Source organism: Hemicordylus capensis, chromosome 5 (assembly GCF_027244095.1).
Source record: "Hemicordylus capensis ecotype Gifberg chromosome 5, rHemCap1.1.pri, whole genome shotgun sequence".
NCBI classification, from domain to species: Eukaryota; Metazoa; Chordata; class Lepidosauria; order Squamata; family Cordylidae; genus Hemicordylus; species Hemicordylus capensis.
Window position 1 is genome coordinate 96341647 of NC_069661.1, and position 72089 is coordinate 96413735.

The window sequence follows — 72089 nt, forward strand, 5'->3', positions numbered from 1 at the left end:
GCTTCTTATTACAGAATGAAGGTGAAAACCTTTAGGACTGTACCACAGTGGTGTCTGAGTTGGCATCCTGCTCAAGGAGCCCATCTCTGATGTTTTCTCTGCTTCAGTACTTAAGTTCCTCTGTCAAGGGCAAGGAATACAATTGAAAAATATAGGACAGAAATTTTGCCCTCTGTTTCCATAGTACATATAGCAGGATTTAACTAAGTGATGTTCTGGGAGGCTGTCTAGTTTCTTAAAGTACCTTAACAATGTTGGGACAGTTCATATGTAATGTAATATTTGTTACAGTCACAGACCAGAAAAATCACAACACAAACAGGGCAGTTCATATGTTCAGCTCTATGTCACTAAGTGATGAGGTGACACACATGCATGTGTTAAACCACCACCAAATATCAAACCTATAGAAAGACAGACATTACATAACCTCTGACATCAGCTCAATATATGCTTTAAATTCAGCTGTGAGTAAAAGAGTAAAGGAATAATGAAAATTATTACCAAGCAGTGTACATGCTTGAGTTGGTGGCAACTCTCTTGATGATCTCAGTGGGTGGCAGGGTTCATAACAAAGGGGGCACTTCAAGACCCTGGGCTCAAGCCATTCAAGGCCTTATAGGTGATAATCAGCACATTGACTTTTGTCCAGAAACATAATGGCAGCCAGTGCAGTTCTTTTAAGACAGGAGCAATATGATCTCTTTGGGCTGCCCTGAGACCAATCTGGCTGCTGCATTCTTCACCAATTGCAGTTTCTGACTACAAAGTCAACCCAACATAGACCATTGTAGTAGTCAAGCCTGGAGGTTACCAACATACATACTATGTGCTGTTTTAAGGTTGTTTATCTCCAGATGTGGATGTAGTTGGAGTATCAGCCAAAGCTGATAAAAACAACAACCACAAAACACTTTTGACCACTGCCTCGAGCTAAGATACCAAGGAGAGGTTTAGATCCAGAAGTACCCCCAAACTACATATCTGCTCTTTCTAGGAGAGTGTTAACCCCATCCAGGCTGATCTAAACCATCTCTCAAGTTTTGACCCACAACAATTAGTATCTTCATCTTATTTGAATTCATTAAAACCATCTGCAACTGATGAATTCAAAGGAGGGGGCACACACTAGCCCTTTCACAGCCCTAGGTAACTCAGCTAGATGTGAGCCTGTAGATGCAGTACATGCAGAAAAGAACTGCTTCCTTGCTGTTCATATTGCCACAACATAGGCCTTCAAATAGGCTTTGTTTTGGTCTATCATTCAAGTAGAATCTTTCTCCACTTGTGCTCTAGTTGTTGACCTTGCCACTTTAGTTCCCATCATTCTTTCATATACCGTGGGGCCAATTCAGAAGTGGGTCAGAGATTACACTTGGCAGTGATCATGTTTACTGCCCTAATGACTTTGTTGTTCCATGTCTGCACTAGGGCATTAACAGAATCACTGGCATAGCCAACTCTAAAACCTTCCAAGGCTTCTTGGAATCCTATTGGATCCAATAACCTTCTCAGGTAGATCATCCCATGACCCCTGCATAGGAAGACGGTGGTTGTGAGTCCAACCTTAACTAGATGGTGGCCAGTCCATGGTAAACCACAGGAGTTCCCACCCATGGAACACCACTCTGTTCAGAGCAAAAGTCTAAATTGAGCATGTGACTAGCAACATGCATTGGCCCAGTGACCACTTGGGATAGGCCCATAGTTGTCATGCCTGCTATGAAGTCCTGAACTGCTCCTGAGAAATTTCCCACAAAGTAAACATTGAAGTCTTCCATCACTGTCAGTCTGGGAGACTCCAGTGCCAACTCTGTGACTAAGTCCATCAGCTCAGCTTGGTACTCCATTAGGCAGCAAGATTATCAGTACACCAAAAGACCAAGTCTATCCCTGGTCCCTAAACTTAAGTACACACATTTAATATATGGTTATAACTAAGAATATTTATATATCACTTTTCAGCAAATGTACTCAAAGCTATAGGCTAATTACATGACAGAGATCCTGGTAAAGGAGATGTTATTGTAATAGACCACAGCCACACCACCTCCCTGCCCACATCCCCTCATCTGCTCCACAACAGAGTACCCTGGTGGGAGGAGAAGGGTCCATTTGAGGCCATGGCCTCCCCCAGCCAGGCCCCTATGATACTAGGTTGACTCCTTCATCCACAGTCAGTCCATGGGTAATCTCTTCTCTATTTTGGACCAATCTGGCATTACAAATAAACAATGTAAGGCTCTGTAGGAGGTTGGTAGGGCTCCCCCAAGGTCAAAGAGCTGACAGGACAGCTGGAAGGAGAAACAGCTATTAAGTTTCTTATTTCCCTTTCCCTTTAACATTCTGCTGCCCTGCCAACACCAAATCTTCTTCTGTATACCACCATCGCCACAAGTGGCTATACAGTGCCTAGTTTTCTCTTAGGCCTTTCATGCATAAATATAACAGTTAGGGTAAAGGGTAACTTTTAATACAGTTCTATACACTGGATGTCTATGTAAGGGCACAATCCCTTCTGATATGGGCAGGCATCTATAGGTTCTGCAAAGCCCTGCTTCCCCTCCCCCACCTCCCTCAGTGCATGGCAGGCATTCAGGCAGGCACTGTGCTGGGCCATTATGGAAGAATGTGTATGCTTCACACACCCCTATCCATCCCACCCCTTCCACCCAATCAAACTTGAGTTCAGAGTTAAAGGGGAACTGCACACAGACCACCTGTTCCCTGAATGCCCCTGCACACTTGATGGATGGAGGAGAAGGCTCTGTTAATGCCCTCTGGAGATTTCTGAGTATGGGCACTGCAAATATGTGGGGAATGATTTGCCTTTATTCTCTGTTTATATCCATCTTTTCTAAATGCCCAAATGTTGCCATTTTGCACTTCATTTCATTATTTATTTACTTATATTTATATACCACCATTTGTCCCAAGGGTGGTTAACCAAGGGTGGTTAACAACAAGATAAAAACCATTCAATAAAAGCAGAACAGATGCAGCTAGAAATTTTAAAAGAGCAAGGGACAGCTCATTGGTGAAAAGTCTGAACAAAAAGGGCAGCATTAATTATCAATACTGGGCATAGGCAGCCATTTTTAATCACAATTTCCCAAAGCATATTTAGCATGGGCCAGGTCTGACAACCCAACAAGCCACAGTTTGTTGTCAGGAAGGAACATGGCTTGAACCCTTCACCTCCTTCCTTCCCCTCCTCTTCTCAGATTCGGCACAAAGCTGTGACCTTTGAATCTCCATTTGTTAAAATAGCAGCTTTGCAGTTCATCAGAATCCTGAGCTGTTTAGCTCTGGTTTATAAAGCACAGGTGGACACCAGCACCAGGATCTGACAACATATAGTGCTGCTGTTCTAACAAACAAGGATGTTGGCAGGACATGTAATTGGAGGGGGAGGTAAAAGGAAGGGGAAGCAGTGAGAGCTTGGGGGGCACTGAACCAACCAGGCCCACTGCTTGACATGGTTGCAATTTCAGGTTTAACTGGGGTGGTGGAGGAAAGGCATTTGTTGTGGTTACTCTTTTATATACTTTCTAATAGCCAGAGCAGTAATTCCCCCATGTCACTTGTTGGCTTCTTTTTGTTGATATATTGCTATCAATGTACATGGTGCTTTAGAGTTCCATAAGCAAAAAAACAAGCAGACTCCAACAGCCCTGCTATGTGAGTGTCTGTTTTGCATCTTTCTGATGGTTCTCCCCTCTTCAAGAGATAAAATAAACCACTGTTGATAGGAATGCACAGAAATTGACTTGTCCGTGGTCTTCAAGTGAGGCTATGCAAAGAAGAAAAAAGTTGGGCAACAAATAAAGGCCCATCAGATCAGTCTAAAACTTAACATGTCAATCCTTTCCCTAGCACACATGCTAAGGTCCCTATTACCCTGTTCTTCCCTGGAACATTTGATCCTCTTGTTACTATGCCACTTCAACAGGAGCATAGCTATAACTGAACCAAGCTGGGGAGGAACAAATGTCCTTCAGCCCATGAGGGAGGGGAGCCTGCTGGCTGGAAAATAACCCACTCTTTGCTTTTCCTTCCTACTTCCCCGACTGATTAGCAAGCTTCTGGCTCCTTATTAGAGTATGGGATATTATTTGCAAAGGAGCAAGAGAAGTGGTATGCTGAGAGTGTTTCTTTTCCTACCATGTCCACTGAGTTCTTCTGTAGCAATGGCATGAGGGATGGGGGCGGGGAGAAGAATGCAGGGGTCCCAAGGGCCCATCTTCACTTCTTGTCCCAGCCACAGCCCACTTCAATCTTAATTTTAATTAATTGTCAAATTTACATTTTATCTCCCACTCTTCCTCCAAGGAGCCCAGAGTGGTGTACTACATACTTAAGTTTCTCCTTACAAGAACCCTGTGAAGTAGATTAGGCTGAGAGAGAAGTGACTGGCCCAGAGTCACCCAGCAAGTATCATGGCTGAATGGGGATTTGAACTCGGGTCTCCCCGGTCCTAGTCCAGCACTCTAACCACTAAACCACGCTTGCCAAACCCCTACACTTCAGCTCAAGGTTTTGAGAGGCCCCTTCTTTGCCATTGTCATGATTGTCTGATTTGCCCACTCCCTCTGGGCCAAATCCACACCACTGTCCAGAGGAAGAGGGCAAGATGAGTGGAGGCCACACCGCTGCTCCTTCTCTCTGTTCGCACATGTGAGCAGGTGAACAGGCAGTGACAATGATGAGGAAGAGGGTCATTTCAGGTCTGGTTCACATCAGACAAAACCTGCTTCCAAACTTTCTCTGTCTTTCCTGGCATTACTCTGGCTTAGATTTATGAGTGGCCTTGTAGATTCTTGCTTCATATAAACAGATGGAGGAAATGAAAGTTTAAAAGCATTCATTGTCCACTTGTCCTTGTGACATTATTGTTTGCCAAGGGGCCTGGGATGATTAAAGTGAAATGTGTGTCTGACGACTCCTTCAGATCCTCAACATTTTATGTTTTCTGCATTGGAGTCATAGACATTGGCTGTTGTATACAGATGAAAGAAAGCTGATGCAAAAGCACCTAAGCACAAGAGAAGAAATAGCTTGCTACTTAGAAGGCAATGGGACTACCTCGAGAGTGCTGTGATATGGCTCAGAAGATCAAAAGTCACAAATACAGACCAGAGATAAGTCCAGACACAGAAGGGATTCTCACGATGGAGAGAAACTGGGCTAAAGGAGCCCAGTCTGGTTCCTCCCCATCGTGAGAAACACCGGGCTTGTGGGTGAGCCCGGTGGCTCAACGGCAGCTAGCCTGCCTACTAACCCCGCCCCTAAAATGAGGTTTGCAGAGCAAGTGCTCCACTAACCGCATTTTACTGATTGTGTGCCGTGGCGCTGCAGTACCGCAGTGACACACGAGTAGACCCCTGACCAGGAGGCTAGAACAAGCCTCCCGGCCTCGGGAGTCTCCCCAGGATGCTCGCACGGGGAATCCTCGGACTTCTGGGGACCAGGTGGCCCCTGATCCCCACCGCCCCTGCCAGCTCCATGACAGAGCCAGTAGTCGTGTGGGTGGCCAATCCAGCAATCCAGGGCTAGCCTGGGGATCATCTGTGAGGAATGCGGGCTAAGCCCACTCTCCACACAGAACCCAGTAAGGCTCTACAAAGGGGTGTAGCAAGGTTGGAGTGGACCCAGAGACAAGATTTTAAAATGGCCGCCCACTCTCACTGAAGCTCAGCTCATGAAGTAAAGAAATCTTAAATGAGGCTGAATATCAAAAAGCATAGTGTGTATATATATATACACACACACCCCTATGTGCCACAACAGAACATCATCCAAAATTATTTTTTAAAAGGTTTGGGACGATGCAAGTCATTTAATGGTACTAGAGAAAGACATGCTGTTCTGGTAGTTCCAGGTCTTAACACTCACATCAATTTCGGAGGATGAATACAACTGAAGGAAGCCTGGGCGGGTGCGTGGCTGGGGGAGTCAGTCATGTGACATGCCTTTGGGGGCCCCCCGAGGCAGTGGGCCCCCAGACAACTGTCTCCCCTTGCCCTATTATAGTTACTCCCCTGGCTCTATACACGGATCGTGTGTAGAGCCTCACTATGTGGTACATGTGCAAGGGTGTTTATACATGCTTTTGTTTGAATGTGTATGCATTTTTAAAATGAACTTGGATACAGGCTTCTTGAAATGCAGGGTACAGACAGAAAGTATGTTTCATTGCTATAATGGTTAAATTGCTTTTTATGTATATTCATGATTTTATTGTATATGTATACTTAGCTAGTGTTATGTATTGTCTATAAAACTCAGCTATGAATCAGAAATTCCCTGATTTAAATCTTGCTCTGATGTGAACTCACTAGCTGGCCTTGGGCAAAAAACTCCCCTTCAGCCTCAACTACATTTGAAGATAATACTTCTCTAAAAGGGCAGTAGTAAGAATTATATCAAGACAACACATGTGAAGTGCTTTGCACACTCAAAGTGCTATACAGAAGCTAAATATTATAGTCATCTCTCACCAACTGCGTGGGTTCCGTTCCTGGAAACCCTTGTGGTTGGCAAATTTGCGGTTGACAAGGCATTGAAATTAATGGGAAACAGGGTGTTAGGGGAATCACAATTGGGAAAGTACTTACAAATAAAGAAAAAAGGGGGAAAAAATCCCCCTGACCCCTAAAAATGACCCTCTGACCCCCCAGAAATGACCCCCTGATCACGGAAATTCCCACCAAAAATGCCCAAATCTTTTTAAAAATAGCAATAGCAATAGCACTTACATTTATATACCGCTCTATAGCCGAAGCTCTCTAAGCGGTTTACAATGATTTAGCATATTGCCCCCAACATTCTGGGTACTCATTTTACCGACCTTGGAAGGATGGAAGGCTGAGTCAACCATGAGCCCCTGGTCAGGATCGAACTTGTAACCTTCTGGTTACAGGGCGGCAGTTTTACCACTGCGCCACCAGGGGCTCTGGTGGCACCAAACCGCAAATACTTGAGTCACGGTAGGCGACTGTGGTGACAATTTCCCAGTCGTGGATACTCAAATCTATGATTGGGAAACCTGCAATTGACAGACGACTGTAGTGAACTGCTTTGAATGCCCTTTTGTGCAAAAATATGAGTTATACATTTTTAAAATATAATATAGAAAAACATGAATAAATGAGCTACCATCTTCTTTGGGGCCCTTGCCTTTACTTTAGCTGCTTAAAGAAACAACATCCCAACAGCATACTGTTTAGATTTCTCTGCCTAGCCTTTGAGGGAAAGTGTGCTAGATTTAAACCAGACTACCGAGTAAGCATGCTCAGATTTCAGTTTTGTGGCCGATAATCATATCTGTTTGTGAGATACCTGCAAAAAACCAAAACCTAAACAGAAAACCCAGCCTCTCCTCAAGCTCCTTTGTTAATGAAAGTAGCATGTACCATACTTATTCAAAACTGTTTGGCATCTTTGTGCTGAGCTCACACACACCTGATACTCATTCACATACCTGACTGTCTGCTTCCTGATAAATGATATATTCTGGGCTGCCAAGCGGTCTTTAATGTGGTTGACTACTTATGTTTTCCAATCCAGCAAACCTTCAGAAGCAAGCAAAACAGCAAATAGGGTTACCAAGTGACTTGGAAAACTTTAATTCACAGGATTAAGGAACTTTTAAATGTATTCCTAGGCATAAATAAGCCGCTGGCCATCTGTGTAGACAATACTGAGCTGGATGGACTAATGGTCTGACTCAGTATAAGACAGCTGCCTAGTTTCCTATGTGTTCTTTTAAAAACTTTTATTAAGTACATACATACATTACACTTACAATGCAAATAATTCCAAAAACTCAGACCAAATCCCCTAATACTTAGAAAAACAAAATCTAGTATTGAAAGATACCAAAAAGAGGAGCCAATTGTTGGACCTTAGTTTATGCCCATGATGGAGCTTCACACATTTCATTAGGCTTTCTCCAGTACAAAGCTTGGAAATAAGGACAGAATTGTGATATATCTGAAAATCTGGCAAATTAAAACCACCTTTCTTCAAAGGTAATTGCAATTTTTATAAGAAATTCTAGATTGCTTGTTTTCACTCCATAAAAAGGATCTAAATAAAACATCCACTTTTCTAAAATAACAAGGAGGAATATACAAAGGCAGCCCATGTAATAAACATATAAATTTACGTGCAATATAAGGTTTAAGGATATTAATCTTCCCCCAAAACCTAATTTGGAGCTTTCCCAAATAATTAAGATCCATCTCAGTTTGCTTAATGAAGGGATTTAAATTGATAGGAACCATTTGCTTGATTTCTTTAGAAATCAACACTCCCAGGTACTTAAAATGACTATCTGCTCATTGAAAACCCCTCATATTCAATATAGGATCCTTAGTGGATACAACTTGGTAGGGCCACAGATTTCTGATAGTTCACCGTATAACCTGTTAAGCTCCCAGACTTAGTAATTAAGATAGTCAAGGGAGGCAGAGATGTTATAGCATTAGACCCCCAAAAGCAAGGCATCGTCTGCATACAAAGCGAGTTTGATTTCCTCACCACTCATCTAAATACCAAAAATCGTTTGGTCTTACCTAATAGCAATAGCTAGAGGTTGAAGAGATAAATTAAAGAGCAAGGCAGATAGAGGACAGCCTTGTCTAGTACCACAACTAGTTTCCTATGTCTGTGCTTGCTACTGTGGCAATATTATGATGAAGATGCAATAAGTTGATAATATTTGTTATAGCAGGCTTGCAGCCTCCTCCCTGATTTCCTGAGGTCTCCTGGAAGAAACCTAGATAGTTACCCATTGTTTCTGGCCTCTTTCCACTACTGAGAACAGTGCCTGCCCAACCTCTTCAGAAGTGGGTGAAGAGACAATGTCTGTGCCATTTTATCTGCAGCATTCCTTCACTACCTGGGTTCAGAGGTGCATGATTGGACTTTTCCAAACCTGTTACTGTCAGCCAGCCAGCCATGCGGTATGGCCCACTTGAGTTTGATACTCTCTCAGTCTGCGAACTAGGGTTGCCAGGTCCAGATAGTGAAAAAACTCTATATCCAAGTGGAAATAGAGGATTCCTTTCACCAAGAGAGAGAGAGAGAGAGAGAGAGAGAGAGAGAGAGAGAGAGAGAGAGTCCACTTTGCATAAAATGTGCATATATTTATTGGTATTATATATATGCATATTTTGATAAATATAAAAATGGATAATATGAGAATACAGCTGACCACTGTAAAGCTGATGACCACATTTGCTGTATGTCTGATTAGTCTGCTGTCTAGGTGTAGAGTTCTCAAGGCCCCTTTCTCTTAACCATAAATTCATCTCCTAACTATTCTGCAGTTGCCTAGTCTCCAATGGAACGGAGGCAGCATATAATTAACAAGTATCAGGCACTGGGGGCTGTAACCATATTACCTGGCTGGATGAACTTGTCAAACAGACCTTTGTGCAATTTGAATGATGTCTTGATATGTCTCGGGGCTTTGCTACCAGTTCCAGGCACTGGGACACAGCTTGAAGAGCTCTTCCGTGTCTCTGAATACAAATCTCCCAAGCCCTAGTTCTTGCGTTCCTGTGAAGTAGTACAGAACCATAGCCAGATTAACTATTAGGTTAAGTTTAATGGAATGTATTTATTTATATCTTGCTTTTCCTCCAAGAAGCCCAGAGCAATGTACATGATTATGTTTATCCTCCCAACAACCCTGTGAAGTAGATTAGGTCGAGAGATAAACGGCTGGCCGAGGGTCACCCAGTGACTTTCATGGCTGAATGGGGATTTGAATTCAGATGTTCCTGGTCAAACTGGATCCCTTGCTATGCTGAAATTATAGGCAGAGCTGGCCCACGGTTATGTTGCTTCCCCACTTTGTGTCTTATTTTGTGCTGAGCAACATAAAAATAGCACAGTAAATAAGAACAGATCAGATAGTATTTATTTATTTATTTGTTTGTTTGTTTATTGTTGAATTTATATACCGCCTTTCATTAAAAACAATCTCAAGGCGGTTTACAAAAGTTAAAAAACATACCATAAAATGACAATAAAAATATTTAAGCTAAAAATATAAAAACAAACCAAATTTAAAACCTATAAAATACAAGCATAAAAACTATACACAAGTAAAAACACATAGAAGCAGCAATAAAAACAATCATGTAAAAGCCTGGATAAAAAGCCAAGATTTAACAAGCTTTCTAAAAACTGTGATGGAGTCTGAGGAGCGAATGGAAGTCTTTTGGAACTGCACCCAGGGCGCCAGTTACCACTGGGATTATTTTGGTCTTTTTCTGCCACAGCCTTTCAATTTCAATTTGTAGATCTTTGTATTTGGTGATTTTTTCCTATTTTTTTTTTCTTCGATTCTGCTATCCCCTGGTATTGCTATGTCGATTATTTTGACTTGTTTTTCTTTCTTCTCAACTACAGTGATATCTGGTGTATTGTGTGGCAGATGTTTGTCTGTTTGTAGTTGATGTCCCATAATATTTTTACATCTTCATTTTCTGCAACTTTTTCAATTTTATGGTCCCACCAATCTTTGGCTACAGGTAGCTTGTATTTTTTGCAGATGTTCCAGTGTATCATCCTGGATACCTTGTCATGCCTTTGTTTGTAGTCAGTCTGTGCGATCTTTTTACAACAGCTGATTAGGTGGTCCACGGTTTCATCTGCTTCTTTACAAAGGCGGCACTTGCTGTTTGTTGTTGATTTTTCAACTTTTGCTCTTATTGCATTTGTTCTTAGTGCCTGTTCTTGTGCAGCCAGTATTAAACCCTCTGTTTCTTTCTTCAAGTTGCCATTCTTCTTCTTCTTCTTCTTCTTCTTCTTCTTCTTCTTATTATTATTATTATTATTATTAATATCGCCCACCCAAGGAGTCCTCCTGAGCTGCCTCTGTGAGCCTCCTCCAATAGTGCTGGCAGGGATTTTCTCTCCGACATTTGCAGAGCTGAGGAAGGTGATTCAGGAATTCTGCCCCCCCCCCGCCCCCGCACCCGCCAGCAGTTGCCTAGTTTGCATCTATGTGACTAGGTCAGTCTTGATTATCGGTGAGGAGAGCTGATCTTGTGGTAGAAAGCATGACTTGTCCCCTTAGCTAAGCAGGGTCTGCCCTGGTTGCAAATGAATGGGAGACTAGAAGTGTGAGCACTGTAAGATATTCCCCTTCAGGGATGGAGCTGCTCTGGGAAGAGCAGAAGGTTTCAGGTTCCCTCCCTGGCTTCTCTGAGATAGGACTGAGAGAGATTCCTGCCTGCAACCTTTGAGAAGCCGCTGCCAGTCTATGAAGACAATACTGAGCTAGATAGACCAATAGTCTGACTCATTATATGGCAGCTTCCTATGTTCCTATGAGAGAACCTCTGTGAGCTCAGACTCTTTCTTATACTCAAGGATGTTTGTGCTCTGTACTAAAAGTAATGAATTTCTGTACTTTCTTACTTACATAAAATATTTATACTCCACCCCTCCACTACACTACAGCTCGGGATGGCTCACAAAATCAGTAAAAACAGATGTGATATAAACACAATACAAAACTAATGGAATCAATATGAATTAACTAAAAACAAGTATTGGTTAAAACCAGATTTAAAATTACACATTAAAAATTTAAAACCCACCAGATATACAATGCAGATAAAATATTAAAATACCTCCCTAAAGAGACGGGTCTTTAGCTGTTTCTTAAAGACGGTGAGGAAGGAAGCCATGACAGTTTTGTATCCGAAACGTTTTGCACATCCCTACATGTAGGACAACCAGACTTTGAAGTGAGTACCCACAAAATAACTGGCCATGAAAACAGGTCCTATTTCACCTTTAGAGATTGCACCCTGTGCAAAGAAGACTTTCTGCAGCTCTTCACTGCTTATGGATTTCCATAATTCTTAATTCAGTCTCCCACTGATTTTCTTAACACTGGAATAAGAGTGTGTGAGGGGGGATCTGATTATGAGTGACTTTGTGTCCAGGGGCCCAGCTCAAAAAGCCCTTCTTCAACATCACTGGGTTACCTGAATAGTTACCTGAACTTTCTAGATGCTGTCATCAGCTCTGCATTGAAAATACTTTTAAAATTTACATCTTATCAGTGGTTTCAGAAAGGAAATTGTCTGCCTTGATGTTTTTTTAGAGAGCATGCACTTGATGTCAAACAGTGAACATAAAATGATGTTGTTTGTATGACTCAAACGTGGAGGATGAATCAAGCTCTCTGTGTTCATTAATAGTATTTGTATTTTCAGACAAATTCTCAGCTTGACTGAAGTTGCTATGCAGAAAAACACTACCTAGAAAAAATGGTCACCCTTTGCAGAGCATGGCCACAATCTTTTGTTATGCTGCCTCAACTACCGCAATTCTCCAAGTGGTGGGAGGTTCCAGAGGTGTGTAGTACACCTTGGAATCTAGTTTCCTGTGGAAAGAGAGTCACCGCAGACTTATGGTGTCTTCATAATATTTGGTACATTTACACACACATACAGGTTGATGAAGTGGTAATAAATGAACATTTCTAAAAGTCAATAGGAGAGAGCAGAATTCCCAGAGAGCAGAAGCCCTGCAGTCTGAGATGTCTCAGCTGCCTTGCTAGTTTGTGCATCTTCTGGGCTCTTAAAATTGTTTCTTAGTCTCCTCCCTCTGCTAGAAACTGCCTGCAGTTTCTTTCACTGCTTCATGCATCTTCAGGGGAGGGGAAGAAGAAGTCAGCTTACACGTCCTTATGCTCCTCTGCCATGAGGTGGGAGACACATGACTGTCTGGGGCAGCCCTTCCCTGAAGTGAGGTGGATGCCTCAGGCAGCAGATCACTGAGGTACTAGCAAGATGAGAAGAAGAAGCTCCTCTGCCCCCAGTGGTTTGTTTGTTTGTTTTTTAATGATGGAGAAGGGGATTACACAAGTGGGGCGGGGTGGGGAGGGGAATTCAGGCGCACAGACTAGGCCTTGAGCTGCCATGGCACATGACACTTGCAACGTTCCTAATGACTGCTGTCTCTCAAAGTATCATCCATCCATGAGCCATCAAGCACTCACAAAAGAACTGCTACACAGCTCACTACTTCCAGCTCAGCATCTGAATGCACTTAAGCCCACTGAAGAGGGAAAGTTATGTTGTTGCTCCCACTGTCATTCACCCCCTACTGTGATCCTGCCTCTTAATTAAAAATGGTGGGGGCAGCCTTTCCCCTCCCCAGAGAGTAGCCTTGGGGGTGGGTGGGGCAGGCGTTGTGACTAACGGTCCTTGCATGGATTCTGTTTGCCACTGCTATAATGTGTGCACAAAGACAGCTCTCATTTACATACTGCTGTTGTGCTGTTGTACTTTACGGCAGGACTTCCCAACCTTGGTTCCCCAGATGTTGTTGGACTACAACTCCCATCAACCCCATTCGCAATGGCCTTTGGAACTTCATCTATTAGGGTTGCCAACACTGTGTTAGCAGAAAACAGGACAGGGACTCTGAGGGGGCGGGGGCATGGCCACCTAGGGGCAGGGCTTGTTTTGTTTTGTTTTGAAACAAAATGGCGGCAAGAGCTCTCCCGCTTCCCAAACTATGAAAGAAATGGCTGCTCTCTGGGGCAGGGACCAGGGCTGGCTGGGGCGGGCAGCGCGCTGGTGAGTGGCGACAGGCGTGCTGCTGCTAAATGAAAGCCTAGAGAGAACTCGCTGCTGCGGCTAATGGCTACTCACTGACTGTGACTGCAGGAGGAGAGGGGGAGGAGAGAGGGGAGGAGGGAGGGCAAAAGGCTCCCTAACTCAGCCCTGCCTTCCTCCAAATGAGGCAGATGGGCCGATTTAAGGCTTCTGCGCACATGCGCAGGAGGAGAGCTGGTCTTGTTGTAGCAAGCATGACTTGTCCCCTTAGCTAAGCAGAGTCCACCCTGTTTACACATGAATAGGAGACTAGATGTGTGAGCACTGCAAGATATGCCCCTCAGGGGATGGAGCCACTCTGGGAAGAGCATCTAGGTTCCAAGTTCCCTCCCTGGCTTCTCCAAGATAGGGCTGAGAGAGATTCCTGCCTGCAACCTTGGAGAAGCTCCTGCCAGTCTGGGTAGACAATACTGAGCTAGATGGACCAATGGTTTGACTCAGTATATGGCAGCTTCCCATGTCCCTATGTTCCTAACTACAGATTGGTGTGAGACTCACAGTCACCTGGGCTCCTGTTCCCGCATGGCTTGCTTGCTTGCTTAATTAATTAATTAGGTTTATATACCGCCGTTCCAAAATGGCTCAAGGCGGTTTACAGCACAATAAAAACAATTAAAACAAGTTAAAATCAAACTATAAGAACAGAATAAAACCAATTAAACAATTCAAACCGCGAAAAAACCCTGGAAATCAGGGCAGCAATTTAAAACAATTTAAAAGTTTGTCAATCATTTAAAAACCCTGGAAGGCCAGGCCAAACAGATAGGTCTCCTGAAGGACAGTAATGATCTCAAATTACGAATTTCTGCCGGGAGCGCATTCCACAGCCCAGGAGCAGCTACAGAGAAGGCCTGACTCTGTGTCGCCACCAGACGAACCGGTGGCAACTGGAGACGGACCTCCTCAGATGACCTTAACGTGCAGTGGGGATCATGTAGAAGAAGGCGCTCTCTTAGATAACTTGGACCTAAGCCGTTCAGGGATTTGAAGGTAATAACCAGCAGCACTTTGTATATTTTCCAGAAACATATCGGCAGCCAGTGTAACTGTTTCAAAACAGGAATAATATGGTCTCTCCGGGTTGCCCCAGAGACCAATCTAGCTGCCGCATTCTGACTTAACTGAAGTTTCCAGACTATGTAAAAAGGCAGCCCCACGTAGAGCGCATTGCAGTAGTCGAGCCGGGAGGTTACCAGCTGATGCACCACTGTTTTGAGGTCATCCTCTTCAAGGAATGGGCACAGCTGTCGAATCATCCAAAGCTGATAGAAAGCATTCCAGGCCATGGCCTCCACCTGAGATACTAGGGTGAGGCCTGGGTCCAGCTGTACTCCCAAGCTGCACACCTGCTCCTTCTGGGGGAGTGCAACCCCATCCAGCACAGGAAAATCTAACTCACCCCTCAGATTCTGCGCCCCCACAATGAGCACCTCCATCTTGCTTGGATTCAGCTTCAATTTGTTCTCCCTCATCCAGCTCATTACTGCCTGTAGGCAGGCACTTAGAGAATGAGTGCCATTTCCTGAAGATGAAAAGGAGAAGTAGATTTGGGTGTCATCAGCATACTGATAACACCCAGCAGCAAATACCATGGTTGGTATCGAACGCCGTCAAGAGATCCAGAAGAAACAGCAGAGTCACACTCCCTCTGTCAATTCCCTGGTAAAGGTCATCCATCAGGCCAACCAAGGCTGTCTCAACCCCATAGTCAGCTCTAAAGTCAGTTTGAAAATGGGTCTAGATAATTATTTTCCTCCAAGACTGCCTGGAGCTGGTCGGCCACCACCCTCTCAATCATCTTGCCCAACCAAGGGAGATTGGAGATTGGCCTGTAACTGTCAATTGTTAAGGGATCCAGAAAAGGCTTCTTTAGGAGTGGTCTAACCAATGCCTCCTTCAAACAAGGGGGCACCCTACCCTCCCTCAGCAATGCATTTATGATATTAGCTAGGCCATCTCCAACAATCTGCCTGCTAGATAGAAGCAGCCAAATCGGGCAAGGATCCAGAGAACAGATGGTAGGCTGCACTGCCCCAAGCAGCTTGTCCACATTCTCAGGAGTCACAGATTGAAACCGATCCAATCTAATACTGCAAAAGGGATCTCTGGACACCTCCTCCATAGACCCTGCAAAAATGGTGGCGTCCAAGTGGGCCCGAATACAGGAGATCTTGTTCGCAAAAAAACCCAATAAAAGCATCACAGCAGAATGACCCCGGGGACTGAATCTGAGGTAAAAGGAGCAGAAATCAAACTCCTCACAACTCGGGATAGCTCTGCTGAGAGCGAACCTGCAGTCGCAATGTGGACAGACCAAAAACTCTTTTTTGCCACACGTACCGTGACTGCATAAGTCTTCAAATGGGTCACATGCTGTATCCTGTCAGATTCGAACAGAGTTCTCCTCCACTTGCGCTCTAGTTGCCTACCCAACCGCTTCAGCCCCCGCAGCTCCTCAGTATACCAAGGGGCCATTTTTAAGCAGGTCAGAAGGGATGCTTAGGAACAATCATATCTACTACCCTGATGAGTTCCATGTTCCAGATTCCCACCAGGGCATTGACAGAATCACTGACCACACCAATGTCAAAATCCTCCAAGTCCTTTTGAAATCCCACTGGGTCCAGCGGCCTTTTTGGATGGACCATCCTAATAGGTCCACCACACCTGCAGGGGTGAATTGCAGCTGAGAGACCAACCTTAACGAGGTAGTGGTCCATCCATGACAATGGGGAAACCACTGGATCCCTCACCATGGAACACCATCCGAACAAAAGACCAAATCGAGTGTGGCTGGCAACATGATTTGGTTCAGAAACTAATTGGGATAGGCCCATAGTTGTCATGGCTGCTATGAACTCCTGAGCCACACCAGACAAGCCAGCTCCAAAGTCCTCCAGCACTAAAAGTCTAGGAGACTCCAACACCAACTCCACGACCAGCTCTGTCAGCTCAGTTAGGAAGTTGGTTGGGCAGCGGGGTGGATGGTACACCAACAGAATCCCCAATCTATCCCTAGTTCCCAGCCACAAAAATATGCACTCAATATAAGTCAGCTGTCTTAAAGCTCGAGGACAAAGGCCTGGCCTGTGTACACCCTGTTTCATCTGCAAATGAGTGTCCCACGGGAGAAGCTGTAGAGATTAACGCTCTCTCAGCCAAGGACCTGCCTACTAAAGTAAAATTCAGTGCTAGTCAGTAATTTTTTGTGTATTTTCTTTTAAATTCCTGTGTGCCTTTCTTTACTTCCAGTTTCACCCTACTTTCCCCCAGTTCCTTATTCTGTATGCCTTGTTCGTTAATAAAGTTCATATACTTAGAAGTGGCTTCAGTCTGATTTAGGTTCTGGAGGGTTACTTGCAAAACTCTTCCCCATGTGCCTCGTAAGGCCATTTGCTACTGTTGAGTTTTTTTCAGAATAATATCTTGTCGTCTAGAGCTGGGTTGTGTAGTCTCTGGCTGTACAGTGCCTGTAGGTCCCAAGTCAGACATTTCTAGGTTGCTGAACTCGTGTCCAAGCCTGGTCAATGGGTTTAGGTCAGTTTTCAGCTGGTGGAAGCCTACCTTGAAGGAGCGGCGTGCTCCTAGATTTGGGATAAGAACAATCTCTCTACTGAGGGTAGATCCCAGGAAAGCATAGAGTCACCCTCGTTTTGCCAAGTGTGTGTGTGCTTAAAATAAGTCACAGTATTGCTGCAAATATTTACCATCAGAAGCTACTCTGTTCTGCTTTCTTTTGGGCCCCATTTTGTGCCACACAGAATGGCCACAGGTCACCCCTGTTTAAAAATAGGGGGAGTAATACTGTGTCATTTATACCCCAGCCCTCCCCATGAATATGAAGAAAGGCTGCTTTCAAGAAGGATAATGCTGCTTTATCTTTTCTTGCCTATCAGGGTTGTCTTCTGTGGCCAGCCAGTAAATGACTCAAAGCAGACAATTGTCCGTTCCTTTTAAGAGATATGGACGGTGCTGAATCCGTTATCTAATTCAGTAGCATAACGGCAAGTGGTTTGCCATGGTAACTTATACCAAGAGGTTCTGATCTGTCTGTGGTTCAAAGAAGAAAAACCCTTTGACATTTAAAGAAAAGGGGGGAAAATACAACATGAAACTGAGGGGATTTTTGTCATGGCTGCCATACAGTCAGCTTAGCTACAGTTTGAAACTTTATAATGAGGACATGATGAGAAGTAGCGGAGTCAATCAGTGGTCAACTTGCAGTGTCGACCCTGAAAACATCCAAATATTTGCAAGGGTGCTGCTAAATAAGGTGTTTTCCTGCTTCAAGTAGTGCCACTTACAGAGGCGTATCTAGGGAAAATAGCATCTAGGGCAAGCACTGAAATTGCGCCCCCCTATCCAAACTTCCGTCTCTGGGCGGTTTACAATAACACAAAACAGACCAGAATTATTATTTTTTAAACCTTAGAACAATTTAAAAACAACAACTAGTCTTTAAGGACTTATTAAAAGTTGTCAGAGATGGGAAGGAGGAAAGAAGCTAAAATAAATAAATTTCACACGGCAGCTTTAACCCCACAAAAAAAAAAAAAAAAAGAAGTATGTGTTACAGGGCCAGTGTGTCCATATTTTTAAATATATTTAATGTAAGTGGGCCTTTTGATGAAAGATACTGGGAAAGACTGGTCGAGAGACCTAGAATTGACTCTCATTACCCAAACCCCCGGGAGCCTCACTTGGAGTCTGAATCCTCTTTTACCCCCAGCAAGTGTTTTGCCCTCTCTGTAAAACAGGGTTCTCAAACTTGGGTTCCCAGAAGTTGGACTACAACTCCCATAATTCCCAGATGCAATGGTCAAATGCCAAAACTTAATGATGCCTCTCCAGGCAGGGGTAGAAGTAAGACCAGTAGAACTGGTTTTCTAGCTGCAGAGTTTTCCTTTGGGAGGAAAATGTATTTATTTGCAAATGGGAACCTATTTATAAATAGCCTCCCATAAAACTTATCACAAGGCAGTTTACAGAATGAAAGCAGGACAGTAAAATGCACCAAAATCAAATTAAAACAACCAATTTTATTACTTATAAAATGCTGCAGAAGACGCAGCAGATGACCAGAGAATTTAGTTATAGTTAATTAGTTAGGAAGTCCATAATACAAGAGGTCTGAAACATGGGTCTCCAGATGTTGCTAGACTATAACTCCCATCATCTCCAGCCTCAATGGACTGGGACCAGGGACTCAGATCTGAACCCCTCCTTTAAAACATTAAGAGAGCACACTCACACACACAGTCGCAACAGAAATGACACGTGGTTCAATGCAATCCTCTTTTTTTCTTCCCTTGGTTATGCAAGCTGAGTTAAATTGAGCAATAAACAGAAACTCCAAAGTCCTGGAGGCTCAAAGCTCCATCTTGAGAGCCTCATTCTCCACATTTACCCAACCCCGATCCCAAGACCGCCGCCAGTTCCAAAGGGAAAGCTTGTGAAAGGCACCCCACACACCTCCCCAAAACAAAAGTTGTAACAAGCCAGTGTGCTGCCATTCCTAACTCTCCCTCCGCAACCCCAGACCAGCTACTTTGCAAAAGTAGAAGATCTAGTCCAGAGCCCCCAAATAGCGGGATCCCAACCATTCCCTACAGAGGTTTAAATCCCATTTAGCTACAGGGGACTTACTCCCAAGTAGGTGTCCTTAGGAGGAGTGGCACTGCAGAAGGATGACCCCTCCCAGCTTTATTATTGGAAATAAACTATGGGGTCTGGAGAAGGAGCCGAGCTCCATCCTGCCTGATGTACAGCTCGAGAGCGGGTAGGAGGGCTGGATCGGGGCAAAGGGGAGAGCGGCAGCCGCTGCGAGAAGCCAGCAAAGCCTCTCTGCCTCTCTCTGCTGAGTGTCATCATTGCCAAGTTCAGCATGCCAGGCCCTCCTTCTCCGCGCCCCTCGCCCGAGCGGCCATTTCCCCCTAGGTCTCGCCTTTGCTGAGCTGGCTGCCAAGAGAGAGAGGTGTGGGGAGGGGGAAGAGATTGCCAGCCTTCCCTCTCCACCCCCCACCTTCCCAGATCTTATGAATTCCTCCCATCCCCAATTCCATGTGTAAAAAGCCCAATAGCAAAAGAGGTACCCAGGAAGTGGCACTCCGCAGCCTGGAAGCACCACTTGCTCCTCTTGTTGCCGGTGGACCCCCCCCTCAAGCATTACACACCCTGCCTCTGAAACAGCGCAAGCACTTTGCACCAACCGCACAGGAGGTGGGGTCTTGAACCATCATAGGGGGACCCCTTCTGTTTTCCCAATCAGGAGGCTATTAGGAAGGGCGCATCTCTGGCTAACCCAGCAGTGCGACAGCCCCCTCCCCTCCTCCACCACAGAGATCTCCGCTCTTTCCTCGTGTTTTGCCCCTGACAGAACTCCCACTTCTGGCGCCTGACCCACTCTCCCTCCACCCCCCTCCCGCCTGCCATGAAACCCCATAAACCTCTCCTGCCCGCCACAGCCCAAGAGGCAACCAGGAAGATTAGAAAGTGGCAAAAACCATAATCCAGACAAAACTGACGAGGGTGGAGACGCGTGTTGATGCCAAAGGAAGGTGGGGGGAGGGTGGTGAAAAAAAGTCCCAAGTTTTTTAAAAAAACTCGCTCTCTCTTTATGGAGGATAAAAGGGGTCAAAATAGTGCGCTCTTCGCTGGCTTTAGCGTTCATTCATCTGGCCACCACCATCTTCCTGAGTATCTTGGAGGGCTCCTTTCTAGTGCTGTGCTGCTACTCGGTGCCAAAATTGAGAGCACACGCGTGTGACGCCCGCGCTGGGGAAAGTCAAACCAGCAGCAGACCTCGTGCATTATTAGGCAGTCAATCAGGGCCGGTGCTCCCTCCGCCTCTGCGACTGCCGGCCAATGGGAGCTCGGCAGCGAAACGCATGCACGCACACAGCGTTCCTTTCACAACTGAACTAAGGGCTGCATTTGGCCATAGCTCCGCAGCGCGGGGCGCCTGGCCCACCCCTGAGGGTGGTGATTGTGAGCAGCAGTGCAGGATGCCCAGAGGTGGCAAGCAGTGTCTGCCTGCCCATGGCGGCAGCGGTCGGTGGAACACGCCTGGCAGTAGTGGTGGCAGGCGCCGCACACCGAAGCAGTCAATGGCACTGGTGTGGGTGGCGCCCCCCTTCTGTGCCACCCAGGGCACATGCCCTGGCTGCCCCACCCTGGATCCGCCTCTGGCTGCCTAGAAGGAGAAGAAAGCACCCTCGATAAAATGTAATCAGATAGGAAAATATCTGCAGACAAAATCCTGTGAAGATGTTAGACAGTGACCACAGGGGGGGATGTGGCTGTAGTTCAGTGGTAGAGCATCTGCTCTGCTTACTGAAGGTCCCAGGTTCACTGCCTGGCATCTCTGAGTAGGGCTGGGAGAGACTCCTGCCTGAAACCATGGGTGGAACATCCTTTGGACAAGATGGGACAAATATCCCCCGGCCCGAAGTGTCAGGGGGCCCACGAGGCTGCCGCCGCGTGCTGCTGGGCTCCACGGTGTCCCCCCCCCCCCCCGTGCTTCCTCCTCCCAGCCCTTCACCGCTGCTCTGCCCCCTCGCCTGCCCGCTATGCAGGAGCCGTCGGAGGAATGGATGCCTGGCCTTGATCTGCTGCTGCCCCCAAACAGAGGATGGTGGCCCCATGCCTGGCTCCGATCCGTGCCATTGAGCCAGTGCTGCTGCAGCCACCCTCCTAAAAGACTCGCTGAATGGTGAGTTCAAGAGACAGGGAGGGGAAGGCTTGGCGGGTATTGCATCTGACATCAGAAAGGGGGGAGTGGCTTGGGGCTCTGGGGCACGTGCACACTTCACGCAGTGGATGGAGGCCCCCTGGCTAAACTTTGTCCTTCGGCTGCTGGGAACCTTGCAACGCCCCTGCCTGAAACCTTGGAGAGCCGCTGCCAGTCAGTGCAGACAGTATTGAGCTAGATGGACCAATGGGTCTGTATATGGCAGCAGCTTCCTATATTCCTGTGTACCATGGTAGCTATGCATGGATCTTTGGGTCAAACTTGATGTGACTTCAGTCTTGTCATTGGCTTTGGTGTGCTTGCTTTTATTGCTATAAACAGCACACACAGGGATGCAATCCAAATTGGGACCACAGTGGTGGGCAAGATTAGAGGAACTTTAACCTTTATCCCTGCCAAGTTCTGCCATGTCTTTATGCCAGAACCATCAGATTCCTTCAGGTTTTCCCACCTGATCTATGGAGTTGTGTCCTGGCTCTGTCTGCCCCACACTGCCCAAAGTCTGTTTGAAATCGAAAGCTGGCAGTCCTAGGGATGGAAATGTGGGTGTCAGTCCATGTGAAGGATGCTTCAACCTTGTATGAACCTGGTGTGGAGGTTGAATCCGGGGCACCCCGAGGTCCCTGAGGCAAGGTGCCCGAACACTGGTCTGCCCCCAACCTACCCCTGTATGCTTTGAAAGTGTCACAGTGCGTGGGGAGGAAGTAAGGTTGCCAGCAGTTGTCTCTTCTCTCCTCATGCTGCCTTTCAAGGAGTGTAAGGAGAGAGCTTGCAAGGGTCAGATTGATCCTGAAGAATTCCAGTGGAGATGGGGGGACATGTTGTTGCCCTCCTGGTGCCCTAATAATCCACTGCCTGAGATAACTACCTCCCCTCCCCTCATGGAAGGGCCACCTCTTGGTGGAATGGACAGCCTGGAACGGGTGTGGCTAAAGATCTGCTTTTCACCAGGGCAATTTACAAAGCTTGCAAGACTTATCTGGCCTGCAGAATACAGGCAAGGATTGGAGGAGGAGGAAGCAATAATAAAAGACTGAAGGCAGAGGGTGACAGGCAACCCGGAGGCTAGGGGTGTGCACAAAACCAGCTGGCCCAGTTCAGTTAGAGTACGGACTGGCCTTGAACCGGACCAGGGCGGTTTGGTTTTGCCCCCTTTAACCCCCCACCCCCAGTTTGGTTTGGCTGGGGGTGGTGGTTCATGAATATCTATCTGTCTATCTATCTAGTACTTAACCCTCCGGGGGGCTTCTCCAAGGCTGCGGGAGGGTCCATGGAGGTTCCCCCTCCCCTCACTGGCCTCCGTTATGCTTTAAATTGCCCAGTTTGGGCGGTCTTTGGCCCTTTTCTGGGTCTTTCTGCCATCACAGTGGCCACGCAGAGGCCCACTGCACATCGGTGGTGGCCTCTAAAATGGCTGCCACAGAGGGGATAAGTAAAAACAAAATTTTAAAAATTGCAACCCCCCCTGAATGGCGGGGGGTGGGGTCCGATGTCGAGCCAAACCGGGGGTGTGTGTGTCTGTGTTTGGTCCAACACTGAGCCGGCAAACCGAACTGGTTCAACTTTGAACCTGTTCGCACATCCTTTCCAGACTGAAGCCGGAGGTTACACAGCCAGAGGCTGTGTAATTTTGAGTTGGGAGGAACTATAGCTCAGTACCAGAGCACCTGCTTTGCATGCAGAAAATCCCAGATTCAATCCCTGACATGTTCTTTAATAAATAAATAAATTATAGTCTTTATAGCTGTGAAGGAAAGGTTTGCTTGGGAGTGTGAGAGCAATGCCTGCTGAAATCTCAGAAGCTGCAGAAGAAGTTGAATAAGGGCTTCAGTGATTGAAGACTGGACTTTAATGTTGTTGAGGACTTCAGTGCCTCTCCAGTGTCTAGCAAAACCAGAATACATTGTGCAAAATGGCAAAATATTTATTTTATGTCGGGGTTTTACTGCCCCTTATTATCCAAATTAGTATTGTGGCCAAAAAAGTGAATTTAATTTAAAAAGCAAAAAACAAACAAAAAAACAAAACAAAACAAAAAAACAACCAAAAAACCCCAAACCAAAAAGCTCCAACATTTTATGTTTTACAGCTTTTGTTTCACACAAAGCTATGTCATGTGCAAAACATAATTTACTTCCTTCCCACTTACTTTAATACCCCAGTTGCTTTATTTTTTAATGCATACAATAACTATGTTAGACAGTGAACATCCATTATTTCATTCATTTTTGTTTGAGATGTCACTGAAGTAAATATCCTTTGGCTTGTAATACAAACGTTGGCAACTCAACTATAGATTAAAATTCCGTAGTTCTTTTCTGGCTCAGATTTTAATTTGAGCCACAGGAAAGTCCATTTCCATCCTTGCTCCTTTGCATCCACCCATGAGCCTCTAAATCCTTGTCCCTTTTCCCACCCTCCGGCTTACCTAGCTGCTCTCCGCCCTCCGGCTTACCTCTGGTAGAGAGTGAGTGAGGCCTTTCTCCCTCTGCCCAGTACTTGAAACATTGCTACAGAGGTGATTTCCCCAAGGCCACTGTAGGCAGCAGCAGCCCTGGGAAACTAACATTTCCCAGTATTACTTGGGCTTAGATGCTGCTTAGCACTGTTCCCACTCTCCTTTTCCTCTACTACTACCACTACAGCAGCAGCAACAAGGTAAGCAGGTAGGAGAGAGGTCTTTTTGAAAGTTCCTAAGTACATGAGGGTGGAGGGGTTTGAACTGAAGGCTTACACAGGGGTAATGGAGAAAGAATCAGATCACAACTAGTGAGACGAGTTTCAATTGGACTTGAATGGGATTGGATAAACTGATCTATTTTCCTTTGGGGGGATAGTTGTAATGTTTTAATCTTTTTATTTGTTATTTCTATTGTTTGGTTGTAAACCGCCCAGAGACTTGCGTTTTGGGCGGTCTACAAATATCTTATTTGTTTGATTTATATACCGCCCTGAAAAAATGGCTTAGGGCAGTTCACATGTTAAACAAACATACAAATAATTTGGGTTATTTTGAGCCAGTTTGAGACAAACTGAGATGAGAGTTGCCCATCACTAAGTTTGTTTATTTATTTATTTATTTGTTCGATTTCTATACCACCCCTCCAAAAATGGCTCAGGGTGGTTTACACAGAGAAATAACAAATAAATAAGATTGATCCCTGTCCCCAAAGGGCTCACAATCTAAAAGGAAACATAAGATAGAGTAAGACACCAGCAACAGTCACTGAAGGTACTGTGCTGGGGTGGATAGGGCCAGTTACTCTCCCCCTGCTAAATAAAGAGAATCACCATCTAAAAAGGTGCCTCTTTGCCCAGTTAGCAGGGGTAAGTTTGGCTCCTTGTTCAATATTAATTATAACTTCCAGTTTCGTCTATAGATTCTGTATTTCCCAGTAAAAGGAGATACCCACTCCCACTCCCTGCTAACTGAGCAAAGAGGTACCTTTTAAAGTGGCAATTTTCTTATACTTAGCAAAGGCAGAGCAACTGTCCCTATCCCGCTCCAGTACTGCATCCCTCCTGTGGCTGTGGCTGGTACCTACCTTATATGTGTGTTTCTAATTATAAGCCCTCTGGGGACAGGGAAGCGAGCCTTCTTATTTATTTATTTTAATAGAAACCAAATTGAGAACTTATGTTAAAAAGTCATATATAAATATTTGTTGTAGTAGTAGTAATAGCAGTTAAACTGTGTGCACCTCTACTGTATTCGCATGCACTCATTTCTTCTCCTGTGTGTTTGTTCCCTGAGTTGTCTGCACTAGCAAACTACTAATTGAAACCATGATTTGAATTGGGTTTGTAGGCCATGGATTGGAGAATAGCACTGTGGAGGAATGAGGCCTAGACCTCTTGGGTTTTTGTAAATAAGTCTTTGTAAATAAATTGTGTTATTATTGCATTAATATTCCTAAAACCTCACCATTATTGTAAATAGGTTGTGATTATCAGATGTTTGCAAAATCCCTATGTTGCAAATAATGCTGGCAGGGTCAAGAGTTCATGCCTGCTGCATTTTAGTTTCACATTTAGAATGTCAGTTTGACAATTTGGTTTTGGAGGGAAGAGATTTTTTGAAAAAATGGAGGGCACTGTGTGTTACACTGATTGGACTGTTAATGAAAGTTTTGTATATATAGAAGGGTTGTTCAGAGAGTCAGCAGGGAGAGTCCTTGAAGGTGTCACATATAGAGGGAGTCCTGGAGAAAGTCAGAGTGCAGTTTTGGGCACTGGGGGAAGGGAGAGGAGAGAGAACCAAAGCTGCCCCAGCTGGCCTGACCCTGCAATTTTGTTTCTGCCTCACTCACTTGCAGGTATAACTTGGCTGAGATTGCCAAAGGTGAGAGCCAAAGGGCTCTTGGCCTGTGGTGGTCTGTGGGCCTGAGATTATGAGCTATGAAGAGAGGAGGCTTCATGGGAAGAAAGGACACAGTGAGCAAGTAGTATTGGCAATTGGGAGACTTGTAAAGGTTTTCTATAACCAAATACATTGTCACCTAGTAGAAGACAATGTTCCTTGCGTTTTTCTGTACAGTTGCCTATTTCTCTCAAGCAGGAAACTATAGAAGATTACTTTTTCCTACTACACATGATAGTGTGACTGATTCTGATGCAGTATGGGTGGGGGACCTTTGTAGTCCAGAGATGAAACAGATTGTAGCTACTGCAGATGCTGGGACTTTCACAAGGCCTGATTTATGTATTTATTTATTTATTTATTCTATTTTTATACCGCCCTTCCGAAATGGCTCAGGGCGGTTTACAATTAAAAACAGAAACCATTAAAACCAATAAAATTAAAACAGAAATATAAATATGAACACCAATTTAAAAACATCTTTAAAAACAATTAAACTATCAGAACAATTAAAACCCTGAAAACCAGGTTAACATTTAAACAATTAAAACTAATTAAAAACCCTGAAAGGCCAGGGCAAACAGATGGGTTTTAAGGGCTCTCTTGAAGGTCAGCAAGGAATTAAGATTGCAAATTTCTGCTGGGAGTGCATTCCACAGCCCAGGAGCAGCTACAAAGAAGGCCCGCCTCTGAGTCGCCACCAAACGAACCGGTGGTAACTGGAGACAGACCTCCTCAGATGACCTTAGCGTGAGGTGGGGATCATATAAAAGAAGGCGCCTTCTAAGATATCTCGGACCCAAGCCGTTCAGGACCTCTGTAGTAACATTGTCTCTATAGTAACATTGTTTGACAACCCTCAGTTCCTCAGGCTACCTGATATTACCTCTCAAAGGCAACAAGATAATTTAGGTCCCCTTACTTCACCACCTGATTTTAATGTATCAACTCCAAAGCCTTCTCATCAGAAGAAAGACTTGACACCTCCTCCCTTATCAGCTTTGGGAAAACTGTACTTGTTCAAGACAGACAGTATAAACACTACTTGAAGAGGTCTCCCAAGTAAAGAGGGTTCTAATGGGGGTTCAAGCAACGGTATCAGCTATTTGTTCCTTGATTGAACAAGGCATTTTGAAAATTGCTTCTCCTGAATATTCCTAATAGGGAGAGGACTAAATAAACTAAGGACCTCTGATTCTAAAATGATTCTGATTCTGAACTTAAGACCAAGTTGGCCACAAAGATCAGTCTTTTCATTATGAGACATTAGACTGGGAACTACCAAATATAGACAGAGATACTCCTCTTTATTCTGAACAGTTTTATGTTAGGCCTGTGGAGGCAGCAATCTGCCCTACATTTGTTAGTCCTAGGGGCATTGAAGTCCCAGTCTCTGCAAGCTTTGACGGATCTGGGATAGGTCTGGGATAGTTCTGAAATAACTATGGACAAATAGAGACAAGTGAGATTGCAGTGAAAAGGGATAAGGTAGATGAGGCTCTCCTGGCTGGAAAGCCCACTTTTAAACTTCATGACCAAGTCAGTAGTAGGGAGCAAGGGTCCACCAATATACTCATTCTTCCTTGAGAGCTTCCAGGGAGCCTGATCCCAAAGAATCTTTCATTCTTGCCTTGTTCAACTAGACAATAAAGGACAAAGCAGGCTCATTTGTAGGGGGGAAGGCCATCCTACAGGATTTGGGATGTATTGCTGGAATAACGCTGGTCTGGGAAGAGATGGAGATCTTAGAAATTGAAGCTACACATGCTCTCATGGCATAATGGTGCTAAAGTTTCAGTCTGAGGACATTGGTTTAAAGACCAAAAACTGTATAAAGAAGCATTTAATTACACCCTTCGGTTCAGGGAAAGCTCCCGGGAAGATATGCTACCTCCTGAGGTATTTACACTGGATGTAGACTGGTGGGCTCCAGTTCTAGCCAGGTTTGGGTTACTAGTACTTCCTCCTGGTACTCCAGTGGCCCATTTTAGGGCAGAGACAGGGCGACCCTCCATTGCTGCTAGAATTGATTAATGTTTCCTTTGCTGTTGGCATAGATTAAATGAAATGGGAGATACAAGCATCGCAAAGATTTGTTGGCTCGAACAGTTACAGTAGGGACGTTGGGCACAGGATTGTGAGGCTCTGCTAAGAAAATACAATATGAGGATGGATGATTTCTTGGCCAATGTCCAGGGTGACCCTGAGGAATTTTGGTTTTGAGCAGGACACCACAGAGGATAGGGCAATAATCAACTGCTCATGTTTCTCAGTCTGGTTCCCCAGAATAAAAAGGAACCATTCTGAGGTATCCTATTTTCTTACTCTAACTTATTCTCAGATACGCAGAGCTTTCTCAGAACTTCGATTTCAGGTGATGCCTTCTGCCAAATTGGAAGGGAGATATATGGGTATTTCACTGGCTGAATGGACATGTATTTATGGTTGTGACCAGACTGAAGATATTGTCCATTATTTGTTGTTCTGTCCTCTGTATACAGAACCATTGAGGAAATTTCTAGTATCTATCTTTCAACAGTTCCATGATATATCATATTATGAGGCAGTTGAGGAATTATTGCATGATAATTATCCACATGTAACATATTCTGTCACCTTATTTGCTGTGGCAGCTAGGAAGTTACAAGCCTCTTTTATTTTAAGCAACCAAGAAAGTTGATTTTATGGGTTTAAAGACTTGTTGCCTTTTTCAAGGCACTTTTAAAATCTGTATTTACTTGATATTACAGTATTTTGTTTTTATTTATTTATTTATTTATTTATTTGCTTTATATACCGCCCTTCCAAAAATGGCTCAGGAATAAATATGCAATGGCCCATGGCTGAGCATAATAAATACTGATTGATTGAGTGCAGTTTTGGAAGAGAGAGAGAAAAGGAGAGTCTCTCTGAAGATACCAGTGAGAGTTGGAGTTGGAGTGGAAGTCAGAATCTGCAGTTACAAGAGCTTGAGTTGGTTGGTGAATCAGAGTCAGAAGGACAAGAAGTAAATGTTGGAGAGCTGAAGAAACCGAGTCCAGACCAAGTGGAGAAGATTAGGCCAGTCAAAGCTGAAGAATTGCTAGCACAGACTAAAAGACTAAGTGCTGTGGCTGTAGCAAGAGCTGAAATCATAGAAGAACCAGGCTGGATTGAACCCCAGGCCTGTACTGTGACCAGGACAAGAGAAGGAACAAGCCTGAGTTGCTAAAGGCCTGAGTTATCAAGGACTCTAAGTTAGGGCTCAGTGAGAGTCAGGTTAGTGAATGTGGTTTTGCCCATTTTATTTGTTCCCTATGTTCTTTTGACTGATGATTTTGTTTTATACATACTAAATTTGTGAAGCAACTTTTGATTGAACTAATTGCAAAAGTAAAAAAATTTGTTTATAGAAAATTCGTAGCTTCTGTTTCTCCACCCCACACCTACAAGCCTTACCACTTTGCCAAAGTTTGTTTTTGCAACAGACGTTTGAAAGGCTGTTGTAGACTCAGCCTAGAGCATGAAAGTCGACTTGGTGGCAGCAGTTAAACTGGATGTTGTCAGGGAGATCCATGCCATGTATTAGCAGTGGTGTGAATCCTCATGGTGGCAAGCAGTGGAATGGCAGCTATTCCTCCATGAGCACTACTAATCGTTTGTCAATTTGGAACTCATGGCAAACTATAACTTGGTGAAAATCAGGAAAGAGGAGGGAATCAGTGTGTGAGATGGGAAGAGGGACGGAAGATTGTGGACTCCATGATTCTGTTGTGATATGCAACAGCTGCAGCCTAGCTTGTTGTATAGTTTGCATGTAATCTACTTCGAAGCTGAAGGGGGCACTATAGTTTCCTCTGTACTTGCTGGGCTAGCTAGGAGTTTCTATTCTTCTTCCTGTTCCTTTGTGTATGAGTCAGCAAGTTCAGTACTGATCCCTGAGTACCTTTGTCTCCCAAGTTATCCTAAAAACCTTTCGCTGGTGCTCTGTAATCCACACAGACAGAACACGCTCTGCAACAGATTCCAATGTGAGCGTGACAAAAAGGCAACATCAGTAATAAGTGCCCCCATTCAAGGAGAGAAATGAAGAAACTCCAGAAGCAAAGGTCCAAGCAATTCCCTTTTGGTTTTTACTTTTTAGTACTAACCATTCAAAACTGCTTCAGACCTGATAGATTGGCAGCCCCGTTCTCCTAAGGAAAAGCAGTGATGCAACTGTTGGTCACCATAATTTGACTTGGTTGATTAGTATATTGGAATCACAAGCTTTTTATTTTGCTATAATGGCATCTCATGTAGTGGTTAAAGTGCTGGACTAGGACCGGGGAGACCCAAGTGATACTTGCTGGGTGACTCTGGGCCAGTCACTTCTCTCTCAGCCTAACCTACTTCACAGGGGTGTTTTGTTGTTGTTGTTGTTTTGTTTTTTGTTGCTCAACTGTGTTTATTTTGGGCAACAAAATATAGGGCTTTCTGGGTGGTTCCATCCCCCAGTTCCTCTGCTGGCCTTGGTCCCTCTTTCCACAGTCATTGAGAGCTTGTTATGTCAACAGTTCATCAGCATATTGATACGTGAGTGGATGCTGGTTTTTCCGGATTTTCATTGGTCTTCCTCCTGGAAAAAGGCTGTTCCGATGCATCTCTCATGGAGGTGCCAAGCTAACTCCAACCGCAACAAGTATCCTGTGTGGTCCTCCTTCCTGCCTACCTCCTTTCCAGGAGGCCAACAAAGATATGGTTGAGGCGGGTGTGTGTGTGTGGAGCTTTGACCCCATCATCTGCCAACAGCTGTGCTGGCTTTCCTGTGGGAAGTTCCATAATACCTGAGCAGTCTTTTTTAAAGTTAGAATTTAGGAAGTTATTTCAAATAGTTCAATGGTTTAAGGCAGAGCTGCTCAACCCTCCTGCAGATGTTGGCTTACAACTCCCATAATCCCCACAGGGTTGTTGTGAGGAGAAACTTAACTATGTACACTGCTCTGGGCTCCTTGGAGGAAGAGCGTTATATAAATGTGTAACAAAACAAACAAACTCTTCCATTTGTATTTGGTACTAGCTAAGTCCATAATTATGATGGATAAAGAGTCATCCTGTACATTACAAGGAGACAAGTATATTACTTGTCTCAGTGGAGACAAGAGCCCTGTCCAGACATTTACACCTGCCTCTACACCTGTATGTGTTTTTCTGTGAATGACTGTACATGCATTTGTTTTAAAAGTACAGCCCCCCTCAAAAGCAGGGTACATATAGAAAATGTCCTGCGCTATGTGTGTTGAAAATATTGTGTGGATAAGGCTTCTTTCTCCTAGGTACAGGGCTAGGTTTTACCCCTACCATGATGCTGTCCCCAAGTGCAATGCTCTAAATTTCCCCACAGGAGAAAATGGAGTCACAAAGAAATTAAAATGTCCCTTCTCAGACGATGTCTTTGATAATTGCAGGTCCCCTCCAGCGTCCTCTCATTCTTTTAGCCCCCTGGCCTTGAATTCTTTGCCTAATTGCCTGCACCAGTACCCTAGCAGGTAACCTGGAAGACACCTGTAACCAACTGCTGGGTTCCAAACCATTATGTAGGAATCACTCTAATATGAAGCACAGGGTTTTCTTCTTTTGTTACAAAAAGGCTTTTAGACTCTAGGGTACAGGTTTTGCCTATTACATAGCATAGTAGCCTCATGCACTAGCCTCATTCTTTATTTACTATAAATCCAACAAAGAAATCACCTCTGACCTGGAGTGGGAGAGGCTATGCCAACTTCAGTGCTGGCTGGCCTTTTGGCCTTGTGAACAATTGACCTTCTGGAGAGCGGAGTCCCTTTTTAGGAGGAGCCAATTGAAGGATATTGTAAGCACTTCATTCCCTTTGGGGCTGTTTAGTAGCTGCTTTTAATTATAAGCTCCCCACTTTAGGAACTCAGGATTGCTAGATCTCTCCCTCTCCCTCTGCACCTAGAATTAGTAAGACGGAATACATTTTTGTCTGCACAAAACCTCCCACTTCAGTCCAATGCTATTCCAAAGAAGTGCTTAAACCTCATGCTTACCCCGGAGTTTAATCCCCCCCCTGTATTAGTGATGACTTATACTAGTGCTTGAACTTCAGCATGTGGTTTTCTTCCTCTGAACTTATAAATATATTTAAATATATTATTTAAATATTAATTATATTTAAATATATAAAAACCTTTGGCTTAAAAAGAGATTCAAGGCGAGTCCCACTTTAACTAATACTTTAAAAAGAATGAACATTGATATTTAATGTCCTTGTGTTTGCTTCCACCCCATATGAAAGATAGTTTGTACAGTATTCTGTATTATTCTGTGTTTTCAGCTTATCATGTACCCAGACTTTTCTTTCCTGTTTCACTTTGACATTTATCTCAGCATGCATATAAAGAAATTGAAGAGATGCAGCTTAAATAATCACTTCCTATACACCATCTCATCACAAATTCACAAGAATGATGTATAGGAAGTGATTATTTAAGGTGTACCTTCAATTTGTTAATTTAGATATGCATGCCAAGATAAACATCAAGGTGAACAGGAAGGAAAAGTCTAGGAATATGGAGCATAAATTGAAAATAGAGACTATATAGAAGAATTTTTTAAACCGTACTTATAAAGGGTGAAAGTGAGTATATTAAATTTCAATTTCATTTCCATTCTTTTAAAAGTATGATTTAAAGTGGGACTCAAGCCTCTTTATAAAACAAAGATTTTGATATATTTACATTTCCAAGCTTGTAAATTTTAATATAAACATTAGCATGTATTGAGGAAACATGTATTGAGGAAACAAAGTCAGGTTGGAATATTTGTATAGAGTTTGGCTTTATGTGCCAACCATTCTTCTTGTCTCAATTTCTAGAGAATATTTTTAATTGATGAAGTTTTTTTCCCCTTCTGTATATCTAGCAATAGATATAGCAGTCATGTCCTGTGACCTCAGAGATGCACTGTGGAATGACATCCTGGAGTGGAATGTTAGTGCAGATGGAGGGGCAAGACTACCAGTCAATCTCTGTGTGAACCAATTGGTCATGGGAGACAGATCCACCATGTTTGTTGTGGGCAGAATTGACACATGAGAAACCTCAAAGCATGGTGTCGTTTCTACACTGTGATGTGTGCCATTATTGAAATAGCAAGTTCTAATAGGAAGTTCAACCCCTTCTAATTGGAGAGAAATGAAACATCGGTTTTTGACAAACCATAAAGCATATAGGCAGGAATTTCACAGCCCAAAGAGGAAGACTAAAAGAACCTGACAATGCTATGCAATGTCTCCATAATTTGAGGTCACTTAGACAGTAAACTTTTAAAACTATTTTATTGCTGGCTTTTAAAAAAATGAATTTTGACCAAAATTTGGAGAGAATATCATGTTTGTCTAGCTGAAGGGTGCCAAATATCAAAGGTATTGGATAAGAGGCGTAAATGGTATGATCCCTAGGACATGACAGAGTTCACAGGCTGTTTTTCGTCCCACCTTAAATACAGAAGCACTACCATGCCTCTATAATTAGCAGTTTCAGTATTAGAAGCTCATCCTGTATTATTAACCCGCATCTTCCTCAGTGCTAAAAGAGCACTTACACAGTTTTGAGGGAGGAGTACAGAAGCATCAGGATTCCTTGATCCAGTTCTGATGTTGTAATGACCCCAAATCTAGGACCCTCTCCCCACCTGGGGGACAAAGTGGACTGTTCAGGAAATGAGACGGGTGGGAAGAACCTATAAACCAGACCCCGCGTGACTCTGTGTCCCTGGGACCTGCCATAGTAGGAGAACCGGGGGAATCTGAGTCAGCACCTCCACCACAACAACCTGAGGCCACAATCCTGCCTTCATCCTCCACCTCAGAGGAGTCACCTGAGGGCTACCAGTTTGGGCATTTAAGAGCCAGTGCTTAAGAAATCTGGCAAGGCCCCTTTAAGAAAAAGAGCCTTTCCTAGAAAAAAGACAAGTCCACTTAACTTTGAACAGGCAGTAGTCATAAAAACCAGTAGTCTGCTCTGAGAAGCTGCTGGAGCAACCTTCCATTAACACTGCCATACTCAGCTCCTGCATTCCTACTGTGTGCTAAGGAGCAGGGTACAGATATAATAAATAAAATATAAGAAAATCACCAGGTGCATCTTTGCCAGTTTGCTGAGGTTAACACACCCACCCTATGTGCAGACAGGTTGTTGCAGTGTTGCTGGACTGGATTTGCAGAAACACTGAACAAAGGATGAAGTGTTATTTTGGATTCACTTTGTCAGTGCATGTAGAAAGACCTTTATAAATCTCCTTAACCCATACCCAAATAGTGGGGTAAAATTAACCTAGGGAAGTTGGGAGAAGACATACAACTTTGATTTCTACAACCCAATGCTGCTTGTATGTCTCATTTTAAGGGCATTAATTGCCTCCTGGTGTTTCCGTGAGGAGCTCTGGGAACCTGGATTCCCAGAGATGCTCCCCCTGGGTCAGACTCACTTGAGGGGTTGGACCCAGATGTATCACAAGCTTCTTACTCTCTTTAGTGCCCCCTCACTGACGTAGGGAACACATCAGTTATGGGGGTGGCTGAGAGAAGAGTGCTCAGCTCCAGGCTGGGGACTGCCTCTTTAATGACCCATTCCTGTATAGTAGCACAGGGAAGGAGCCGAAGAGAGGTAGACAGGGCTAAAAAACAGAAAAGAACTTAACACCCTAATCACTTGGGGGACATGGCCCCTTAAGGACTGCTTCCCCCCATATGATTCTGCTCCTTTAGATGCTCAGAGGAGACCCTTTGCATGCTCCTTTGATTTCTGAGGCTCAGCTGACACATGAGAAGGCCTTTTCTATGACCACCCACCACATGGAACTCCTTGCCACATGAGATGCACACACACACACACCACTTTGGGATCTTTTGTGGCAAAGCAGTATATAAAAATTTGTCATATTTGTATTCTGTCATCATGATAATTTCTCCCTGATGACCTCATTCTTGGAGTGAGTGACAGGTCCACACGCACAGTATATATCCACCTCACTGACTTGGTCTGCCCTCTTAATCAAACTGTGACTCTTCGGAGGTACTCTGAAGGGAACTCTGACAGATATCCCTGCTAACCGAGCAACGAGGCACCTCTTAAAAGTGGTGATTCTCTTATATTTAGCAGGGGGGAGCAACTGGCCCTGTCCAACCCCAGAATAGCATCCCTCCAGTGGCTGCTGCTGGTGTCTACCTTAAGTTTCCTTTGTAGATTGTGAACCCTTTGGGGTCAGAGGACCATCTTATAATAATGAATATGCTTGCCCAACTCTATCAGAACCCCAACAGAGGAGAAAGGTAATCTATATTAATTTTTAAACATCATTTTAAAAGTTGTGAACATCAGAACATAACAAGCAAAACACTAAGATCTACTCATATTAAAAATGAAGTTATAAAATCTTGTATTGTATTTTGGTGGGAAGTTGTAAGCAGGAAAAGCTGAACTATAATGTGCATAACCTGAACTGTTTTTATTCATTTGTAATACAAAATTTAACATAAAATAGAATAAAGAAGCATGAAAGACTGAATTAAATCCAAATGTTTTGGAAGCCCTAAGATGAAAACAGCTTGTGATAAGATTAACTACGGTCACAGTTTTTCTGCCTGCAGTTTAGGCTGCTTCCAGAGTTGGAAGCAGCAAAACCAAGTGAAAACCAAAGGTACAAAATGCAGTTTGGGGTGGGCAACCACATTTTTGAATGAAACAGCAGTTGCCCGCATTCGGATGTACAGTTTCAGAAACTGGAGGTGAAGGGACCTCAAGTTTCATGTTGCATGCAAATGCAGCCAGAGAATGGAATCTAGGAATGTTGGTCCTCCCTTTGACCATTAAAGGTTGGGCTGAACGAGGCAGTGAAATGACTGCCACTTTTAAGAATGGGGTTAACTGCCCCGCCTCTTTTTTAAAAAAAGCTGCTTCAGACAGAGCTATGATTTGGCAGGTAGCTTGCCAATCTCCAGGCTGCCAGCCAAACAATATTGCTGTCTTAAGTACCTTTTTTCAAAAAGTGGGCGGAACAATCAACTACATTCATAAAAGGCGCAGTCATTTCACATTCCCATCAACGCTTTCTGTGTGGGCTTCTCAGAGCCAGGGTCCAGCACCACCCTGTGGAATTTCCTGGCCTTCTACTGGGAGCCATTAGCAAAGCTCCTGGGGTTGGAGCAGCTGTAGAAGAAAAAAGGAGAATTTAGGCATGGCAGGCAAAATGGGCTGGCCAAAACTCTTCTTCTGTGCAACCATTAAAATCCCAGGAGTTCTTTCCTGCCCACTGCTGGCAATCAGGGAAAGAAGAATACAGGCTGTTGATCACTACAAGTGAAGAAGAATGCCAGCTTCCCCTACCAGGCACTATGAAGGGTGAAGCAGGGCCTGCCAGAATTCTCCCCTCCATGCCAATTCTAGTGGCAGAGGTGTCCTGATCTGTACTGCATCTTGTGAGGATATAGAGTAAGAGATGAGACTTGCGTCTCAGTGATGCTGGGGGTAGCCATATTTAAGGGAGGTGTGCATTTCTTTCTCCCACTCCATGAAATATCTCACTCAGCTGGCAGATGTCCGCTGTGACACCTCCTTCATCATCTCCCGGATGGGTTGTTGCTGCTCGGTGATTGGGCACGAAACGTCCAGGGCATCGGGGGCATCCTCCATGGAGTGAAAGTGGCCCCATTAAATTCCTGCTTTGCTGAACATGTGGAGCACTGGGGATATGGAGAAAGGATTTGTGGCTCTATGGAGAGGGCAAGGAAGTATGGCACCTGGGATTGGCTTGGGCCCCAAGGCTGTGGCTGCAGCTGATTGGCCAGTCTTGGCTGCCCAAATGTCCTTCCAGCAACACTGTCCTGCTGAGTATTCCACCAGGGGTCTTGGGAAAGGATGGAGGGCCGGAGTGGGAAGGGATATGAGCTTGGTGGCCTTGGTACTGGGATGGACAATGGCTTGCCCAAAGAGCCCTGTGGAATATTTGTCACCGAGATGGATGATAGCCTTGCCAGGGAACTCGGAGGTGTCTTTCCCACTGCTTTGCCTAGTGGGGTTCCCAAGGGCCTAGGCAGAGGTTCTCCAAGTGCTTGGGATGGTGGGTTTCCCAAGGGCCTGGGAGGTGGATTGGCCATGTTCATCCATGGTGACCTTTCCACAGAGCTCAACTGGTGGCTTTGCTGCTGAGGGGGGTGTTGGATTTATCTGTAATCATGGCACTGGCTTAGGCAATAGAGGCTGCCTAGATGGCAAGGCATTAACTTTACCTTGCAGAGGCTTTGAAGGAGGGTGTTCTGTTTGGGGCAAGGCCTTCCCAGCTACCAGTTTCATCCACCTGCCAGCGTAGGTGGATGGAACTGGTAGGGATTTCCTGGAAGGCATCACAGAATGGGTCCCCAGGGCATGAAAGACCTGGACTGACTCCATCATTTGGGCCAGGCTGCTCCTAGGATCTGGGGGCATAACTGGCCTTTCTGTCTGGGCCTTCTTGTTGTTCTGAGCTCCAGGGACATGAGCTGTCCCCTTAGGCAGAGCCACTTAATTCTCCCTCCACTTTCCTCTTCTTTTTATTTGCATCTTCTGCTTCTGGGAGGAACAGCCTCACTTTCCCCATTCCTGGCAGGACTTGAAGCACCACGACCCCGCTCCTTCTGCTTAGTTTGTTTCGTACTGGTTTTTTCTGCTGCTGCGGATCGATTGCCAGCTCTAGATTACATGTCAGGATTTTCTTTATGACTTTTTCTCTCTGTAGGGGAAGGGATGTTTTCACCATATCCCCAGATCTTTTCTTCTGCTCAGCTTTTGGGCTTCCCCTGACCATCCTCATTGCAGGTTGTGTTTTGGTTCTGACTCTTCTCCTCTTCCCATTACTTTCTTCTTGAATGTTCCTGCAAACTTCCTTTTCTTTTCTTTTTTTGCTCTCCTACTGGACAGTACTTTTTTTTTTTTTAACATTTAGAAAAATGTTAGAGAACAGCCAAGAAACAACAAGAACAACAAAGAAAGAAACACATATGACATCTCATGGTTATCTAATACATCAACTTGGAGTATACTTCCCCATGTTGTCTCCTCCTGTCATTTTGTTCCAACCCGGTGACAGCTGAATAACATATCTACACATCCATACAAACATCAAAATTGAAAATATAAAACTTGTGGCCTTGTTTATAAAGAAATCCAAATCTCGGATGTGGCGTTAAACCATGGACCAAATTATCCTATCTAATAAAAGGCTTGGTGTCCGTCCGTGGACGGACACCAAGCGTGTGTCCGTGCCTCCCTGGCCTCTTCTGGGCATGCGCGAAGCGCATGGCCAGAAGGAGCCAGGGAGGCAGGACCGCCAGCACCCGGCGGCCATCTTGGGCGGCCAGAAGCGGCCGCCCCGAAGAAGCCGGGTAAGCGGCGGCGGGGGACACTGGCCGAGGCGGCGGCAAAGCCACCGTCTCGGCCAGAGGAGGCGGCGCGGCCGAGGAGGCGGCAGAGCCATGGCCGAGGCCTGGCCGTGCCGCCGCTTACCCGGCTTCTTCGGGGCGGCCGCTTCTGGCCGCCCAGGATGGCCGCCGGACGAGGCGGCAAACAAAACAATGCGGCCGTGGGCCCGGGCAGCGGTGGGCCAGGCCGGAGCCGCGGTGGGTGGCGGGCCCGGCCGGAGCCGCGGGCAGCGGTGAGTGGCGGGCCCGGCCGGAGCCCCGGGCACCGGGGGGTGGCGGGAGAGGGAATGGCGGTGAACGTCTGGAGCGCAGAGCTCCACTAGCACCCGTTAACCAACGGGCTAGAAAACCACTAGTAATGTATAAATGGTTCCCACGTTGAAACAAATTTATCCTCTGATTTATTCTTTATGTATGAAGTAATCTTAGCCATTGATGTATATTCCCAAAGTTTGTTGCCACTCTTTAACTCTGTCTTTAATGATGTAATTAAATTAACTTTCTAATATAAAGCATAGAGAATCCTAGCAGCAGTCGTTGTATATAAAGACAGTTCAGTATATTTTACAGGTATATAAGGTTTTGTAATATTTAACAAAAAAAATCTGGTAACAAAGGAAAGCCAATATTTAAGATTTTTTGCATCCTACAATGGATTTTCTTCCAAAATTGCTGGGCTTTATCATATGTCCACCACATGATAGAAAATTCCCACCTGGTTCATACATTTCCAGCATTTACCAGAAGATTTATTGTCTATTTTTGCAATTATCATGGGAGTAAGATACCAGCAAAAGTACATTTTATACCAGTTTTCTCTTAATGTACTATTCACTGTAAATTTAATATTCACCTTCGATTGATATTCCCATTGTTGCATATCATTTTGTTTAAGTTTTGCATCCATTTAATCATGCAGTCTTTTACCTGTTCCAATTCTGCATCATACTTCAGCAACAACTTGTATGTAAGTCCTATTAAATGCTCTGAATTTTCTATTAATGTGTCAAAATCCATCAAAATCCATCACTAAGCTCCCTGCCCCCCATTTTTGTATCTCTTTCTGAACTATGCTGTTTATGTGCAAATTTTGAAACCACAAAGGGGCACTTGTCCACTCTGCAAAAAGAGCCTCAGCTGATTTCATTTTTGTGAAATGAAAAAGCTTGTAATCCACATTCAGCAATGAGATAGGTCTATATGATTCTGGACACATTATATCATCTCCTTCTTTATAAATCAAAGAAATAAAAGCCTCCTGCCATGAAGAAGGCATCGTATGGCAATGTTCTATTTCATTCATTAACTGGGTCAGTGGTTTTATTAAAATTTCTTAAAATGTCTTATAATAAGCTACTGAAAAACCATCTGGCCCTGGAGATTTATTCAGTGTTAACTTTGGTATCACCTCTTTTATCTCTTTCTCTGCAATTGGTTTATTAAGTATCTCTTTCTGCTGATCTGTAAATTCTAAAACTTGTGAATGATCCAGATACTGTGGAATCTTCTCCAAATCTGACATTTTCTTCCCGTATAATTGGGTATAATATTTAACAAACTGATCTGCCAATTTATCTGTCTTCGAAACCAACTCCTTACCATTCCAGATTGAGGTAATAATTCTCTTCTCCTGCTTTTTCTGCCAATAAATTATCAAGGTGATTGCCCTTCTCAAAATATTTCTGTTTAGTAAAATTCATTTTCTTATAAGTCTCTTTAGTTCAATAAGATCTGTTTATTTACGAGACTCCTTTATTTTTTGTAATATGTCCACTGATGGGTTTTGCTTGTTCCTTGATTCAAGCTGCTGTAATTCATTTGTCAGTATCTCTTTCTGCTTCTGTAAGGCTTTCTTTCTATACGAGACCATCGAGATGAAACATCCCCTTCCGATGTCATATTGATTTAGAAGAAGTTCTTTAATTCCGCTTGACACTTCTGTTTAGTATCTACTTGAAGTAATAGAAGATTGATAAGTCACCATTTTCTTGGGACTGTGTTTCCCCTTTTTAAATTTACAATTAATGGGTTACAATCTGCATAAGTTAATGGTGCTACTTCCATTCCTGACAGTTTAGGTAGTACTGACTTGACATCCAACACATGTCTATTCTTGAATATGTTTGATGAGCTCTTGAAAAACAAGTATACTCCTTTTCTAAAGGATATTTATATTTCCATCCATCAACCACAACCAGTAATGACATATAATCCTTTACACTTTGGGGTAACTTGCCAGAGTTCTTCTTGTATTGTCTGGATTTGTCAAGAATTGGGGACAAAACCCTGTTCATATTTCCCAAAATTATGACATCTCCTTCAACTATTTCCAATAATGACTGAAAAAATTGATCATAAAATTTTGTTTTATTGTCATTAGGCATGTAGACGAAGCAATCATAATTTTATTGTATTCTATTTGGAACCTCAGTATAATAAATCTTCCATCTTTGTCTTGAATGTTTTTCTAAAATCCAGGATGGATTTTTGATATATATCACTACATCTTTTTCCCCCCTTACCTGCCGAGGCTATGTATTTATGGCCTAAACCTTTATACTCCAATAAATCAACATTTTCTTTCTTGATATGCGTCTCTCCCTGCCAACTTCTTTCACCTTATCTTCCCACTGAAATGTTGCTTTTTTTAGCTGTGGGGTTCTCGGATGGGTTTTGATCTTTGCCTGTTTTCGCTGCTCTTGGTACTGTCAGAGTTGGTTGGGCTGTGTGAGCTCTGTGCTCCACAGGATAAATGGGGTGAGGGACAGATGTATTCCCCAAGCATTGCTCTCTTCGTTCAGATGTCTCCTTTTTTCCCCAGCTTCTGACAGATTGTGAGAGGGGTTGGGGGAGGCAAGAAGTCAAAGAGCTACAGTCTTGGTTTCGCACCTTTGGTTGGAGCCTTTGTCTTCACTGGGGGTACCAAGCTTGCTAGAAGTTCCTCAGAAGGCACTTCAGTCAATGAACTCCCTTTGATTGTCTCCTGAGGGTCACCAGGTGGGGAAAGGCCTTCTGGAAAGAGCCGCTCCATGGATACAATGAGCTTCTTCATTTTAGGAAACTCCGGTGGAAGCTGGAACTCTTCCATCAAGTCTATACTATATCCCTTGGCTGCTCTTGGATCCTCTGGGTGAGAAAGAGGTGGTGGATGGTCCTCCCGGGTCCCTGCTTGAAACAGAGGGAGAAAAAAAGAAAGGGAGAGGGAGACTGAGAGAGGGAAAGAGATAGCTAGAGATGAATGACTAAAGATCTAGATGTCTCTTGTTTGGGCAGAGACTGAGCATGTTGTAAGCTTTCATGAATAATATAATGATGGAAATATTTTATAATGAGGGAAAGACAATTAACAATGGACAAAAGCTGCAAAGAAATGGGATCTCAAGGACTGGTCTCAGAAGAAGTTCAGTGGAGTCTGGATCTGGATTCATTCTTCATGGGGTGCTTTTTCCCATCCCGAGGTAAAGATGCTCAGAGAGCAGCATTCCCCCAAGCCCACATCACACTTTCACTGCTGGGTCCCCTTAGCGAAAGGTTCTAGAAGGGCTGGATGAGGCCGGTCAAAGGACAATTCTTCCCCCTCAATGGTGAACACCCACCTCTGATGTCTTCAGATTCTGGGATCTTCATCCTGGTTTCCAGCTGCATGGGGAGCACAGTCGGGAAGTCACTCAGCTGGGAGACAGCACTGGTGCTGGAGCCCTCACCTTGCTGAGCTGGAGTGTCCTGCCATTGGAAGGCCAGCGGCCGGTGGCTTGGCCCGTATGGCTGCCTAGCAGAGGGAGTCAATACTGAAAAAGAAGGATGGAGGAGGTCCAAGGGATTGGCCAGTATCTGATCAGGAGCCAGCCCTGCCGTGTGGTAAGGGATGGCGGTGGAGAGAGAATGGGCCTGACCCCTTAGCAGGCTCAAGCAGTCATGGGAATTCTCATAAGAAGAGAGCTTTCAAACCTTCTGACAATGACTCATCTGGTGATCAACTCCTGCACATTGTAGAGGACTCTGGGATGCATTTCAGGAGGCATGCTCCATTCCCATGGCATGCTGGCCAGGCTTGGCAAGGTGTCTTCCCCTCTGTTGACTGAGAGTACAGTGTGCTCTAGAAATGCTGCCCTATGGCTAGCGGGATGAGTGGCAGTCGTGGGCAAGCGGTCTTTGGGGGAGTGCATCTGGAAGAGAACCCATGGAGAGCATTTGATGAACCCCAGGGTTACCAGGAATATGGTTTGATGACCACTGTGCCAAGAGAAGGACTGCACTGAATTAATGGAAAGGACACAGGGAGCCATAGGTGGGAGGATGCCCATTTACCCAAAACCAGAACAAACCTCTTGAGGTGCAATGGATATTGCTTGACTCAGCACTCCTCGGCTGAGCTGGTGGTGCTGCCCACACACACACACAGCTGCAGCAGATATGGTGCTGCCTTCAGATTCCATCCTGATGATGAGCAGAAGCACATTCCTGGTTAGCACTTCTGGTGGTGCTGGGGCAGCCCTGCTCACCTGTGCCAGAGGGATTCTTTCTGCTGGGGCTAGTGTTTGGGATGCAGAATATGTGCCTCGCGCCACTCAGCTGTGCCCCCTCCCTGCATATGACTGCTTATAAACCACTGAGAGATCTGCTGTCCTCTGAGCATTCTTGAGGCCTCTCAAGGTTCCCAGAGGCCAGAGAATGTTATGCTGCCAAACAGACTCCTGAGTGAAGGGCAGTTAGCCTGAGCCGAAGGTGCAGCCCTGGAAGGCAAGAGGCCATTGGAGAGCCAGGGAATAAACTAAACCAGAACCAGTGAAGAAACCAGCCCTTGCATGCATTCTGCATATAGAAAGCCTCCCCCAACTCAGAGCAGATTCCTTTGGGTACTCAGCACAGTCCTGTGCACCAGTTTCCCAGTGCACCTGGGCAAGAAACATAATTCATTCAAAAATGACACTGGGAAAAGATCATTTTCCTTTTTCAACATTTGTGTAGCTTCTGTCCTGAATTAATTAATGCAGAAAAACCACCAATCCCCTTTTGCTTCTACATTCAAAATCTCCAATGCAGATTTGCAGTTGCTGTCCTGGGAAAAGCTCAGGCAAGAGGTTAGCAGTCAAAGGAAACAACCTGAGCTTGCAGCAGAGAAAATCCATTCATGGGTGGCTTTCTTCACCCTTGTCCTTTCCTCCAACTCTACCACCAGGGGCGAAACTATGGGGGGGGCAGGCAGGGCACATGCCCTGGGCGCCACTTGGTGCCCCCGCCGATCCTCTTCCTTTCACGGGAAATTTTTTGTTGTTTTTCGCAGCGCAGCAGCAGCAGTCCACGAAGCAGTCCGCACAGTCCGCGTGTGGCGCCCCCTCCCCCACAAGTGGTCCCGGCACCCCCCCCCCATTGCTCGGCTCCAGCTGGCTGGGCGCTGCGGTGTGGGCGCCTAAAGTTTGCTGCCTGCTTGCTTCGGCGTCGGCGGACCTCTTCGTCTCTCTTCGTCATCACTGACGGACCTCTCCTGACCTGGGCTCGCTCCGCTCACTCCCCGCCCCGCCGCCCCGCCCCGCCACCAGTCGCGCATGCGTGTCCTCCTCCAGCTCGCCTCCTGCACGTGGACTTTGTCTTGCGTGCGTCGGCGATGAGGCAGGGTGGGAGTCAGAGAGCGTTTGTGTTGCTGCTGCTGGCTGGGGCTGTGTGTGCGCACAAGGAGGAAGGATTCGAAAGGAGGAGGCCAACCTGCCTCATCATAGGTGTGATCTCTTTTTTAAATTAATATTTATTTGAAATTATACTGGTGTTGGGCGGGCTTGGGCATTACGCAGCTTATCTGTCTCATGCCGCACCTGGGTCCTCCTCCCACCTCCCGCTGTCCCCAGTGATTCCTGGTGCCCCGGGCTTGCTGTGGGACTCGAGAGGATGTCCAAAAGGGCAGTCGTCAGGAGTGGCGGGGAGACGAGAGTGCGGAGGAAAGACTACTCCAGCACTTAACGCCCGGGGGGGGGGGGAGCTCTCCGCTGGGGCTCTCTCAGAGGCTTTCTCTCCTCTGGATTAACGAGAGCTCGCCCGCTTGCCTCTGCTCGGCTCGGCTCTCCTCTCGCCGCGAGGAGAGAGAGCCTCTGACTGAGCCAGCCGAGCGACGCTGCCGAGGCCCTGCCATCTGCCTGGGCATTCGAATGGAGGACCACGGCAGCGGCAAAGCCAGCAAGCAGCAGCCCGCGCCTAAGCCGGGGCTTCCGGCAGCATCTGAGGCAGCCACCAGCCCTTAACGGATGGGCTGCAGCCGGGCCAGGCCCTTAGCTTAGGTTCTCCCCCCCCCACTGCCCCACTGACTGCACAGAGCCACATTGCTGCCCCGGGCGAGGGATGAAAAGGGGCGAGAGGAGGTCACGGAGAAGAGTGCGAGCCAAGCAGCGGCTGGTGGTGACCTCCCCGCCCCGCCGAGACGCGCGCTTCTGCTTCCGCCTTGCAGAAATTTTCTCATGTAAAGCAGACATACAGCAGACAGTGAGAAGGGAGGAACCAGATGAGAAGACTGAAATTAGGGTGTCACCTTTTAAAAAGAGAGGATATCATTCTATAATTGCAGCGGCGATCGGGCAGATGTTGGGGGGGGCGCAATTTCAGTGCTTGCCCTGGGCGCGGTTTTCCTTAGTTACGCCTCTGTCTACCACTCATAGTTGAAACACAAAATAGGCCTATGACAGCCCTTATGAACCTTCCTTCTCAGTGACCTTTGCCTCCCCCTTCCTTCCCTGTTATGCATGGTCACCCCTACTGGCAAAATTTAGATAGTAATTTCCTCAGGGCAGGGAACTGTCTCTTGTTTGTGCTACTTTGTAAGGGGCCATTGATGATTCCAGATAACAATGAACTAAATAAAATGCTTGGGGAAGGGATAAACTCTTTGGACAGAAAGAAGAACAAATTGGAAAGGTAAGGTGTGTTAGAAAGGAAAGCAAGGAAAATGTAACTCAGAAGAAGATCCAGGGCACAACCCACCAAAATGAATCACAGCTGAAAGCCATGAAACCCATGACACAATTTCCTACCTGCCATGATGACAGTAAAAGTCCAAAGAAGACAACTGGTGCAGCTATTCTCTCCAGTGATAGCAGACTAACATCCAGCGCCTTAACAGCTGGAGAGTCAGTTAGGGAATGGACAACTGAAGAATGATGATGCAGAATTGTTTATTGCTGACCCCATGGCAACCTGCAGGTTGTGAGGTAGGGGCCAGAAGAATGTTGTTGGAAGTAGAATGTGATGATGAAAGATGATGTCATGGTGGAAGGTGACGGAGCAGACCAGAGGCCACCACTAAGAGCAGAGTTGGAATGAAGGAAAACTCAGTTCACCCAGCATGGTAAGCAACCCATCTTTATTGCCTTTCTGCAGCCCACAACCAATCCATTAAACCATCAGCTTCCTTCACCTGGACTTTCAGAATGGGAAATAAGACTCAAGATCCCGAGTTCTTTTCACTGGCTATTGGAAGTCTCTTTGGGGTTTGAATGCAAGCGATTCTTTCAGGTTTCCTCTTTGGCATCTCCATATCACATTCATGGGAGCTAAACCCTGACAGATGGAAGGTTCATGGTCTCGCAGGATTAAGGAGCCTGTGGTCCTCTTCCCCATTGCACCTGGAAACTTTTTGTTCCTGTGTTGTGGTAAGTTTTCCATGGCAAAGTACCATTGGTAATGGTCTATGAATAAGAATTTCCTGGGTGCAGATCTTACCCTTCCTCAGGAAATGGCCTTAAAAAACCCACTCTCTTATCCTCAGCCCTCATCCACAATATGGGGACCATAAAACCAACTTACATTACGGGGTTGTTCTAAGGATTTCAGCATCTCCGTGAAATGCACTGCATGCTATAAAAAGGCAGAGTATTAGTACATTTATCGCCCACCTTTCTTCTGTGCTAGGTTTCTCAAGCAGTCTCCCACCCAAGCAGGCCTGCTTCAGTGAGGTTCCTGCATCATCTGCCTTTACATCATCATCTTTCTTGGAATGTCCTCACTTTAGCACTTCCATTTCTTCCATGTCTCAGACTGCAGGTGAGGGCTCACATAATGGCTGGCTCTTCCATACTAGTAACATTCCCTCCACACATACACACACACATTTGTTTTTTAAATAGAAAAGCATCCTAGCCTAGGATTATCCCTGATATGCAAGTGTTCTATCTGGATATTCCATTAATTGGGATAAATAGGAGTTGACACCTTTAGACTTTAATGACATTGCAGATAAATATAGGACATAGGGCTTCAGGTGTTTCAAACTGGGAACAGTGGTGTCTACAAAAGTATCTCAAGAGTTCATAAATTAATATTTTCAGGGTTTCTGTTGCAAATGCAAAATGTTTTGATTAGATAATTTAAGATTTCTTTGAGTCTTTGGGAGAGAATAAATGTTGTTAAGATGAATGTATTGCCTAGAATTATATATATATTGAGAGATCTTACCATTTTTATACCTGCTCCATATTTAAAATGGATATACAAATGCAAAAACCTTCATGGCAAGGGGGCCCTCCTAAATGATCTGCCTGTAAATTACAACTACCTCTACGTTGTTCTCCATAGTAGGTTTAATTTTCCACAGGCCTTATATTTTAGTGTCTTGAGATGTACGTCCTCAGAACAGTGGTACATATGCTGGTAACCTCCAGGCTGGACTACTGCAATGCAGTCTATGTGGGCCTGCCTTTGTACTTAATCTGGAAACTGCAGCTGGTACAGAGTGTGATGGCCAGGTTGGTCTCTGGGTCATCTTGAAGAGACCATATCTCTTCTGTGTTGAAAGAGCTACACTGGCTCCCAGTAAGTTTCCGGGCAAAATACAAGGTGCTGGTTAAAGCCCTAAATGGCTTAGGCCCTGGGCATTTAACAGAATGTCTTCTTCACCATCAGCCCCATCACCCATTAGGATCTGCTAGGGAGGTTTGTCTCTGGTTGCCACCAGTTCTCCTGGTGGCTACTTGGGGACAGACCTTCTCCATTGCTGCCTCTATGCTTTGGAATGTGCTCCCTGTTAAAATAAGAGCCTCTCCATCTCTGGCAACTTTTAAAAAGGCACTGGAGACATACTTATTCACCCAGGCTTTTAATTAGATTTATCATTTTAATACTTTTAATGTTGAGTTTTAACTGATTTTAATGTTTGTTTGAAATGATTTTAATTGTAAGCCACCCAGAGACGCAAGTTTGGTATAGAAATATGTTAAATAAATAATAAATAAATAGTGGGATGGAATGGTCAAACTCAGGTTTCAGGCTCACTTTGACAACTTGTGAATTATGATGTGGCCTCACTGAAATCTTGGCCGGAATTAGGTTCATTATTTGTTTGTAGATCTGTATAGAGACCTGTGCTCAATGCAGTACAATATATATGGAGGCTTTGGCGGCATAGGTAGGGTTTTAGGTTCTGACTCGTGGACCTTAGAGCTATCCAGGGTTGGTGGCACTCCTGAGTCCCTAACTTGGCAGAAACCCCAGCTTAGTCCAGAATAGAATAGCTACAGGTGCAGGGGACTCCTTGGGGCATCACCTTTGGCTAGAAGTCATAGCCCCATCACTGAGCCTTATCTCACTAGGCAAAGCAAAGTGTGGGATACTAAGTGACCAATTGCAAGGAGGAGGCCTGCCCATTGTTCTACAGGCTAACAGAGAAAATACATTTTCCTTTTTAGCGCAGAAGGATTTTATTTTATTTTAAACCCTGTGTAACAAGCATTTGGGAAACATTGATTTAAGACAGGAGTGGGCAAACTTGACCCTCCAGCTGTTGTTGAACTACAAGAATTTACAATTTATTGTAGTTGCAGATGCCAGGAGTTGTAGTTCAACAACAGCTAGATGGCCAAGTTTGTCCATTCCTATTCTAGGAAGATGTCACCCAAATTCAGTCCAATGAAAACAGTACACCTGTAAGCTACATTAGGGGTGTGCACAAAACCGGTTTGCCCAGTTTGATTTGAGTCCGAACCTGACTCAAACAGGACTGGGCATGTTTGGATTTGTGACCCCAAATGAGGGGCCTGGCATAGCGCTCTCTCTCTCTCTCTCTCTCTCTCTCTATATATATATATATAAAAACTTACCTTAAGTTCTGTGGTGGCCTCAGGGGGTGCTGCCATGGCCGCTCGGGGGTCTCTGGCAGTTCCCCATCCCCCCCTCCCGGCCTCTCCCTGGTCTCTGAAGGGCTGTTTGGGCCTGCTCTCAGGCTGTTTCAGCCCTTTCTGAGGTGTCAGCGGTCATTTTGGAGGCCACGATGCATGCGCCCTGGCCATTTGCATGGTTGGACCATGACTATGAACTATGCAAATGAACTATGGAGTGTAGTCTTTGGTGACAGACTACACTGTTTGCCATTTTAGAGTTCCACAGGGAGACAAAGATTTCAGCTGGCCTCCTGTGCCCTTCCAAATGGCTACCTTATATGATATTCAAATAGCAACAAATGGCAAGAGGTGTCATCTAGCAGTAGACATGTTAAGGTGCTTTTTAATTTCCAAGATTCAATCTCTGGTTAACAGGAACTAGTTAGCTGAGTGATGAAAGAGCCATGCCTGTCCTTGAAGAGTTGCCATCAGTCAGAGTAGATAATAAATCAGTGATTAATATTCTGGTAAAAACTATTTCAAACTGGCAGCTTTCCATAGTTGATATATAGGATTGTAGGCAATATCTTCAGTTAGTCATGACTAACTTGTCTCATTAATTTCAATGGGCTTAATCATCACTGACAGTCTGAATGTTGCCCACTGTTGGAGGTTTTGTTATTACTTCCTTTAAAAAGTAATATGTTTGTATTTTCAACGAGGCCTTCATCTAAGAGGAGAACAGAGACACTGTGTCTTAGATCTGAGGGCAACGATGATCTAGGGATGTTACAGCTGCATGTATTGACTGTAAACAAAAAGTCCTCTAAATACCCTATTTCCTTGGTTTCCACAGGCAGTTTCACCAATTTCCCAGTGACCCATATGTGAAAGACAGAACTGCAGCAACAGTGCTCAGTATACAAGCATCCTTTCAGATAGACAGACTAAGAACTTTCCTTTCAATGGCTATGTGTTGGAAGAGACTGAGAACCTTATTCATTTTAAAAAACAACACACCAGCTGACATGTTGCTTAGCAGAAGGGCCTACAGCAGAAACTGGTTTCAAGACATTGCAAATCACACATCCATGCTTTTACAGTCACTCAGTCAGAGATAATACACAACTTCAGAAATAAAAAAACACAAATAATTATGGGTTTGGAAAGGGAAGTGGGAAGCAAACAATGGTGACCGGTTGTCAATGAGGAAGAAAGCTTTTATTCATAGGTTTTATAAACAGAGAGAAAAATTACACTGGGTGGTGGGAGCAAAAGTTATACTGAATTAATTAAACTGCATTAATGGCTAGATTTGGAAGTGCTTCTAGAGTGGTACAGTAAATCCATATATAAAATGCTGTGCTTATCCAAAGATTTATTTGGATACACATTTGAGGAATCAGAACATGCATCTGAACATCCACATCTTCTCTATCTAAAAAAGCTTGCTCAAAACCACAGCAGAGGGTGGGCATCTTAACTTTTCAAATCCCCTTCCAAGCACTATCAGAATGTTAAGATTTTGGTAAATCCTGTAGAGAACAGCCGGTTAGAATTTGAATGAACGAATGAATTAGGCTGCTGTTTCTGAGTATGAATCTAATGAGTGCCCCTTGGTGCACCAAGATTGTGTAAGATTGTGTTCTATGATAGATTCATCTCTGTGATGAGTTCCCATAGGGCAGTAGCTTGCAACCTTTTAAGCACTGGAATCTATCTTTAACTTCAATAGGGAACCAACTTTTAATCATTAGCAGTAAGCAGTGCTGGATTAAGCTAGTGCGGGGCCTGTAGCATGTGTTATAAAGGGGCCCTAAATTTTTTTAATGCACATAAATATTAAAACATAATGTATTTGCCTAGTAAAGTAATTCACTGAGTCGTGAATGAATGAATGAAACAAATGAAAACAAATATTCTTATTCAAATTCATCCCCAGAGTAAATCTTGCTCTGATATTAACAGCAGATGGTTTTTCCTTGGATTGGCTTTTTAAAAAGCTACTATTTTAATGTGCAAACAGTGGATAAGGCTATTAGCACCTTTCAGGGTACTGGGGACGGGCCAGTGGGACATGGTCATCACCATCTCATCCAGCATTGTAAGGAAAGCAAGTGTGACAAGAAATTTCCAAGAGCCAGGGGCAGATCCAGCAGGAAATTACAGGGGGTACAATAATATCCCCCCATATAAAAATATTGGGGCTTGGATTTTATCTCTCTCTTGCAAATACACTATGCCAGGGAGTGTCAAACTCAAATCTGGTGGTGCGGCAGATTAGATTCTGATGCACCTCTGGGGAGCCACACATAGCCTTGCATCCACCTCACACCACTTTCTCTCTTCCTCCTCCTTTCTCTCATTGCTTTTCCTCCCCCCCCCCCCACACACACCCATGTACAGTGCAACAACAATAACAACACAAGAGCTTGGATATAAGATCAGTGGACCTGTAAAAAAAAGAAAGTAGTACATCACCTAAATGGAAGATTAGATTAGAAAATAAAATCGCCAGGCTTAGATCAGATGCTAGTAAATTGAAAGATATGAAAGATAAGAAGCTGAAGAATGAAAACACCAAACAGTATCTGATCCAAAAATACCACCTAGATTTAAGAAAAATTAGAGAAGTCCTGGAAATAATAAAACAGCAAATAACAGCAGTGTCAAAGAAGATTAGCAGATATGAAGCCAGAATTACACAACACAGGCAGAATCTCCAATTCCAGTCGAATCAGAGACGTTTCTACCAAAACATAGAAGGAGAAACTGCAGGTACCCTAGAAACACCAAATAAAGAAGAAACAGTGCAATTCTGGGGGAAATTATGGGACAATCCAACAGATTAAAATAAAAAAGCAGGCTGGGTAAAAGAGGTCAAAAAATGTAACCAACAAATGCAAGATCTAATAATAACACCGGAATTAATAAGTGAAAGAGCAAGGAAAATTAAAAATTGGACTGCACCAGGTGACGATGAACTGCATGGCTTTTGGCTTAAACACCTAACAAGCCTTCATAAACAACTGTCAAAACAGTTCAATCACATGTTGCAAGGAGGTGATATTGAACAATGGCTAACAACTGGGAAAACTCATCTCATCATGAAAGACCCAGCCAAAGGTGCAGTTCCAAGTAATTATAGACCGATAACCTGCCTGCCAACCATGTTCAAATTATTAACTGGAATAATAGGAGATGAAGTAATGCAGCACTTATTAACTAGTGAGCAGCTTCCAATTGAACAGAAAGGAAATTGCCCGAACACTAGAGGCACAAAAGACCAGCTGCTGATTGACAAAATGATTTTAGAAAATTGCAAGAGAAGAAAAACCAATCGAAGTGTTGCATGGATTGACTACAAGAAAGCCTTCAACTCATTGCCTCACACAAGGATACTAAAATGTTTAGAAACAACTGGTGTCAGCAAAAACATTCAGATATTTATAATAAAAAAAAGCAATGAGCATGTGGAATACACAGTTAACAATCAATGGCGAGACACTTGGACAGGTTAGCATTAGAAGAGGTATTGTCCAAGGCAGTCATTCTTAAACTTGAGTCCTCAGGTGTTATTGGACTTCAACTCCCATAATCCCCAACCAAAGGCCACTGAGGCTGGGGATTATGGGAGTTGAAGTCCAATAAGACCTGAGGACCCAAGTTTGAGAATCCCTGGTCCAAGGGGACTCACTATCCTCTCTGTTGTTTGTAATCACCATGACTCCACTTTCACAAATACTAAACAAAACAGGCCTTGGATAACAAACATCTAAAACATCAAGTCAAATAAACCATCTGCTGTACATGGACAATCTGAAGTTGTATGGAAAGTCCCAGTCAGAAATTGAATCACAGCTAAACAAGGTCCGTATATTCAATATCGATATAGCAATGGAGTTTGGACTAGACAAGTGTGCTGCATTAATCATGAACAGATTATGAATTAATCAGATTGAATTAATCAGAATTGAACAGATTATGCATTAATTAATGTAACAAGTGTGCTGCATTAATCATGAACAGAGGAAAAATAAGAAAAACAGAAGGAATAGAACTGCCCAATGGGAGCAACATCAAGAACCTGGAAGAGAAAGAACATTACAAATATTTGGGCATTCTCCAGGCTGATAACATCGCACACACTGAAGTTAAAAGAAAAATTGGAGGTGAATACATCAGGAGAGTTAGAAAAATCCTAAAGTCCAAACATAATGGCGGGAACACCATACAAGCCATAAACACCTGGGCTATCCCTATTATCAGATACACTGCAGGAATAATAGACTGGACCCAGGCAGAGCTAGAGACGCTAGATCGTAAGACCAGGAAAATAATGACCATCCATCATGCTCTGCACCCCCGCAGTGATGGGGATAGGCTATACCTCCCTTGCAGCTAGGGTGGAAGAGGAATGCTGCAAGTCCATCAAACAGTAGAGGAAGAGAAAAGAGGCCTTGAAGAATATATCAAGGACAGTGAAGAAGATGCACTTCAAATGGTCAAGAACGAGAAACTATTCAACACCAATGAAACAAAGCAGGCCTACAAGAAAGAACAAGTCAAGAACCGAGCAGAAAAATTGAGAAATAAGCCACTGCATGGTCAATATTTGCACAATATAAGTGGAAAATCAGACATCACCAAGACCTGGCAATGGCTTAAGAATGGCAACTTGAAGAAAGAAACAGTGGGTTTCATACTGGCTGCAAAAGAACAAGCACTAAGAACAAATGCAATAAGAGCAAAAGTCAAAAACTCAACAACAAACAGCAAGTGCCGCCTTTGTAAAGAAGCAGATGAAACCGTGGACCACCTAATCAGCTGTTGTAAAAAGATTGCATAGAATGACTACAAACAAAGGCATGACAAGGTAGCAGGGATGATATACTGGAACATCTGCAAAAAATACAAGCTACTTGTAGCCAAAAATTGGTGGGACCATAAAATTGAAAAAGTTGTCGGAAATGAAGATGTAAAAATATTATGGGACATCAACTACAAACAGACAAACATCTGCCACACAATACATCAGATATAACTGTAGTCGAGAAGAAAGAAAAACAAGTTAAAATAATCGACATAGCAATACCAGGGGATAGCAGAATAGAAGAAAAAGAAGTAGGAAAAAATCACCAAATACAAAGATCTACAAATTGAAATTGAAAGGCTGTGGCAGAAAAAGACCAAAATAATCCCAGTGGTAATTGGCGCCCTGGGTGCAGTTCCAAAAGACCTTGAAGAGCACCTCAACACCATAGGGGCCACAGATATCACCATCAGCCAATTACAAAAGGCAACATTACTGGGAACAGCCTATATTCTGCGACGATATCTATAATAATAACAGCAACAACATTGATGATAAAATTCAGCCATCCCAGGTCCATGGGAAGGACTCGATGTCTGGATAAAACAAACCAGTCAATAACACCTGTCTGACTGTGTAACCAATAATAATAATATAATATTATAATGTGTGCCTACACAGTACAGAAAGAAAAGCCACCAATTTGATTTCAAATAGGACAGCAGAATGTCATATATGGAGTTACCCCAGTTTCTTAGATTTTAAAGACAACCAATCATTTTCATGGGCAAGGGAGTTTTTTAAATGAGTTTCTTGTAATATGATTTGCAAAATCTTTTTTTTGAAGCAAGTATACAAAAACAGACTTTTGGTGGGGGAGCATGTGTTTTGCTTTGTGTTTACAAGCACAAAGCAAAACAAAACAGCAATGATTCAAAGGAGAAACATGTTGAGAGAGAACCATTTTCTCATATATTGCTATTTAAGCCTTTTTGAAAACTCTGTTGCAAAAAAAGCAGCATATAAATATTTTTAATACAGGGGGTAGGAGGGAGAAAGACAATTGATATGCTCTAGTTCTTGCACTTATTTTAGAGATGGTGCTTTGGATAAACCCTGGGAGATCAACAAGTTGATCCGATGGGCCATTGTGCTGATGAGCTGGTGGAAAGTTCCTAGTGCTAGTGAAGAGGAAAGCTTGTTGCCTTGTGCTGACAGATGATAAGGGTCTAACAGCACTGTGAGGCAACAACTCTGCTGCTGCTGCTGCTGCTGATGTTGGTGCATTGGTACCTCACTCCCCACAGCTGTTCAGCACAATTGTACCATAGACATGCCAGTGTGTCCCTCTTGGAGGGACACTTCCATCTTGCATAGAATCCACTATTTATTTATAGGCTTACTGCTGTGGCTGTTTCATAGAATCAGTGGTGGAGCTACCATTGGGCGAACAGGTTCAAAGAATCCGTGCTGTGCCCAATCAGAGGCCGCGCCTGTCACCTGACACCCCACACATCTGACATCAGACTTGGGAGTGCTGGTTTAGCTCCCAAAAGGGGGCCATGTGCCCCCCATTCAGGAGTTAAATGGCTGCTGCATTCACAGCGCAGCCAGGAGCAGCTCTTCCCTGCCTTACAGAGCTGCTCCTGGCTGTGTTAGTTTAGCTCCTGAAGGGGCTGAGTGGCCTCTTCGGGAGTTGGACTTATCAAACGGAAGTACTTCTCATCAAACTGAAGTACTTTTTCACACAATGCATAATCCACTTGTAGAATTATCTGCCACAAGATGTGGTGACAGCCAACAACCTGGATGGCTTTAAGAGGGGTCTGGATAACTTCATGGAGGAGTGGTGTATCATTGGCTACTCGTTGGAGGGCTAAAGGCCACCTCCAGCCTCAAAGGCAGGATGCCTCTGAGTACCAGTTGCAGGGGAGTAACAGCGGGAGAGAGGCGATGCTCTCCACTCCTGCCTGTGGCTTCCAGTGGCATCTGGTGGGCCACTGTGCAAAACAGGATGCTGGACTAGTTGGGCCTTGGGCCTGATCCAGCAGGGCTGTCCTTATGTCCTTATAACTCCAACTCCCGAATGGCGCCTCAAGGCTCCGTTCGGGAGCCAGACAAAACCCCCAACATCTGACATCAGATGCAGGGGTGGGGTCAGCAGGGCTGTGGCCGCATACGAACCACTGGTGGCCAGACTCGCCTGCATAGAATCAAACTGTTCGTTATCCGAATTAGGGATGCGCACGAACCTGTTCGGTGTTCTATTCTTAGAATGCCGAACAGGTTCAGAACCCCCGTGTTCAAACCAGTTTGAATGTGGGGGTGGGGCTGGCATTAAGGACGGTGGAGTGTGCACTTACTCCCCCTTCCGCACTCTCCCCCCCCCACTCTGTGGATAAATAATCTGTCTGGGAGGCAGCGTACCTCCTAGCTGCCCCATTGTTTCCCTGACCGTAAGTGCTGTTCACGTGTTGCGGGTGGACGAGTGCATGTGCGGGTGCCCGCCTGCGACACACACCATGTGCATGGCACCTCCGGTCAGGGAAACAACAGGGCGGCAAGGAGGTATACTACTGCCCTGGCAAAGTATTTATCCACAGAGCGTTGGAGGGCAAAGCATGGGGGGGGGGGTGTAAGTGCACCCTCCACTATCCTTAAAGCCACCCCGCCCCACCATCGGCTCAAAGGGATCCAGTTCCGTGCACATCCCTAATCCAAATACCCCAGTGCATACACTTCAGAAGCCTCAAAATATAAAAATATAAGAAGGAAATAAATACACCTCTCCGGTAGTACCTATACTCTGTCTCATTCTTTCATGAGTTGCCATGTGAGCCTAAGCTGTTCAATAATATTTCGCAAAGAGAAAACATTTGTTATTCAGAGTTTGCAATACACACTTTGAAAGGAAGTGTTTTAGGAATCCTATACTCTGCCTTTGAAGGATCTATAGTAGAGAAAAAAGACTGTGCATATGCAATGATCATGTGCACTGAGTGCGCAAAGCAAGCCTCAGAAAACCTCAGCACAAACTTCCACCCTCATACTTCAACCTCAGATGAATGGTACATGGAGGTAATGGTACATAGACTCAAGAAAATAACATAGAAAACTCATTTAACAATTATCTGTCTTCCTCCTTATAGTCAGAATCATTTCCACCATCACTGTGGATGTGTTTCTCTGTTTCATCAACATCATAGGATGGCACTGAGGTCTCATGATCTGCATACATTAAGATTTCAAGAGATGGGGACATTTGATCCCCATAAAACCACTTCAGTGAGTGTGCTTTTCTCACTTTCAATACTCTAGCCGTGGTCCTGTGACCTGGAAAACAGAGGCTTTCTTTGTGTAGCTTGGTTCCAGGTTCCTCAAATAAAATTTGCCCACAGTATTTTCTGTTGGATGACAGATTTGCATGGTGGTATGCTTCTGGTCACCTTAAGTGGCGCAGCGGGGAAATGCTTGACTAACAAACAGACTAACTATCCAAACATTTACTTCATCACTTGAATGTGAAATGTTTCCTAGCAGAATGACCAACATATCTGTATCACTGGTGCATATAACAACATTACTTGGTGAGGTACATGACATTGCAAGCTGGTAAATCAGTTGAGAAGTTCCCTCTTCATGCATCGGTGCATTCCCAGAAGCTCTCTTCACTGCATTGCGTTCTGCCATCCACAGTTTGGAAAATAGAACACTTTTATTTCAGGGTTGCGTGCAATACTTAGGGACCAAGAATGTTGACATAACCAGCAGACATGGTTACGACATGGTTACAAGCCAGTGAGGGGAAAACCCACAATAAAATCAGGATGTTTTAATTTACATTAAAGATAAGTATAAAACGGCAAATACAAATTTTGAGGGTTCCTTTGTATTTTGCCGAGAGAGAGAGAGAGAGAGCACACGCATGCACACACACACTCTGAATGACCAAATGACATTGCAAATTTATGAAAAAACAAACTAGATAATTTTGATGGCAGTGCACAGCTTGGTATAAAGATATTGCTATCTTTGTGGTTTCCTTTGGGGAAAGGGGGCCTTTATTTTGCTGGTCAGTAAAATGTCAAGTCTAATTATTCAAGCTAATATCTCACAGGATCTTTTATGAAAATATGGATTGCTCTGCAGGTGGGCATAGTCACAAGAGATGATCATTTGCAAGGTGAACACCAAGGCCAAATGTAGTTAATGTTGCCAGAAATGGCCCAGTTGGTGTTTTTAATGTTGTTCATCAAGTTGGCACTATCAAGGGGTAGCATCCAAAATAGGTTAATGGTAGTTAAGACTAAATCCCATAGAGATGAATGAAAATGAAATTAGTCATGACTGACTTGTCTCATTGATTTCTATGGTGCTTAATCATGACTAACTAGTGTGGATGCTGACCAGTGGCCATAGATTTTTGAAGATTTTACTAGCATAGTGTTCATTAAAGAAAAGCCTTCATTTATATTGGACACAATTCTTCCAGAACACTTTAACTAAGCAAGCTCCAATGAACTGAGCAGCACAAGAGCAAAGTCATTAGATATTTAGCTCTCCATTTGTCTGCCTATGAAAATGGCCTGGAGGTGCAATGAAGTAGGGCATGATTCTATCTCTCCAGCAAATAGAGTTGGGATGTGCATGAACTGGTTTGGCACTGTTGTGGGGTGGGGCGGAATGGTGAGCAGGATCTTTAAAAAGGAGAAGAGCAGGTTCCTTGCCTGCTCTCCGTTACCACATTTAATTTCCTGCTGTGCTACCCGCAAGAACCCATGTGTGGCGCCAGCACACACAGGGTCCGCGCATGTATGAGTACCATATATGTGGTCAACCTAGTGTCGCTGACCATGCAAATGGTGCCCGCTGATGCCATGTGCATGCCGATGCCATGTGTGAGTTCTTGCAGGAGCGCTGTCACAGCAGAAAGATCCTGCTTTTTAAAAGATCCTGCTCGCTATTCCTCACTCCCCCCCCCCCACCTTGGCGGTGCCAAACCTCTGCACAGACCATGGTTCATACACATCCCTACAATAGAGTATAGTCTTATTTGTCTCTAAATAGTTAAATATGTACACACTCTGATATTACATATATGCACTTGGAAGTAGTCCTATTGATCCTAGTAGAAATTGTCTGTTTCAAGCAGAAATTTCCATCACACAGGGCCAAGAACCATGTGGGTAAAATACTTGCTATAGAGAGCCTATAAATATTTGTTTTATTTGATAAACGTTGCTAATTCTGCCCCATTCTTTGCAGCTGCTGACTGGTTTGCTAGACAAAGAGGTGGAGGAGGAGGCCTATGTTGATTTATTGGTTGGTTTGTTGGTTGGAAGAGAGTTAAAGCCTAGAGAATTGAGCATTAAAAGTATAATTTTTGAAATTCAGTGTTTGCTCACAGCAACAGATAGATGCACACTAAACCAATATTGATTTTATGTATCTAAGATTCTCCAGTGAAGAAAAACATGCTATTGAGATTGTTCTTTTAGTATTATTTTGAATTTGTGAGGCCCCATCTTCCTTTTTACACACACTTTAAATCATTTGGGCTTTGTTAGGTTGTATTATTTGTATTAAACTGATCTTTTGCATTCCACATATTTCCTTTTCCTGTAAAGGGCAATGATCTCAAAATACAGGCCTAAACCACTAAAGCCACAAGCTGTAAAGCAAATAAGCTAATACACATGAAGTCTCCAACAATGTTGGAGAGAAAAGCCAATTAAAAAGATGCAAAGCCTTAGTTAAACAATAAGAGTTTGCTTGCTAAAATTATAATTATTTAATTTTTAATTCCAAGTGTCAAGAAGTACAAAGCTGTGTACATCTTATAAATTTGGGAGCTTGTTCAAAGTTCCCTCTTTGATCCTCTGATGCATTTTTTGAATACTTCACTTAAAGCTTGCTCTAAAATTCAGGCTTTTAAATAACAGGAACCTCTTCCTTTTGCATTACCTACAAATATGCACCATAGTTAATGTTTTACAGCATAATCCTATGCATGTTCAATCAGACGTTCTGGGTTCAATGATACAATACACAGTAAATGTGCATAGAATTGGAGCCTTAGTGGAGAAGCATTTCTTTATGTTTGTTATTATATTTAACTACTGGCTTTCTTCCATGGAACTCAAAGATGTGTATGTGGGGTTCCTAATGTTCTTCCATCTAGACCCTACCCAGACCCAGGCCTGCTTAGCTTCAGCGAGGTTGCTGTATAACTTGCTAGCATAGACCATGGCCTGGGATGAGCTTCTCAAAGATACTAAATACACATTTGTAGTGCATCACCCACCATACGTCTGGAGAGCATAGTTTGGGAAAGGAGGATGTTTGCTACAAAATGCCAGCTTCCCTCTTCATCCATATTGGAATACAGTGGCCTTGTTATCCGTGGAGGTACCATTCTCACCTACATTTGCAGATATTGAAACTGGATAATGAGATCTTGAATGAATGGGAATTGTAGGGGTTAAGTTCCTGGAAGGTTTTTTTTTGTTTTTTGTTTAAAGGCTTAAAAAGCAGGGAGGAGGCAGAAATAAGAGCAATAGAGTAATGTACCATTATCTCCAAGTCTCCAGCTATCCACCAATGCCCCCCCAAACCCACAATTCTGGTGATTTTCTGGGGGGAAAAACATGGGGAAATTTTGTTTTTTAAAGTAAGAGCTACAAAATGGCCACATTCAGCAAAATGGTGTCTGGAAATGACACTGGAAATCATTTCCAGCCACCTAGGAACCACAGATAGGCAATTTTTAAACTATTTTTAGAACTGTGGATAATGAGGCTAGGTGTACATGGACTGACCATGGATACATGAAACCGTGGGTGTTGGGATCACGGATAATGAGGGACACCTGTACTGCTAGGTATCAAAGACCAAACACTCTGGGCCTTGGCTTCTCTCACTCTTGACAGCTGATTGAGACTGTGAGAGCATCTTCGTTTTTAACAGGGATGGCTCCAAGGGGTAGCAAGGATTAGCGGGTGCGCCATCAAAATATTTCCCACACACTGAGGCTATTCTCACGACTGCCAAAAAGTGGGCTAAGGGAGCCTAGTCTGCTTTTTGGTGGTCATGTGCTGCAACAGGAGCCATGTGGCTCCCGGCAACAAACCCCGCTAATTCCCCCTCCTGTTAGCCCTGGTCAGTGGAGCGAGCGCGCCGCTAACCCGGGTTTTTTGGTCATGTGTTGCCATGGCACAGCTCCATGGTGTGGCAACATATGAGGAGACCCCCGGCCAGGAGGCTGCAAACAGCTTCCCAGGCTCAGGGGTCTCTCCAGGATGCCCCATGCACTTGCGCGGGGCATCCTGGAACTTCCGGGGGCCATGTTGCCCCCGATCCCCGCAGCTCCTGCCGGCTCCGTAATGGAGCTGGCAGTTGTGTGGGTGGCCGATCTGGCCACCCAGGGCTTCCTGCCCGCTCGTCTGCGGGGCTCGTCTGCTCAGCCCGCTCTCCCCACAAACCTCTTCCTGGCAAATCTCACTGATCATGAGACTTGCCTCACTCTTTTGCTTCCCCATCCACCAGCCTGAAACTTTACAACAAAGGGACAGATAATACAGTCATAGTATATTATGCTCCTATATCTTGTGTTATTATTTTAAAAGGCCTCTGTTGTTTTAAGAAACCTCCTTCACTCACCCCTCTACCCCCGAAACCAGTGCAGCCAGATAGGCAGACCTCTCCTCCAGCCTCCCAGGAGCCAGCCCAACCATTTAGCTTCCTTCCTGGCCAGGTACTGGGCTGGGTGAGACCATGGCTTCATTCACACATAATGTGAAATTGGAGGTTGCTGAACTCATGGTTAATTTTTCAAACCGTGAATCACATAGCAGATGTTCGTCCAACTGTAGTCCGGCCAGGGGCGTAACTATAATAGGGCAAGGGGAGACAGTTGGCTGGGGGCCCACTGCCTGGGGGGGGCAGAGGCAAGTCACATGACTGACTCCCCCAGCCATGCACCCGCCTGAGCTTCCTTCAATTGTATTCATCCTCCGAAATTGATGTGAGTGTTAAGACCTGGAGCTACCAGAACAGAATGTTTTTCTCTAGTACCATTAAATGACTTGCATCGTCCACAATTTACAAAACCTTTTGAAAAATAATTTGGGATGATTTTCTATTAAGGCACATAGGATACACACACACACACACACACACACACACACACACACACATACACACTATGCTTTTTGTTACCACTATTTAGCCTAATTTAAGATTTCTTTACTCCATGAGCTGAGCTTCAGTGAGGGCGAGGCATTTTGAAATCTTGTCTCGGGGCCCACTACAACCTTGCTACGCCCCTGAGTCCAGCAACCTTGTTTTCAGGGCAGGGTAGCCCCTCCCTCTTCCTGGTCCACCAGGGTGGCATCCCAGCAAGCTCTGTAGCACTCAAGTTGCCAGACTGTGGGTCCCCAGGGCAGCAGCCATTAGCCACAATCTTCAAGGGGGGGGGAGTGCTGAGTGTTATTGTGCCTTTTCAGAATGAGTGGACCACCACTCACCCACTCATTCAAGCCCTTCTTCTAACAGTGATTGCATAGCTGCCCTCATAAGAACCCCAAAACAAAACTGTCTCACACAAGCACAAGGGTTGGGGGGGGGCACTATTTTCCTGTTACTCAGAAAAGGGAAGTGAGCATGATGACTTCCTAGTGGGGATATAGATCTGAGGGAGGGCAAAGGATCCTGAGGTCTGGCCAGCTGTGACCAAGGATGCTCTTGCAATGATCCACCCTGGCAAAGCAGTCCATGGAGACCAAACCATACTCCTGCCCCGTGGCAGCTTGCTGCCAGGAGACTAGCACTCTTGTGAGAGGACCAGTCTACTGGAGGGGACCTTAGGCTTGCCAACCATCAGTCCTATGTCAGATGGTGCACTCATGAGTAAAGCTAACCTTCCAAAGGGGGCCCTGCTTACATGGGGCCTCCATTCTCTCTGGTTAATGATAGAACTTTTGCACAGTGACCCCCTCCTCTTCAGGGAAGCCTATCATACAATCAAAGGAGACCATGACTCCCTATATCTCCAGGCATAGCTGGGTTGCCAGGGGAAACACCAGGACTGGGGACAGATCTTAACTTTCATTCAGATTTCCTGGGTATCGCCACCCTGCCATATGTTGCCATCCCTGCACTCTAATGGGGCTCTCCCGGTTACGTTGTCACCTCGAATGCATGTGCCTGTGAACATACATCTTTGTCGCTTCATTTTTGGAGAGCAAACCACATAGTGCCCATCTTGCCATCCTGTCCCCTTTCTCTCCTGATTGCCAGGAGTGGGGAGCAAGGGACAGAGTGGGAAGAAGGCATGCCCCTGTATGACTTTGCCATTTGACAGGCTTAGAAGCTTCGAATGGGATGTGGTGGTGTCCCTGTTGCTGGGAAACTGTCTTATTGGGTCGGAGACAGGGGGCAGGGCAAGCGCTCGAAGAGGCAGCCAGTGAGAAGTGCCGCAGGCATGAAGTGGGTGTGATCCCAGGCAGATCTGCACCACTGCCTCTATGATTAGGGTTCCAGAAACGGAATGAAACTGCGGTTATGGCACTGTCTGCCTTTGGTCATAACGGTGCCACCCAAAAACCTCAGGTTACGGCAGTGAAACTCACTACAAACCAAAGGTTCAAATTGGAGCTTGGCAAGGCAAACCCCAGATTGCTTTTTCAACGAAACCATGGTTGCACGCATTTGGATGTTCACGATGTCAAGAGTTTGCCCCATTTAACTGCAGTTTTGCATTACGTGCGAATGCGGCCCATGTGTGCAGGGGAATGCAGGGTCATCTCCCCTGCAAGTTTTAGCTGGTCTAGTACTGACCGCTTTCCCCATGTGGCTCTTTGAACAGGAAGCGAAAAGTAGCCAGGAAAGTAGACTAGTACTAAATGGAATATTTTCTAAGAGGAATCTGGCCCATTTTCAAAAATGTTTGAAAATATCAAACAAACGCATATATAAGCAAACAACCTTACTTAACTTCTATAAGTATTTAATTAATAATGCTCCCTTAATAATGTGCTTTGCCACCCCTTTGCTCCCACAAACTAATTTTTCTATTGTTACCCCGGTTTTTTAAGTCCGATTCTTAAGTCTCTACCAGCACCAATTTCCTGTTAGGTGGGGTGCTAGCAAGAAAGGTCACCTGGACAAAGCACAGAATGTATACACAATTAGTTATGGTTCTGCTTTCTAGTTGGTACTTATAGCACTATATAGCAGTAAGTGCTAGGTTCTATCCAGGATGGGGTTATGTATGATTACTCTCTGGTGCAGGCTTGCAGAACTTTTGACTAACAAGCTGAATGAAGTTCAAGAGGAGCTCTGCTTCTGATCTGTATCTGGGACTGCAAAAACAGAGGTATTGCCAAATGAACAGCAGGCCAAAATACATGACTGGTAGGGTGAGTTTGGCTTGGTGTGTCACAGCTTGTGCTGTTCTAGTCAAACCACAAAACCATAACTATACCATAATACCACCAAACAAGCAAGTAACAAAAAAACAGGGATGGAGCCAGGTGGTCCTTTGCCTGGTGGGCATTACAGAGCCATGTCAGGGAGACATGGAACAGGGCCTTTGATGTGGATCCAAGCACGTGGGTACATTCATATATCATACCATACAGCCAAGAAAGGAGAGCTCAGGTGTTTGTCGCAAAGAGAGCAGAATGAAGACACTGTAACAGAGACACTGATATAGCATGTATTTTGTTGATAATAAACATGCAATCATCAGAAGTGTTTGAAGCTGGAGCAGTATATCCTAATGAGCGGGGGGGGCACTAAACAAGACACAGCTGCCTCTAGTTCCTGGCAGTTCAGTTTCTTGCTCACTCCGTACCGACCCACAGTTAAGGAGAGCTGTGCTGCTTGCAGACTGGCCATTCATCAGGTAGAGCTGTGCAGGTTGGTCAATGATTAATCAGCCCACACAACAATCCTGATGAATGGCCAACCCTCAAGCAGCACAGCTCTCCTTAACTCCAGGAGTGGAATGAGAGAGAGAGGAGCAACGGAGCTTCTGGAAACGGAGGCAGCTGCATCTAGTTCAGTGCTGCTCCAGCTCATAATGACGAGCTGCTCCTGGTTTAAAATTGTGCATAAACACTACATAATGCATATCCCAAAATAGTGGCTGACATCCTGACTAATGCTGTGATTGCACAGTGAAGTTGAACTAGTGCAAGACGAACACGTAGCTGTGCTAAATCACAGAGATTTTCAAAACTGCACTAATGCACTCTTGTGCTGTTGTGCAAAAGTTCCCTGCAACTTTCCTTGGAGATCTGAGGCATGCAACAGGTTGCTCATCTTGTTGCACAAGTGCAAACATAAACATAAACATTGCACTAGGGCAACACTTGTTTGGAAGCAAGCTACAGACTTAGCACAATCGGTGAGCACAACATCCTTGTGAAAGTGCAGCGTTAGTATACTGGCCATGGACTGTGTCCAAAGTTTAACCAGAAAAATTACTAATCTGGCTTTCTAATTTTACTCTGAAACCAATGGAGTGGGATCCTCTTATCTCTAAATTCTGTGAATGAACCAAGCACCACAGTGCTTTCATTGATGCTTCTCAGGGCATAGTTCTATTACAAATATGTGAGGGGTGTGCAAATAAACTTGCTAACAAATTGATCTGTTGTGAACTGGGGTGATTCACTGATTTGTTCATGAATTGAATCACCCCTTGAATAAAGGGGATGATTTGATTGTGAACCGAATCACCCCCTGATTCGATCATGAATCGAATCACCCCCAATTTGTGCTCAGCGATTTACTAGCAAGTCGTTTAGCGGACACCATTTTGTGTCTGTGTTTTTTGATAGCTGATTGGTCGTCTAGCTTTTTGGCTGGCTTGTTGTCTTTCAAATCAAGTGTTGGCAGGGGCAACCGTGCCCCCATTGGCTGGGGGGAAGGGACAGGGGGAGGAGGCCAAAGGAGGGAGTTTACAAGTGTATCTAAAGGGCTGCTTTGGAGGCAGAAGAGCCATTGCTTTTGTACCTCAGGAGTGGAGAGAAGAACTGTGACAGAGAGAGAGAGAGTGTGTAGTAGCTGTGATTTCCCTCCCTAATTTTATTTAAATAAATTGTACAAGCAGCACCAGTGTCTTTAATTGGGTGCTGCTTAGAATTCTATTCCTTGTTTATTTGTTTTTTGTAAATAACGGGTGCTCTGTGGATGTTGTTCTTTTATTATTTTTGTTGTTGTTTTGTTGTTGTTTTTGTTTTGCAGCCCTGCTGCCACCTTTGCTGCTGCTGTCTGTGTTCTGCCTGACTGTGCCTGTTGGGTTGATTTTTTTTTTTGCGGGGGTGGTGGTGTTGTGTGGTGCCCAGCCTGCCAAGCTCCCTCTGTACTTAATTGGGATCTGTTATTGTTGTTGTTGTTGTTTGGGTGGGTGGGTGCCTGACTGGTGCCACCTGCCTTCCCCCCAGCTGTCGAATACTTCTTGGTACTCGAGTCTTCTTGGCTCAAGAGTGCCTCTGAGAGCAACATCTGGCAGACTCCAGCCAAAGATGCCACTGAAAACCTCCAGCCGAAGATGCCAGATGGGTGAGGAAACCCCCCCCCCGGTCTGGTTGTTTGTGGGAAGGGAGGGTTTAGGAAGCAGGACTGAAGGTGAGGAGGGGTAAGTTAGAGAGAGGCCACTGTATCCCCTGCCCTTCTGCACATCCCCTTCCCTTGTACTTTCCCCTATTGCTGCTCCTTCATTCCCCTCTAAAAACAGACACCCCCCCCCATAAAGCCTGTTGCTTTATTTGGGGGGGTTTAAGTTTTCAGTCTTATCTCTGTGCAGTGCACTGCAGTACTGCAAGGCCCCCCCACCCCCTTAAAGATGTTTCTCCCTGCCCCCAGACAAGTTTAGGGCTTAAATTTAAAAAAAACAACCCCCAAGATATCTGGAAGGGTGCGAAGCAGAGCTAAGAGCAGAGTGGCAGGGAGAAAGAGGTGTGGTGCTTCAGGTTGTGCTGGACAATGGCAAGAGGGGGCTACTCTCCGAGCCATCTGCCAGCTGAATTGATTGCACGCAGGATCACCTATCCCGTGCTGCCTCACTGTGCAGTGCAGCTGCCTGTGGTAGCTGAGGTGGGAGTAGCGGGGGGGTGGTCCTCCCCTGTCAGGGAAGAAGCTCTCCTTCCTATGGCAGCAGAGGAGGAGGAGGTGTTGGCTGCTAGCCTAGCCAGATTGCGCTCTCCATCCTCTCCAGTCTCCATGGGTGGTGCACCCCCCACACACACACACACCCCTCCATCTGGGACTGAGGAGGTGTAGGAGGAAGTCATTCCTGTTGTTCCTGGACCTTCTCAGCCCTGGATGGAACGTGGTGGTGGTGGTCCCAGAAGGTACCTCCAAATACCACCAACAAAACAGTCCTGGACTGATAGCAGTGTGGTATGGGACTACCTTGAATTCTGCCATGGTGATCCACAATATGCTGTCTGCACCCACTGCAAGACACAGGTCAGCAGGGGTAAGGACTCCAAGCATCTGGGAATGATGGGATGCTGCAACATCTGCAACAGCATCATTCTAGACCCAGAATGTCAATGACCTACTGAACCAGATAAAATTCAAAATCCATTTAATGTAGCCCGATTGCTTTTTGGGTTGGGTGGTAGGTAGGTTGGATCAAGCCCTACCACCCAACCCACTTTGGTGTCCCTAGGGTCTACCCATATGGAACAATGAGGTGATTCAAGTTCCCCATTGTTACCTATGTCTGAAACACTCAAAACGTTTTGAGTTTGTTCCGTCCAAACAGCTGGGGTTGACTGCTGTTTCAGTGAAGCATTTCGGCCATCAGTGTTTAGTTTCAAATATCAGTCAGTCAATTATCTTTATATTGATAAAGATTGATCTTTATATCTTTATATTTATATTATCTATATAATTATCCAAGACCAGCATAAGAGATAATAGTAGAGCATGATTCAAAATAATAAAAACAAATTATGGAACCATAAAACTATACTACTTTAAAATTACTACTCTAATAGTATAAAGCTATATTATGGTACTATAGCGTTGCTACCCTTAGAAAAGAGGGTAGCTATGAGATTATTAAAGAGCTATATTTAAAACAATTATGAATATATATGTGGCGGATTGGTGTGTGGAAAATTTCCTTTTCTGACTCAGCCAGTTATTGAATAAACTGGCTGAACCTGTTTTAACTAGCTCTTAGCGGCCTTCTCAGTCAACTAGCTCAGGAATGACTCTTATGAGCAATGATTCATTTCTGCCCCATGCTCAGAGAAGCTGCCTATGAATGATTAAAAATCCCAACCCAGAAGTTCTGGTAGGTTACTGCTGCCACCATGAAGTTTCGGGGTACCCCTGACCCCAATAGTGGAGGTTCGTTCCTGGGTGGATAGAGCCCAATAATCAGCCCAGACGAGAGGACAAGATCAAAGTTTTATTTGCCCTTAAGTAGCAAAGGTGCTGCTCGGCTCGCGCTCAAAGCAGGACAGAGGCCTGATACAGAAGCAACACATTTATACACCAAATTATCCTTAAGAAAACAGTTACAGAAAAAGAAACAGTTATATGTCATAACTCATAGTTAGTTCCCCTTTCGTCTGGGTCTGGAAATAGGTCATAAATTACATGTGCAAGCAGTAGGACAATCTGGTCTTTATCTTGCTCCTTTAGCACTCGCGGTTCCCATGCTAAATATGATTTTTGCTAACTGTGGGGAAAGCAACTACCAGGGGTGAGAATCATTTCAGCATAAGCAAAATCTTATTACAAACTTAAACAAAATGGCAACGCTTATGTCAAGCAATTGACTTCTACTTTCAGCTTATATATCTCATACACCAACCAAGCACTCTAAGGCTTTCAGAGAATCTGACCGTTGGACTAGAGTGCTTTAGTCCAGAGTCTCTCTGTCACTGGGCATTGGGCAAACACAAAAAATATGCTCCCTCTTGCTAATAGGCAAGAATAATACTAATTGTTCTCCCAGGCATCTGCCTGCATGTGGATTTAATTGCTAATTTGGCCAAGCTCTCATTGAGACATGTTTTGAACCAGAGAAATCCCCCTTATGCCCCCTACTTCTCTTGCTGGGTTAATAACCAATCCTTGGAGGCTTGTAAATATAAAGAAGGGGGGGAGTCTTTTTATTAAAATTACTACAGACTAGTTCCATCGGAGGCATTTAGCTTTTTAGATAAACTTAAAAATACTTAGTTGGTTACAAGAACACTTCAAAGTCACCCAGCTGATTCTGGGGTGGCCCTCTTTGAAATCTTAGTTACTCAATTGCAAAGAACAGATATTTAGGACAATGCAAAGCACATTCACAAAGAAATATAAATTCCTGGTGTGAATTCTGACTAAATACTCTTTTCCTATGCTAAATTCCCAAAGCCCAAGCCCTGGCTTCTTGTCCTTGAATTCACCAAACTCCTGGTGAGAGTCAAGCCTCCTACAATCTTGTCTTACAAGGATCTACAGTCGTCCTGCCGCAACAAATCTCCATTGCCACACATCCTCCTCCATGCTCCCAGCACAGACTTCCTTTCTTCTTCCCAGAATTCTTCCTGCAGCTTTCATGTCCCACCCACCTGGTCGACTGATTGGTTGAGCTCCGGAGTTTACCAGCCTGTCAGTCAAGATGGGTTCACTTCCAGTTAACTCTTTAGAGGGTGGGGAGACTGATCACTACAAAATAAAATGTCAAATATATAAAAGGCAGAAAGTGGTGGCTAAAATGGGGGTATATAAAATAAGGCATCTAAATAGGAACAATAAAAGAGAAAAAATAGCCAGATGTTTAAAACTATGCAGAGCCGATGCAAGGGAATGGCCTGGCAGGCATGACCTGGTAGATCCTACATGCTGCCTTGCAGAACTTGGCAGTGTTATTCGTGAAGGCCAGGTCTTCATCAGAGAACAGCAACCCGGTATAGACATGGTTTGGGCGGCCAGGGTACTTTCAAAGTAGCGTAAATATACGTTTGACCCAAATGTCTCTGTAAATGTCCCTGGTGGCGCAGTGGTAAAACTGCCGCCCTGTAACCAGAAGGTTGCAAGTTCAATCCTGACCAGGGGCTCAAGGTTGACTCAGCCTTCCATCCTGCTGAGGTCGGTAAAATGAGTACCCAGAATGTTGGGGGCAATATGCTAAATCATTGTAAACCGCTTAGAGAGCTTCCAGCTATAGAGCAGTATATAAATGTAAGTGCTATTGCTTGCTATTGCTAAAGGGGGCAAAAGAAGAGTACATATTCTGTGGTTTCTATCTCCCCAGTGTCACAGGGACAAAGCCTCTTTGCAATTAGGATCTTTTTGTTTTTGCCTTCCAATACAGAGGAGGGAAGGGCATGACAATGGGCGAGGGTATAGGGGGAAATGGCTTGGGATTTCTAGCTGTGGGGTCTAGCTGTAGGAGTTGGGGAAAATGGCTTGGGATTTCTAGCTGTGACAGGTACGCAGCAGGGGAGACAGAATATCTGAGCCTTTCCGAGGACAGGAAGGATAGAAACCTGCGTAGGTTCATCCTGGCGCTCATTGTCCATTATCCACTGTTAGATGAGGCTGAGTTGCTGGAAGAATATTTTTCAATTAGGTGCTGAAGCACCAGGCATTGATCGGTTGTGGATCTCCCTCCCTAAAGCCTGTTTGCTCCTCTGCAAGCAGATTTTCTTGGTCTAGCCAGTCCGTAAGTTTCCCATGAAAATGTCTAGCATAGAGCAAGCTGATAGGCCTATACTTGGCGGGGTCATCCTTTCTTCCCTTTTTGAATATGGGGATGATAATCGCCAGCCCCCAGTCCTGGGGAATACAACCATGAGGGAATGTAAGTAAAGAGCGAGTCCAAGACTGGAGCCCACCAATCTATAGTATTTTTATAAGCTCCAGAGGGATAAGGTCTTCCCCGAGGGTCTTCCCTGCTCTGGTTTTTGGAAATGAGAGAATCTCAGCCATAGAGACCAGTGGCCACTAGGGATGTGCATGGAATCACGGCAGGGAGGCTCAAAGGCGGTGGGAAGCTTTAAGAGCGGGGGAGGGTGCACTTACCCCTTCTGCCACTTTCCCCCAGCCAGCATCTGTCTTTTGGAAAGCCCGTCAGGGCAGCAGCATACCTCCCTGCCGCCCCAGTGCCCCCGTCTTCCAGATATGACTGGAATTTGTGCGTTGGCAACTTCCAGTCATATCTGGAAGACAGGGGCAATGGCGCGGCAGGGAGGTATGCTGCCCCCCCCCCGATGGGCTTTTCAAAAGACAGACGCTGGTGGGGGAAAGCGGCGGGAGGAGTAAGTGCACTCCCCCGCTGCCGTCGAACTGGCAGAACCACCGGTTCTTCAAACCAGTTCTGTGCACATCCCTAGTGGCCACTTGGGCAAGTTCTCTACATCTGGTGGCAGGGGGCGGGGAGAGCCATCTTCCACAGCTGGGTCTTCATACAGCTTCTGAAAGTGCATTTCCCAGATCTCTGGTGGGATGTGGGTGCCTTATTGAGCCAAGCCATTGCTGGAGGAGTTGGTCATGATGTGTCAGAACACAGCTGGGTCCTTTGCTCTGACCACCTGGATGTGACCTCGTGGCATTCATTGCCTCTCTTTTCTTGCGTGCCAATAGGTGTTTATATTGCCTCTTAAGGTTGAGGAGGTGTGGGAGGACCATTGCGGCGTTGATTCCTGAACTGGATTTGTGGATTTGGTAGGCCAAAATAAGTGACTTCCCTGGTGTCAACACAGTCCTTGTCAAACCATGGTTTGGATGGACACAGAGGCAGCTTTGGCAGGGTGTGTGTGTGTGTGTGTGTGTGTGTGTGTGCCTAACAGATTAGGTGCTTTTATAGCTTGTGTGCTAGGGTTTCATGGGTCACCAGGGGGGCATGTGTGGGCTCCTTGGAAGTTAGGTCTAGCCAGTAGCTTTGTAGAGTTTCCTCTGCAAGCAGCTTCTCTATTCTTTGATCTAACTAGGGGCACCATTTTGCATGACATCTGGTTTGTCCTGCAGGTAGGATTGTGGGGGAGTGGGCCTCCAAGCAGATCTGCTGGGAAAGATTTATTTATTTATTTATTTATTTATTTATTTATTTATTTATTTATTATAGTTTAATCTCCCCTGCTAACTTGGCAAAGAGGTACCTTTTAATGTGCTGATTCTCTTTATTTAGCAGGGGGAGAGTAACTGGCCCTATCCACTCCCAGCACAGTACCTCCAGTGACTGTTGCTGATGTCTGTCTTATGTTTCTGTTTAGATTGTGAGCCCTTTGGGGACAGGGATCCATCTTATTTATTTATTATTTCTCTGTGTAGCACCGCCCTGAGCCATTTTTGGAAGGGCGGTATAGAAATCAAATCAAATCAAATCAGTCAATCAATCAATAAAAATATCGCCTGATATGTACATCTCTAGGCGGCGTACAAAATTTAAAATATTTAAAGGTTACAAATTAAAATACACAGTAAAACAATAGAATAAAATAGATATTAAAACAAGTTTTAAATTATTAAAATTAATTCTAATTAAAAGCCTGCTAAAACAGGAGAGTCTTGAGGTTCTTCCTGAAAACAAACAGAGAAGAAGATGCTCTTACTTCAGTAGGGAGCATATTCCAAAGCCCTGGGGCAGCCACAGAAAAAGCCTGGTCATGGGTCTCCACCAAATGTGCCAGTGGCATCAGTAACCAGACCTCTCCCGAGGATCGCAACAGGTGGCAGGGCTTATGACAAAGGAGGCAGTCTCTTAAATCGCCTGGACCTAAGCCTATAGGGGCTTTATAGGTAAGAACCAGCACTTTGTATTTCTCCCAGAAACATATCAGCAGCCAGTGCAATTCTTTCAAAAATGGTGCTATGTGGTCCCTTCCTGTTGTCCCAGAGACCAATCTGGCTGCCGCATTCTCTACCAATTTTAGTTTCCGGTCTACGTACAAAGGCAGCCCCCATGTAGAGTGCATTACAGTTGTCAAGCCTGGAGGTTACCAGCATATGTACCACAGTTTTAAGGTCATTTATCTC

General features: G+C 44.7%; 1 long non-coding RNA gene across 1 annotated transcript; it reads right to left on the reverse strand.

Moving 5' to 3' along the window:
- Positions 1 to 7483: 7483 nt before the first annotated feature.
- Positions 7484 to 45309, reverse strand: LOC128327822 (uncharacterized). Its single transcript, XR_008308807.1, has 3 exons — positions 45218 to 45309; positions 9411 to 9567; positions 7484 to 7574 (listed from the first exon to the last, which is right to left on the reverse strand). It is a non-coding gene; the product is annotated as an uncharacterized LOC128327822 (long non-coding RNA).
- Positions 45310 to 72089: the final 26780 nt, after the last annotated feature.